A 72089-nucleotide genomic window follows, 5' to 3' on the forward strand; every position below is an offset into this window, starting at 1 on the left:
AGTGTCACGCAGGATGGCCCTTCCAAAAAACCCTCCCCAAACAGCACATGACGCAAAGAAAAAAAGAGGCGCAATGAGGTAGCTGACTGTGTGAGTAAGATAAGCGACCCTAGTGGCCGACACAAACACCGGGCCCATCTAGGAGTGGCACTGCAGTGTCACGCAGGATGGCCCTTCCAAAAAACCCTCCCCAAACAGCACATGACGCAAAGAAAAAAAGAGGCGCAATGAGGTAGCTGACTGTGTGAGTAAGATAAGCGACCCTAGTGGCCGACACAAACACCGGGCCCATCTAGGAGTGGCACTGCAGTGTCACGCAGGATGGCCCTTCCAAAAAACCCTCCCCAAACAGCACATGACGCAAAGAAAAAAAGAGGCGCAATGAGGTAGCTGACTGTGTGAGTAAGATAAGCGACCCTAGTGGCCGACACAAACACCGGGCCCATCTAGGAGTGGCACTGCAGTGTCACGCAGGATGGCCCTTCCAAAAAACCCTCCCCAAACAGCACATGACGCAAAGAAAAAAAGAGGCGCAATGAGGTAGCTGACTGTGTGAGTAAGATAAGCGACCCTAGTGGCCGACACAAACACCGGGCCCATCTAGGAGTGGCACTGCAGTGTCACGCAGGATGTCCCTTCCAAAAAACCCTCCCCAAACAGCACATGACGCAAAGAAAAAAAGAGGCGCAATGAGGTAGCTGTGTGAGTAAGATAAGCGACCCTAGTGGCCGACACAAACACCGGGCCCATCTAGGAGTGGCACTGCAGTGTCACGCAGGATGTCCCTTCCAAAAAACCCTCCCCAAACAGCACATGACGCAAAGAAAAATTAAAGAAAAAAGAGGTGCAAGATGGAATTGTCCTTTGGCCCTCCCACCCACCCTTATGTTGTATAAACAGGACATGCACACTTTAACCAACCCATCATTTCAGTGACAGGGTCTGCCACACGACTGTGACTGAAATGACGGGTTGGTTTGGACCCCCACCAAAAAAGAAGCAATTAATCTCTCCTTGCACAAACTGGCTCTACAGAGGCAAGATGTCCACCTCATCATCATCCTCCGATATATCACCGTGTACATCCCCCTCCTCACAGATTATCAATTCGTCCCCACTGGAATCCACCATCTCAGCTCCTTGTGTACTTTGTGGAGGCAATTGCTGCTGGTCAATGTCTCCACGGAGGAATTGATTATAATTCATTTTAATGAACATCATCTTCTCCACATTTTCTGGATGTAACCTCGTACGCCGATTGCTGACAAGGTGAGCGGCGGCACTAAACACTCTTTCGGAGTACACACTTGTGGGAGGGCAACTTAGGTAGAATAAAGCCAGTTTGTGCAAGGGCCTCCAAATTGCCTCTTTTTCCTGCCAGTATAAGTACGGACTGTGTGACGTGCCTACTTGGATGCGGTCACTCATATAATCCTCCACCATTCTTTCAATGGTGAGAGAATCATATGCAGTGACAGTAGACGACATGTCCGTAATCGTTGTCAGGTCCTTCAGTCCGGACCAGATGTCAGCATCAGCAGTCGCTCCAGACTGCCCTGCATCACCGCCAGCGGGTGGGCTCGGAATTCTGAGCCTTTTCCTCGCACCCCCAGTTGCGGGAGAATGTGAAGGAGGAGATGTTGACAGGTCGCGTTCCGCTTGACTTGACAATTTTCTCACCAGCAGGTCTTTCAACCCCAGCAGACTTGTGTCTGCCGGAAAGAGAGATCCAAGGTAGGCTTTAAATCTAGGATCGAGCACGGTGGGCAAAATGTAGTGCTCTGATTTCAACAGATTGACCACCCGTGAATCCTTGTTAAGCGAATTAAGGGCTCCATCCACAAGTCCCACATGCCTAGCGGAATCGCTCCGTGTTAGCTCCTCCTTCAATGTCTCCAGCTTCTTCTGCAAAAGCCTGATGAGGGGAATGACCTGACTCAGGCTGGCAGTGTCTGAACTGACTTCACGTGTGGCAAGTTCAAAGGGCATCAGAACCTTGCACAACGTTGAAATCATTCTCCACTGCGCTTGAGACAGGTGCATTCCACCTCCTATATCGTGCTCAATTGTATAGGCTTGAATGGCCTTTTGCTGCTCCTCCAACCTCTGAAGCATATAGAGGGTTGAATTCCACCTCGTTACCACTTCTTGCTTCAGATGATGGCAGGGCAGGTTCAGTAGTTTTTGGTGGTGCTCCAGTCTTCTGTACGTGGTGCCTGTACGCCGAAAGTGTCCCGCAATTCTTCTGGCCACCGACAGCATCTCTTGCACGCCCCTGTCGTTTTTTTTAAAATTCTACACCACCAAATTCAAGGTATGTGCAAAACATGGGACGTGCTGGAATTTGCCCATATTTAATGCACACACAATATTGCTGGCGTTGTCCGATGCCACAAATCCACAGGAGAGTCCAATTGGGGTAAGCCATTCCGCGATGATCTTCCTCAGTTGCCGTAAGAGGTTTTCAGCTGTGTGCGTATTCTGGAAAGCGGTGATACAAAGCGTAGCCTGCCTAGGAAAGAGTTGGCGTTTGCGAGATGCTGCTACTGGTGCCGCCGCTGCTGTTCTTGCGGCGGGAGTCCATACATCTACCCAGTGGGCTGTCACAGTCATATAGTCCTGACCCTGCCCTGCTCCACTTGTCCACATGTCCGTGGTTAAGTGGACATTGGGTACAACTGCATTTTTTAGGACACTGGTGAGTCTTTTTCTGACGTCCGTGTACATTCTCGGTATCGCCTGCCTAGAGAAGTGGAACCTAGATGGTATTTGGTAACGGGGGCACACTGCCTCAATAAATTGTCTAGTTCCCTGTGAACTAATGGCGGATACCGGACGCACGTCTAACACCAACATAGTTGTCAAGGCCTCAGTTATCCGCTTTGCAGCAGGATGACTGCTGTGATATTTCATCTTCCTCGCAAAGGACTGTTGGACAGTCAATTGCTTACTGGAAGTAGTACAAGTGGGCTTACGACTTCCCCTCTGGGATGACCATCGACTCCCAGCAGCAACAACAGCAGCGCCAGCAGCAGTAGGCGTTACACGCAAGGATGCATCGGAGGAATCCCAGGCAGGAGAGGACTCGTCAGAATTGCCAGTGACATGGCCTGCAGGACTATTGGCATTCATGGGGAAGGAGGAAATTGACACTGAGGGAGTTGGTGGGGTGGTTTGCGTGAGCTTGGTTACAAGAGGAAGGGATTTACTGGTCAGTGGACTGCTTCCGCTGTCGCCCAAAGTTTTTGAACTTGTCACTGACTTATTATGAATGCGCTGCAGGTGACGTATAAGGGAGGATGTTCCGAGGTGGTTAACGTCCTTACCCCTACTTATTACAGCTTGACAAAGGCAACACACGGCTTGACACCTGTTGTCCGCTTTTCTGTTGAAATACCTCCACACTGAAGAGCTGATTTTTTTGGTATTTTCACCAGGCATGTCAACGGCCATATTCCTCCCACGGACAACAGGTGTCTCCCCGGGTGCCTGATTTAAACAAACCACCTCACCATCAGAATCCTCCTGGTCAATTTCCTCCCCAGCGCCAGCAACACCCATATCCTCCTCATCCTGGTGTACTTCAACATCTTCATCTTCAATCTGACTATCAGGAACTGGACTGCGGGTGCTCCTTCCAGCACTTGCAGGGGGCGTGCAAATGGTGGAAGGCGCATGCTCTTCACGTCCAGTGTTGGGAAGGTCAGGCATCGCAACCGACACAATTGGACTCTCCTTGTGGATTTGGGATTTCGAAGAACGCACAGTTCTTTGCGGTGCTTTTGCCAGCTTGAGTCTTTTCAGTTTTCTAGCGAGAGGCTGAGTGCTTCCATCCTCATGTGAAGCTGAACCACTAGCCATGAACATAGGCCAGGGCCTCAGCCGTTCCTTGCCACTCCGTGTGGTAAATGGCATATTGGCAAGTTTACGCTTCTCCTCCGACAATTTTATTTTAGGTTTTGGAGTCCTTTTTTTACTGATATTTGGTGTTTTGGATTTGACATGCTCTGTACTATGACATTGGGCATCGGCCTTGGCAGACGACGTTGCTGGCATTTCATCGTCTCGGCCATGACTAGTGGCAGCAGCTTCAGCACGAGGTGGAAGTGGATCTTGATCTTTCCCTAATTTTGGAACCTCAACATTTTTGTTCTCCATATTTTAATAGGCACAACTAAAAGGCACCTCAGGTAAACAATGGAGATGGATGGATACTAGTATACAATTATGGATGGACTGCCGAGTGCCGACACAGAGGTAGCTACAGCCGTGGACTATTGTACTGTACTGTGTCTGCTGCTAATATAGACTGGATGATAATGAGATGTAGTATGTATGTATAAAGAAGAAAGAAAAAAAAACCACGGGTAGGTGGTATACAATTATGGATGGACTGCCGAGTGCCGACACAGAGGTAGCTACAGCCGTGGACTACCGTACTGTGTCTGCTGCTAATATAGACTGGTTGATAATGAGATGTAGTATGTATAAAGAAGAAAGAAAAAAAAACCACGGGTAGGTGGTATACAATTATGGACGGACTGCCGAGTGCCGACACAGAGGTAGCTACAGCCGTGGACTATTGTACTGTACTGTGTCTGCTGCTAATATAGACTGGATGATAATGAGATGTAGTATGTATGTATAAAGAAGAAAGAAAAAAAAACCACGGGTAGATGGTATACAATTATGGACGGACTGCCGAGTGCCGACACAGAGGTAGCTACAGCCGTGGACTACCGTACTGTACTGTGTCTGCTGCTAATATAGACTGGATGATAATGAGATGTAGTATGTATAAAGAAGAAAGAAAAAAAAACCACGGGTAGGTGGTATACAATTATGGACGGACTGCAGAGTGCCGACACAGAGGTAGCTACAGCCGTGGACTATTGTACTGTACTGTGTCTGCTGCTAATATAGACTGGATGATAATGAGATGTAGTATGTATAAAGAAGAAAGAAAAAAAAACCACGGGTAGGTGGTATACAATTATGGATGGACTGCCGAGTGCCGACACAGAGGTAGCCACAGCCGTGGACTATTGTACTGTACTGTGTCTGCTGCTAATATAGACTGGATGATAATGAGATGTAGTATGTATAAAGAAGAAAGAAAAAAAAACCACGGGTAGGTGGTATACAATTATGGATGGACTGCCGAGTGCCGACACAGAGGTAGCTACAGCCGTGGACTACCGTACTGTACTGTGTCTGCTGCTAATATAGACTGGATGATAATGAGATGTAGTATGTATAAAGAAGAAAGAAAAAAAAACCACGGGTAGGTGGTATACAATTATGGACGGACTGCCGAGTGCCGACACAGAGGTAGCTACAGCCGTGGACTACCGTACTGTGTCTGCTGCTAATATAGACTGGTTGATAATGAGATGTAGTATGTATAAAGAAGAAAGAAAAAAAAAACCACGGGTAGGTGGTATACAATTATGGACGGACTGCCGAGTGCCGACACAGAGGTAGCTACAGCCGTGGACTACCGTACTGTACTGTGTCTGCTGCTAATATAGACTGGATGATAATGAGATGTAGTATGTATAAAGAAGAAAGAAAAAAAAACCACGGGTAGGTGGTATACAATTATGGACGGACTGCAGAGTGCCGACACAGAGGTAGCTACAGCCGTGGACTATTGTACTGTACTGTGTCTGCTGCTAATATAGACTGGATGATAATGAGATGTAGTATGTATAAAGAAGAAAGAAAAAAAAACCACGGGTAGGTGGTATACAATTATGGATGGACTGCCGAGTGCCGACACAGAGGTAGCTACAGCCATGGACTATTGTACTGTACTGTGTCTGCTGCTAATATAGACTGGATGATAATGAGATGTAGTATGTATAAAGAAGAAAGAAAAAAAAACCACGGGTAGGTGGTATACAATTATGGATGGACTGCCGAGTGCCGACACAGAGGTAGCTACAGCCGTGGACTACCGTACTGTACTGTGTCTGCTGCTAATATAGACTGGATGATAATGAGATGTAGTATGTATAAAGAAGAAAGAAAAAAAAACCACGGGTAGGTGGTATACAATTATGGACGGACTGCCGAGTGCCGACACAGAGGTAGCTACAGCCGTGGACTACCGTACTGTGTCTGCTGCTAATATAGACTGGTTGATAATGAGATGTAGTATGTATAAAGAAGAAAGAAAAAAAAAACCACGGGTAGGTGGTATACAATTATGGACGGACTGCCGAGTGCCGACACAGAGGTAGCTACAGCCGTGGACTACCGTACTGTACTGTGTCTGCTGCTAATATAGACTGGATGATAATGAGATGTAGTATGTATAAAGAAGAAAGAAAAAAAAAACCACGGGTAGGTGGTATACAATTATGGATGGACTGCCGAGTGCCGACACAGAGGTAGCTACAGCCGTGAACTACTGTACTGTGTCTGCTGCGACTGGATGATAAATAATGATATAAAAAATATATATATATCACTACTGCAGCCGGACAGGTATATATTATATAATGACGGACCTGCTGGACACTGTCTGTCAGCAGAATGAGTTTTTTATTTTATAGAATAAAAAAACACCACACAAGTCACACGACGTGTGTTTAACTTTTACAGGCAGACATTCACAATACAATATAGTATACTATATACTGGTGGTCAGGTCACTGGTCAGTCACACTGGCAGTGGCACTCCTGCAGAAAAAAAGTGTGCACTGTTTAATTTTTTAATATGTACTCCTGGCTCCTGCTATAACCTAACTGCTCCCCAGTCTCCCCCACAATTAAGCTGTGTGAGCACAGTCAGATATTATACATAGATGATGCAGCAGCACACTGGGCTGAGCACAGATATGGTATGTGACTGAGTCACTGTGTATCGTTTTTTCAGGCAGAGAACGGATTATATTAAATAATATAAAACTGCACTGGTGGTCACTGGCCAGTCACTAGTATAACTAACTAATACTATCAGCAAAATTCTGCACTCTCTGTCTGAGTACTCCTCCTAAGCTCCAGTAAATGAAGTGTCACTGTCTCACTCTGTCACTAGTATAACTAACTAATACTATCAGCAAAATTCTGCACTCTCTGTCTGAGTACTCCTCCTAAGCTCCAGTAAATGAAGTGTCACTGTCTCACTCTCACTCTCCTATCTATTTCTTCTCTAAACGGAGAGGACGCCAGCCACGTCCTCTCACTATCAATCTCAATGCACGTGTAAAATGGCGGCGACGCGCGGCTCCTTATATAGAATCCGAGTCTCGCGATAGAATCCGAGCCTCGCGAGAATCCGACAGCGTCATGATGACGTTCGGGCGCGCTCGGGTTAACCGAGCAAGGCGGGAAGATCCGAGTCGCTCGGATCCGTGTAAAAAAAGCTGAAGTTCGGGCGGGTTCGGATTCCGAGGAACCGAACCCGCTCATCTCTACCAGGAATCACACAGTAACTTAGTGTTAACCCAGTAGCTGCTGTATATATTGTTTTTACGCCAAATTTATGTCCCCCCCCCTCTCTTTTTCACACTCTCTATCGTGCTTCTGCAGGGGAGAGCCTGGGGAGCTTCCTCTCAGCGGAGCTGTGGAGAGAAAATGGCGCTGGTGAGTGCTGAGGAAGAAGGCCCCGCCCCCTCAGCGGCGGGCTTCTCCCGCGATTTTGTGTAAAATTAATGGCGGGGGCTCATGCATATAACAGTGTCCAGCTGTATATATGCTGCTTTTGCCAGGAGGTACTTAATTGCTGCCCAGGGCGCCCCCCCCTGCGCCCTGCACCCTACAGTGACCGGAGTGTGCGGGTTAGTGTGGGCGCAATGGCGCACAGCTGCAGTGCTGTGCGCTACCTCATATGAAGACAGGAGTCTTCTGCCGCCGATTTTGACGTCTTCTTGCTTCAACCCGCCGGCTTCTGTCTTCTGGCTCTGCGAGGGGGATGGCGGCGCGGCTCCGGGAACGGACGACCAAGGTTAGGTTCCTGTGTTCGATCCCTCTGGAGCTAATGGTGTCCAGTAGCCTAAGAAGCGCAACCTAGCCGCAGTTAGTAGGTTTGCTTCTCTCCCCTCAGTCCCACGTAGCAGAGAGTCTATTGCCAGCAGAAGCTCTCTGAAAATAAAAAACCTAACTAAAATACTTTCTTATTAGCAAGCTCAGGAGAGCTCACTAAAATGCACCCAGCTCTGTCCGGGCACAGATTCTAACTGAGGTCTGGAGGAGGGGCATGGTGGGAGGAGCCAGTGCACACCAGTAGTACTAAATCTTTCTTAGAGTGCCCAGTCTCCTGCGGAGCCCGTCTATTCCCCATGGTCCTTACGGAGTCCTCAGCATCCTCTAGGACGTTAGAGAAAGAGTGCATTTAGTCAGGGGTTTATAGTACAATTACCCTGTGATATACATTCAGTTTCTTACTGTGTATCACTGACCTGGTTTGGGAGTGTTGTGGACTCGGGGTTTCTTCCGGTGACCGGGAAGAGGAACCGCAACTGGGCCGCAGCAGAGATGGTCGAATGTAAGTTTGAACTTGAAAAGGCGCTGATGAATCAGTGAAGAATACCAGGTGCTGGAGGCACAAACTGCGCTAAAGTGCACTGCGGCCTTGGAGACACTGAGGTGCTTGTAGGCGCTGAAGTGCTTGGAGGCACTGAGGTGCGGAGAGGCGCTGAAGTGCTTGGAGGCACTGAGGTGCTTAGAGGCGCTGAGGCGCTTGGAGGCACTTAGGCGCTTGGAGGCACTGAGGTGCTTGGAGGCGCTTGGAGGCACTGAGGTGCTTGGAGGCGTGGAGGCGCTTGGAGGCACTGAGGTGCTTAGAGGCACTGAGGTGCTTGAAGATACTGAGGTGCTTGGAGGCGCTGAGGTGCTTGGAGGCACTGAGGTGCTTGAAGACACTGAGGCGCTTGGAGTCCGTCTGGGAGGGCTGGAAACCACAGGAATGCGGGAGCACTGGAGATCACAACTTCTGTAGGCAGAATAGATGATACTCAGGCGCCGGAGCTCTGCCCGGCGTCTGAATTTGAACTTCCCACCAGCGTCTGATTGGGGAGCGCTTGATGACATCACCCGCACCCGCGACATCCACACTATGAGTGCTGGACGGAGCGCCGGGAGCCGGAGACCGCCAGCGAAGACAGCCGCCCAGAGATCCAGCACCCCCGGAGAGTCAAGTACGGGGGCCGCGGCGGCTGTATGACAGTACCCCCTCCTCTAGGAGTGGCCTCTGGACACTTTCCTGGTTTCGTAGGATGTCTAGAATGGAAAATCCGGATTAGTCGAGGAGCTGAGACCTCAGAAGCCTTTATCCAACTTCTCTCCTCAGGACCATAACCTTTCCATTCCACCAGATATTGCAGATTCTTGTGATGGTAACGAGAGTCCAGAATAGTTTTGATCTCGAAGTCTGTTCCGGTTTCAGTTTCTACTGAGGTGGGGCTAGAAGACTTTGAATGAAAACGATTAAGGACGAGAGGACGAAGAAGAGAAACATGGAAGGCATTTGGTATACGTAGGTGAGAAGGTAAACCCAACTTGCAGACCACAGGATTCAGGACTTGTAGCACAGGATAAGGACCGATGAATCTTGGAGCAAACTTCATAGTGGGCACTTTTAACCGGAGATTGCGTGTGGAAAGCCATACCCTATTACCAACCTTGTATTAAGGAGTGGCTCGCCGTTTCTTATCCACGAAGAACTTGTATCGGACAGAAACCTTCTTAAGACTAGCATGAATCTTACTCCAAATTTGCCTGAAGTGTAGTAGAGTGGAAGTCACAGCTGGTACGTCTTCTGTCGGAAAAATTGGTAATTCCGGAACTCGTGGGTGGAACCCATAGTTGATGAAGAATGGAGACTCGCCAGTGGAAGAATGAAATGAATGGTTATGGGCAAACTCCGCCCAAGGTAACAACTCCACCCAGTTGTCCTGTGAAGGTGAGAGATAAAGGCGGAGGAAAGTCTCTAGATCTTGGTTGACTCGTTCCGTTTGTCCATTCGTTTGGGGATGATAGGCAGACGAAAATTTAAGTGTAATTTGTAAGGCTGAGCAGAGGGCTCTCCAAAACCTTGCGGTGAACTATACCCCTCGATCAGAGACTATTTCTTGAGGTAAACCATGCAACCGAAAGTGTTCCCGGATGAACAATAAAGCCAACTTGGGAGCTGTCGGCAGACCTGTCAATGGAACGAAGTGCGCCATCTTTGAAAAACGGTCAACAATCACCCAGATGGTATTCTGCCATTATTTTAATTTGATTAAGTTCCTTTCAGGTCCATGTTTCCATAGGCACTATGGACTCCTTCGTACCCATGGAGGGTAGGAGATTTTCCCCAGATAAGAATAAGAAAGGAAATTATACGACGAACCCTCGGATCCTCTGCACTTCTTCCTGTGCTTTCACACGGTCCTGTACAGCCAGTGCTGGCTTGGAAAGGAATTCCGGCAAGTGGACAAAGTTATGTACCTCATCACTGGGAAGACATCGGAACACCTTGTCAAAAATGGTTGTATTCCGAGCAGTTGTTGCTACCCAAACCTCTTTGAAGAACTTGTCACTGACAGGGTCCTGTATGTTGACTGAGAGGTCATTGAGGCAACCAAGAATAAGCCTGAAACAGTGCATGCGAAGTGACAGGGCATATTTCCCAGCTTGATAAACCTCCCCATCGATGACGGAGGGAACCGTTTTTTGTGTCTTGTATAACAACAGCCATCTCACTGTCACGCTTCCCCATCATGCTTCGGTCATTAATGTTAGCAGAACCGATTATGACGGTGTTATCGTCAGCAATAAGCAGCTTGCTATGGACGTATATCAGCTCAGTGACCAGGTTTCCTTCCAGCTCTGCATGTGTTCGGAGACCACAGAATGATATGTAGTTTAGCCAATTATCCCCAATTTCTGCTTTCAGCTGTTCAATAATGGAATGTTCTCCTCTGCAAATGGTTCTGTAGTTGAAGTGCATGACGGCCTGCAACGCATTTCCCCCTCCAGTTGAAATATCGCCTTCAAACCCAGGAAGCAGCGGAGTTATTACATACACTCAATACCTTTTGTTTTCTCTGTGGGCTTTAATGATTCTCTGGGCAATGGTGTCTCCAATCTTGTTAAACACAACTTTATTGTCCGAACAGCTGATAAAGAACTGGTTCTCAATGTAGATGTAGTGCTTGCTGTTTTCTATCACGTGTACATAGGCATTGTGGATTGACTCTTCGTGGTACTTAATACCTGCCGACCAGTCTGCTGCAGAACGGAGCACCTGTGCACTGGCATGAACTGACCCAGGGACCTGGTAGGGTAACTCCTTGGCTGTCTTGTGAGACTTTGGCAGCAAGAACGGATAGGAAAGGGAACGGTACTTAGGCTTCATGATCTTTGTGAAGTTCCAGCGTTGAATAAAATGCCTTGCAACATCACATGCTGCTCTTCCATGTACTACAGAAGAAATGTCATGCCAGGGCATTGTAGGTGTTTGGTACCTGTCAATGAAGTAATCAAAGGGCTTATCCAGCTGTACCCAGTCTTTGAAGACAAAGTTGCAATAGTCTTTTCCGTGCCAGAATCGGGTTTCCCCAAGAAGTTCTCCCACACCTGTCTGTAAACTACGGACAGATCCCCTGTGGGACTGGCTGTCTATGCTGCTGACGCTGTCCGCATGCTGGAGGTTGTTTTTGTGGAGCTGCTTATACAGGCTGAACCCTGCAAACTTTCTGGATTTTCCCATTCCTCGAATCTTGGAGCTATCCACCACTTCTTCACCTTGCTTAGGTTGTAACTGGAAGCTGATCTTCCCGTGAGACTGGTCCTTACCATTCAGAGCCTGAATGGAGCCTGACAGGACCGTGTTTATGGCAGAAGTTGACTGTGCAGTTGTGATTCGCTTGACGCTTCCAACATCAGTCAGCCTGTGTTCGTCATCATCCCATCGCCCATATGCCAGGTCGATGCCTCCAACAAAAGCCACTGACTGATCTATCACAATAATTTTCTCATGATGTGCCCACAGGTAGACAGAGGATGACATATGATCTGGATGTCTCATCACCTTAATATTGGGATGTATCCGTAGGAGAGTCCTCTTGCTGTACTCGCTGTTTATTCCCAACGCCAATTCTACTTCCCTATACAGCATGACAAATATCTTTACTCCTTGTTGCGCCTTTCTCTTTAGGATGCAATCCAATCTCCAGCGGTTCCCTTCCACCACCGGTCGCTTGAGGAATATTTCTGGACTCAGCCACCAGTCTGTAATAAAAATTTCTTCTTTTGCTGCTTCCATAGCATCTGCCACATCATTAAAATATCCCTTATCATTGACATACCATTTGCAGAGAGTGTGATTTTGAACTGCTGCATAGGAGCCAAATCTGTGCTCCATAAGGAAGTTGTTTCCATGCTTTCTAACAAATTCTTCAATAGCCTGACCCCACCAGCGGGCATGTCGATAGCTGTTACATTTTAAGAATAAAGACCTGGACAGATTGTCTATGCGTAACCCATACTGGGTCTCTGTGTCCTTTTTTCCAATCTTTATATTAAATTCCTTATCAACCAAAAGAACAAAAGAAATGGCGGTTCCGGTATGAATGGTCGACCTTGTTATGGTCGACAGTCATTAGGTCGACCACTATTGGTTGACATGGACATGGTCGACATGGACACATGGTCGACACATGAAAATGGTCGACACATGAAAGGTTGACACATGAAAAGGTCGACATGAGTTTTTTAACTTTTTTTGGTATCGCTTTTTGCGTAAAGTGACTGGGAACCCCAATTAGTCGTGCCCCTCGCATGGCTCGCTTCGCTCGCCATGCTTCGGGCATGGTGCCTTCGCTCTGCTCGGCACAGATTTACCGTTCCATTCGTAGTCCACGTGGATCGTAAAGTATGGAAAAGTTCCCCAAAAGAAAAAAAGTTGAAAAACTCATGTCGACCTTTTCATGTGTCGACCATTTTCATGTGTCGACCAAGTGTCCATGTCAACCATGTCAATGTCAACCAATAGTGGTCGACCTAATGACTGTCGACCATAACATGGTCGACCATCTGAACGGATACCAGAAATGGCACCAGTGTCTATCTTCATGTACAACAGGAAAGAATCCTTTACAACCAACCCCCTCTTTGACCATCGGTAGCAAACACTGCCTTGTCCACAGCAATTTAAGACCGGTATTCTGTGACCACCAGATCTCTTCATGATCATTCCTTCTATGCCCTTTGGTCCAAGATCGTGGATAAAAGATAACTGGTTTACATCAATGAATTCTCTTGTTGCGTGATAATTCCGGTACATTGGCATTTTTAATAGTGCTGTTAAGTAATCTTCCAGTTGTTTCCTTCTGCTGGAAGACTGTTCTTCTCTGACAATCTCTGCATTCCGGGGAAGACTTGGCATGGACCTCACATCTCCTCTTTTTACTGTCTGCCTTCTCACTGTGTGGCGCCTGGTAGGAATAGGGATTCGGATGAAAGCTTTATACCGTAGCAGCTCTCTGTGGAGGTCCTGGAAGTGCTTATATTTCCTCTTGACTTGCCATATAAACTCCCCGTGGGTTAGTTCAATTGTGTAAATGTTCAGAACCGATGTCTTTGAGGAAGATGATGAAGCAAAACGTTCCACTTCGAGAACACTCACTTTAATAGGACATCCTGTCAAGAATGATTGGAGCAGTGGCGTAACTACTGCCCCCGCAGCCCTCGCGGTGGCTTGGGGGCGAGGGGCTGCGGGGGCGCCACTGATTTACAGCAGACTGACATGCGGACGAGCGTCCGCATGTCAGTCTGCGGTCTCCTTCCCTCCGCCGCTTGTTGGAGGGACACGGAGGGCACAGCGCGCCTCCCTGTGTCCCTCCTGCATCATCTCCGGCGGCCGCGGGTCTAATAGGGGGAAGTGCCGTCCGTGAGCTCTAATTGGCTCACGAACCGGCACTTCCCCCTATTAGACCCGCGGCCGCCGGAGATGATGCAGCAGGAGGGACACAGGAGAGGCGAGCTGTGCCCTCCGTGTCCCTCCAAAAAACAGCAGCAGCAGCGGCGCGGGGGGGGGGGGGGGAGAATATCTGGCACTGGGGCATATATGTTACTGGGGGGGGGGCATATCTGGCACTGGGGGGGAATATCTGGCACTGGGGGCATATATGGCACTGGGGGGGAATATCTGGCACTGGGGCATATATGGCACTGGGGGGGGGGGATATCTGGCACTGGGGGCATATATGGCACTGGGGGGGAATATCTGGCACTGGGGGCATATATGGCACTGGGGGGAATATCTGGCACTGGGGGGGGGGAATATCTGGCACTGGGGGGGGGGAATATCTGGCACTGGGGGCATATATGGCACTGGCGGGGAATATCTGGCACTGGGGCATATATGGCACTGGGGGGGGGGAATATCTGGCACTGGGGGCATATATGGCACTGGGGGGGAATATCTGGCACTGGGGCATATATGGCACTGGGGGGGGAATATCTGGCACTGGGGGCATATATGGCACTGGGGGGGAATATCTGGCACTGGGGGCATATATGGCACTGGGGGGGAATATCTGGCACTGGGGGGGAATATATGGCACTGGGGGCATATGTGGCACTGGGGGGGGGTATATGTGTACCTGGCACATGGGGGGGGGGCTATATTTGACACTGGGGCATGTGAGTACCTGGCACCGTGGGGGAATATCTGGCACTGGGGACATATGTGGCACTGTGAGCACAGCCCTAGCAACAAGGACTACCTCCTAGCAACGAGCATGACACCCAGTGCATGAAACACCTGGCAACGAGCATGACACCCAGTGCATGAAACACCTGGCAATGAGCATGACACCTAGTGCATGAAACCCCTGGCAACGAGCATGACACCCTGAGCATGAAAACCCCTGGCACCGTGCATGGAACCAAGAGCATGAAACCCCTGGCAACGAGCATGACACACAGTGCATGAAACCCCTGACAACGAGCAGGTAATTGAAAAGTAATTAGAAGCCTTACTGTAGGACTTAATGTGTAATGGGCATTACGGTGTGTGGCATAATGTATCACGGACATTGCGGTGTGTGTCATAATGTGTCACAGGCATTACGGTGTATGGTATACTATATCGCGGGCATTGTGATATGTGGTATAATGTCTCAGGGTCATTGCAGTGTGTGGCATAATGTATCACGGACATTGCGGTGTGTGTCATAATGTGTCAGGCATTACGGTGTGTGGTATACTATATCACGGGCATTGTGGTATGTGGTATAATGTCTCAGGGTCATTGCAGTGTGGCATAATACATAACTGGCATTGCGGTGTGTGGCATAGGGTATAACGGGCAGGGCATTGCGGTATGTGTCACAGGCATTACGGTGTATGGTATACTATATCACGGGCATTGTGGTATAATGTCTCAAGGTCATTGCAGTGTGTGGCATAATGTGTCACAGGCATTGTATGTGCTATAATGTATCGGGCATTGCAGTGTGTGGCATAATGTATCACGGACAGTGCGGTGTGTGTCATAATGTGTCACAGACATTGTATGTGCTATAATGTATCAGGGGCATTGCAGTGTGTAGCATAATGTATAACGGGCATTGCGATTCCTGTCATAATGTGTCACAGGCATTACGGTGTGTGGCATAATGTGTCACAGGCATTACGGTGTGTGGCATAATGTGTCGGGGGCATTACAGTGTGTGCATATTGTGTCATGTGCATTATTGTGTGCGGCATAATGTCTAAGAGCCATTGCAGTATGTGGCATAATGTATACTGGGCATTACTATAAGGAGGAAAAATGACAAATAATGTAAGGGGCATGAATCAGGATTATTTTTCTTTCCTGTGGTGGCCAACGTATGGGCGTGCAGGTTGCAAAACTGGGGTATAAGGTAGTCTTTTCCTGCAATGCCACGCCCCTTTATGCTAAACCACGCCCATTCCAAACAAAACCACACCCCTTTTTTGCTGCGCGCGCCTATTTATCCCTTTCTTGCTCCCAATTATGGAGCATGAGGGGGGGGGGGGGGGGGGCGAAGAATTTTTTGGCTTGGGGGAGAAAAATTTCTAGTTACGCCACTGGATTGGAGGTCGGGTTCTTTATACCCTTTTGTGTTGTAAATGGCAGAGAAGGGAATGCAGACACATCTGCATCCACTTCCTCTCCATCAAAGTGGAGCTCACTGGTGTCAAGATTTTCTATCAGACTGCTCATGTCTGCGGCAATTTTCTCTAGTGTAGAAGAATCTAGTTTTCTTGTTGGTCTCAGTGACATATTGCACGCTAACAACCTGTTAACACAGGGGCCTGGTTTGGGAGTGTTGTGGACTCGGGGTTTCTTCCGGTGACCGGAAGGAGGAACCGCAACTGGGCCGCAGCAGAGATGGCCGAATGTAAGTTTTCCTCATGCAGGATTAGGTCGGCAGACAGGAGGCATGCGTGGACGCTGAAGGTCTCCTGAAAGACAGAACTTGAAAGGCGCTGATGAATCAGTGAAGAATACCAGGTGCTGGAGGCACAAACTGCGCTAAAGTGCACTTGGAGACACTGAGGTGCTTGCAGGCGCTGAAGTGCTTGGAGGCACTGAATGCGGGGAGGCGCTGAAGTGCTTGGAGGCATTGAGGTGCTTAGAGGCGCTGAGGCGCTTGGAGGCACTGAGGCGCTTGGAGGCACTGAGGTGCTTGGAGGCGCTGAGGCGCTTGGAGGCACTGAGGTGCTTGGAGGCGCGGAGGCGCTTGGAGGCACTGAGGTGCTTGGAGGCACTGAGGTGCTTGAAGACACTGAGGTGCTTGGAGGCGCTGATGTGCTTGGAGGCACTGAGGTGCTTGGAGACACTGAGGTGCTTGAAGACACTGAGGCGCTTGGAGTCCGTCTGGGAGGGCTGGAAACCACAGGAATGCGGGAGCATTGGAGATCACAACTTCTGTAGGCAGAATAGATGATACTCAGGCGCCGGAGCTCTGCCCAGCGTCTGATTGGGGAGCGCTTGATGACGTCACCCGCACCCGCAACGTCCACACTATGAGCACTGGATGGAGCGCCGGGAGCCGGAGACCGCCAGCGAAGACAGCCGCCCGGAGATCCAGCACCCCCGGAGAGGCAAGTACGGGGGCTGCGGCGGCTGTATGACACTGTGTAGTGTTATCTATTGACTATATAGCTGTGTAAGCTAGTCCAGTGCAGTATTATTGTCTGTAATAACCTCTGCATTGTACAGACTGTGACTATTTGTGTGTGCATTGATAGTTGAGTGGTGTCCATCTCGTGTCTTTCACTCAACTTGCTATCCCTATATTCTATAACCTAAGGGGGCTTGGTGCGTCAGGTGTTATTTAATATAGGATTTTCACAAATATATACTGTATTACGTATTTTTCTCTGTGATTTAGTCACCATATCTCTCCTTTATCTCTGCTAGTGCTGACTACACTGCGCAGGGGTTTGGGCTAGAGGTATCGTGCTGCTGATAATTGTACTTTGTTACCTCATACTGCAAGTTATATCATGTCTGATTCTGAGGGTAACGGTTCTGGGGCGGAACACACTGCTGGTGTTGCTGAAGCCACAGACCCATATGAGGAGAATATAGCAGCTGTGGGCTCTGGTTCTGGGGGCTCCTTGCCCCCCGGTGGGACTGTGGCAATGGAGGCACATACTGATCCCCCGTGGGCCGCTTTTTCCACGCTTCTGCATACGCTAGTTCATAAACTAACTCCCCCTATGGGACCCCCAATGCCGGTACAACCGTATGTGGTCCCTGCAGCTAACCCGCCGTGGGCGGACGATTTATCTGCTCAATTAAAGAAGTTGAACCAGTCCCTGACTACTAAAAAGTCTGCTTGCCTAAGTCCAAGAGGTCCTCTAAGCGAGCGCTCGTCTCCTCAAATATCCACTGCTGTCACTGACACCTCGTCTGATGAAGACAGCACATACACTGACCCCACAGGTTCTGACTCAGATACGGCTGATGGGGAGGGTAGTTCACATGTGGATGTTCCTGATCTTTGGGAGGCTATTAAGTTAATTCTGCAGATTACGGATGATCCCGAGCCATCCGTTCCTCCTAAGAAACCAGATAGGTTCAAGCGTCAGAAGGTGACTAAACAAGTTTTACCTCACTCTGACCACCTAGTGGATATACGTCAGGAACCCTGGCAAAGCCCGGGTACAAAGTTTGTGCCTCAAAAGAAGATGCTGGCTCGCTATCCCCTCGTGCCAGAGCTGTCTAAGAATTGGGAAACGCCTCCTCCAGTAGACTCACATGTGGCTAGGATGGTGGTTTCCTCAGCTCTACCTGTCACTACCGTCACGTCTCTAAAAGAGCCTACGGATAAACGTGTGGAGGGTTGTCTAAAAGCGATTTACACCCTCACGGGTGCTGCACAAAGACCCACTATTGCAGCTACATGGGCGGCAGAGGCTATTGAAGCATGGGCCTTGGAGTTAGAAGCTGAACTCTCCTCTGACCATGCTAGACAATGCTTGTCATATATTGTCACAGCTTCTCGATATATTAAAGAGGCGGCTTCTGATGCCGGTATCCTAGCAGCCAAGTCCTCTACTACGTCAGTCCTGGCTCGCCGGATATTGTGGCTGAGATCCTGGTCCGTGGATCTGGACTCTAGAAAAACCCTGGAGGTACTCCCTTTCAAGTGGGATATTCTGTTTGGGGAGGACTTAAATAAGATAGTGGCTGACTTGGCTACTGCCAAAACTGCCTGTCTGCCTAATACAGCTCCTTCTGTGTCAAAGGCCAAAGGCACGTCCTTTCACCCCTTTCATCCTTCAGGTTTAGCAATCGGTCAGGCGTAAGCAGGCCCACACTTCCAAACCTGGTAAGCCGAAGCCCAAAAGAGCCTGGGCTGCCTGTCAGCCAGCAGCCAAGACCGATAAGCCTGCCGCATGACATGACGGGGCGGGCCTCCCCCTGGGGGATCCCAGGGTGGTGGGCCGGCTTCTAGGGTATACCCAGGAATGGTTGAATACCACTTCAGATGCCTGGGTACGGGAAGTCGTCACTCGAGGTTACGCCATAGCCTTCAAAAACCGACGCCTTCATCGATTTTGCCAGACAGACGTCCCGTCGGACCAGACAAAGTGAAAACACTCTGCATTCGGTGGTACAGACCCTCCTGGATACAGGAGTCGTAGTACAGGTGCCTCTTGCTCAGAGGGGCCAGGGGTACTATTCTACGCTGTTTCTAGTCCCGAAACCGAATGGGTCCTCCCGGCCCATTATCAACCTCAAGGCACTGAACAAGTTTGTGAAGGTTTCCAAGTTCCGTATGGAAACCCTTCGCTCTATAGTTCTGGCCTTTGAACCTGGGGACTACATGGTCTCCCTGGACATACAGGATGCTTACCTGCATATTCCTATAGCAGTGTCACATCAACAATACCTGAGGTTCGCTATTGGCAACCTCCATTGCCAGTTTCGGGCGTTACCTTTTGGTTTAACAAAGGCTCTGCGAGTTTTCACCAAAGTTATGGCGGTGATGACGGTGGTACTCCGCTGTCAAGGGGTCAGGATACTGCCGTATCTGGACGACTTGTTAATCCTCGCAAATTCCCCAGATCTTCTCCTGCGTCATCTGGATATGACGGTCCAGTTTCTACAAGCCCACGGATGGCTCATCAACTGGTAGAAATCCTCCCTGGTATCTGCTCAGAGCATGGTGTATCTGGGAGCACTGTTCGACACTCACAACCACAGGTTGTTCTTGTCTCAGGAGAAAGTCCTGAAACTTCAGGACAGGAATTGTTGCTTCCTTTCTCGTCCGCAAGTGTCGATACATTCGGCAATGCAGGTGCTGGGCCTCATGGTATCAGCATTCGACATGGTGGAGTATGCTCAATTCCATTCTCGCCCCCTCCAGAAGCTGATTCTAGCCAAGTGGGATGGCCTGCCCCACTGGATCAGGTCTCAAATGATCTCTTTGACTCCAGAGGTCCGTCTGTCGCTGCTCTGGTGGCTCCAGGACCGACAATTGTGCAGAGGCCGTCTCTTCTGGATATCCAACTGGGTCCTGTTAACGACAGATGCCAGTCTAAGAGGTTGGGGCGCGGTGCTGGAGCAGCACTCCTTTCAGGGTCGGTGGACCAAGGAGGAATCTCTCCTCTCGATCAACATTCTGGAATTGCGGACAGTCTTCAATGCGTTGAACCAAGCCCAGCATTTGATTCAGAACCGTCCTGTTCAAGTACAGTCAGACAACGCCACTACAGTGGCTTACATAAATCATCAAGGCAGCACTCGAAGCCGTTTGGCAATGAAGGAAGCCTCACGGAGTCTACGTTGGGCAGAACGCCATCTACCGGCACTATCGGCAATATTCATTCCGGGAGTCCTGAATTGGGAAGCAGACTTTCTCAGTCATCAGGACGTGCCTGCCGGCGAGTGGGGCCTCCATCCAGAAGTGTTTCAACTTTCAACTCCTCGTGGAAAGGTGGGGTCTTCCAGATGTGGATCTGATGGCGTCTCGACACAATCACAAGGTTCCGGTCTTCGGAGCAAGGACAAGGGATCCTCAAGCAGCATTCGTGGATGCGCTGGCAGTGCCGTGGAGGTTTCGGCTGCCGTACGTGTTCCCTCCGGTGTCACTCCTGCCCAGGGTAATTCGGAAGCTCAAGCAAGAAAAAGGAAATCTGCTTCTCATAGCTCCGGCGTGGCCCAGACAGCACTGGTTCTCAGACCTGCAAGGCCTATAGTCAGAGCGTCCACTTCTACTTCCACAACGCCCAGACCTCCTCGTTCAGGGCCCCTGTGTTTACCAGGACCTAGCACGGCTGTCTTTGACGGCGTGGCTCTTGAAGCTTCCGTCTTAAGAGCTAAGGGTTTTTCTGAAGAGGTCATTAAAACTATGTTGCGGGCCCGGAAACCGGCCTCTGCTCGGATTTACCATCGGGTGTGGCATTCCTACTTTGTTTGGTGCGCATCTAACCATTATGACGCTTCCAAGTTTAGTACAGCCAAACTTTTGGCTTTTCTACAGCAGGGCCTAGATTTAGGCCTGCGTCTGGCCTCCCTCAAGGTTCATATTTCATCCTTGTCGGTGTGGTTTCAGAGAAAAATTGCGACTTTACCTGATGATCATACTTTCACTCAGGGTGTGTTGCGTATCCAACTTCCCTATGTCCCGCCTGTGGCTCCTTGGGAATTGTCGGTGGTTTTGGAGGTGTTACAAGAGTCTCCATTTGAACCTCTTGGTTCAGCTGACCTTAAGTGGCTTTCCCTTAAGATGGTGTTTCTGTTGGTTATTGCCTCTGCTAGAAGAGTGTCGGATTTGGGTGCCTTGTCTTGTAGTTCCCCATATCTGATTTTTCACCGTGACCAGGCGGTTCTTAGGACTCGTCCCGGATATTTGCCTAAGGTGGTTTCTTCGTTCCACCTTAATCAGGAGATTGTGGTTCCAGCTTTTGTCTCTCCTGATTTGTCTCCCAAAGAGCGGTCTTTGGATGTGATACGAGCTCTCTGTATCTTTGTGAAGAGAACTGCTTCTATCCGAAAGTCTGATTCTCTCTTTGTTTTGTTTGGATTTCACAAACGTGGCTGGCCTGCTCACAAGCAGACCCTGGCCAGGTGGATCAGAATGGTGATTGCGCATGCTTATGTGAAGGCTGGTCTGTCAGCTCCTGTTCACATTACGGCCCATTCTACTCGGTCTGTTGGACCTTCTTGGGCGGCCCAACGTGGTGCGACCCTTGATCAATTGTGCAAGGCGGCTACGTGGTCCTCCGGGAACACATTCATAAGATTCTATGCCTTCGATACTGCCGCTTCCAAGGATGCTTCCTTTGGACGCCGGGTTCTTGTGCCCGCTACAGTGCGTCCCCTCCCATAAGGAACAGCTTTAGGACATCCCCATTGTCCAGACTTGTGGAGCCCAGTGTACCCCGCAGCAGAAAACGAGTTTTATGGTAAGAACTTACCCTTGTTAAAACTCTTTCTGCGAGGTACACTGGGCTCCACAAGGCGCCCACCCTGACGCACTTAGCTTCTTTGGGTTGATATGGTATTAGCCGCTGACACTTCTCTTGTCGTGAGAGTGTGATGTATGTGGCTACTAACCGTTGTCGTCTCTTTTCCTGCTACTGCATTGGGCTGATTAACTAAACTGAGCTCCTGTGCTGGGAGGCGGGGTGATATAGGAGGCGGCGCTATGCATCTTGGGAAGAAGGTCAAAGCTTTAAGCCTGTTGGTGCCTCGGATCAAGATCCTACTCTACACCCCATTGTCCAGACTTGTGGAGCCCAGTGTACCTCGCAGAAAGAGTTTTAACAAGGGTAAGTTCTTACCATGAAACTCGTTTTCAAAGTGGTATATGTGACGTAATTATCAGTATTTCAGAGTTACAGACATTGGGGGTCATTCCAAGTTGATCGCTAGCTGCCGTTGTTCGCTGCGTTGCGATCAGTGAAAAAAACGGCTAATCTGCACATGCGTATGCACCGCAATGCGCACGCGCATCGTACGGGTACAAAGTCCTTTGTAGTTTTGCACTGGTTCTACCGACGATTCCAGACGCACAGCCGATCGCAAGGAGATTGACATGAAGTGGGCGTTTCTGGGTGGCAACTGACCATTTTCAGGGAGTGTTTGGTAAAACGCAGGCGTGGCAGAAAAAACGCAGGCGTGGCTGGGCGTTAGCTGGGCGGGTGTGTGATGTCAAAAGCCGTCCCTCCGTCGTTAGAATCAACGCACACGAAGAGTAACTACAGGGCTGGTCTTGTTTTGCACAAAAAGAATTTGCAGGCGCTCTGCTGCACAGGCGTTCGCACTTCTGCAAAGCTAAAAGACACTCCCCCATGGGCGGCGACTATGCGTTTGCACGGCTGCTAAATACTGCTAGCGAGCGATCAACTCGGAATGACCCCCATTATTGGCAGAATTGTTAGGAAGGATTATTCCTGCACTCAGATCTTCTGCATAAACTTGTTACATTTGATTGTTGTGGACCCGTCATACGGGTAGTGTTCCCTCACCTAACTTACCTCTTTCCTATTCAAATAAACTGACTTCAGTGAGGCCAGAAGTGTCATTGCAGAGTTTCTGTCCATGTCTTAATACCCCCATTATTATCTAGCGAACCTGAAGCAGGAGCCATCTTCCAGGTTACTCAGCAGAAGTCAGTGGCAAACGCAGGATTTGCATGGGGGGTTTCCAGAACTGCGTGGAGCCAATCACGGGGGTGACTGAGGTGACCCAGCATATGCTGGGTCCGTAAAACTAGTGTGTGTGTGTGTGTGTGTGTGTGTGTGTGTGTGTGTGTGTGTGTGTGTGTGTGTGTGTGTGTGTGTGTGTGTGTGTGTGTGTGTGTGTGTGTGTGTGTGTGTATACAGGTTGAGTATCCCTTATCCAAAATGCTTGGGACCAGAGGTATTTTGGATATCAGATTTTTCCGTATTTTGGAATAATTGCATACCATAATGAGATATCATGGTGATGGGACCTAAATCTAAGCACAGAATGCATTTATGTTACATATACACCTTATACATATAGCCTGAAAGTAATTTTAGCCAATATTTTGTATAACTTTGTGCATTAAACAAAGTGTGTCTACATTCACACAATTCATTTATGTTTCATATACACCTTATACACACAGCCTGGAGGTCATTTAATACAATATTTTTAATAACTTTGTGTATTAAACATAATTGTGTACATTGAGCCATCAAAAAACAAAGGTTTCACTAGCTCACTGTCACTCAAAAAAGTCCGTATTTCGGAATATTCCGTATTTTGGAATATTTGGATATGGGAAACTCAACCTGTATATACGTATATATATATATATATATATATATATACATACAATATAGCTGGGTCCGGCACTCCACCTGTATATCTTGGATACTTTGCCTGGGTGCCTTCTATGGGGTAAATTTACTAAGATTCGTAATTTCCGAAAAAAGGTCAAAGTTCAATCACGAATGACATCGACAGTGTAAAACTGCAACTTTTTGAATTGATTACGATGGATTTACTAAGCTGTCGTATTCGGGTTTTTCTTTTCTTCCGATGTCGATGTCATTCGTGTTTTTTTACCTAATTTTACGGCAGTGATTAGCAAAACACTGCCGTTTTTTTTTACAATCAATCTCGGCCGGATCTGTGTGATCCGTGCTGGGGTTCTTATTTTTTTTTTATTTAATTAAACAATGTAAAATTAAAAAAAAAAATGCGTGGGGTCCCCCCTCCTAAGCATAACCAGCCTCGGGCTCTTTGAGCCGATCCTGGTTGCAAAAATATGGGGAAAAAAATGACAGGGGTTCCCCCATATTTAAGCAACCAGCATCGGGCTCTGCGCCTGGTCCTGGTCCCAAAAATACGGGGGACAAAAAGAGTAGGGGTCCCCCGTATTTTTAAAACCAGCACCGGGCTCCACTAGCTGGACAGATAATGCCACAGCCGGGGGTCACTTTTATACAGCGCCCTGCGGCCGTGGCATCAAAAATCCAACTAGTCACCCCTGGCCGGGGTACCCTGGGGGAGTGGGGACCCCTTCAATCAAGGGGTCCCCCCCCCCAGCCACCCAAGGGCCAGGGGTGAAGCCCGAGGCTGTCCCCCCCCATCCAATGGGCTGCGGATGGGAGGGCTGATAGCCTTTGTTGTAAAATAAAAGATATTGTTTTTAGTAGCAGTACTACAAGTCCCAGCAAGCCTCCCCCGCATGCTGGTACTTGGAGAACCACAAGTACCAGCATGCGGCGGAAAAACGGGCCCGCTGGTACCTGTAGTACTACCACTAAAAAAATACCCAAAAAAAGACAAGACACACACACCGTGAAAGTATAATTTTATTACATACATACACACATACATACATACTTACCTATGGCCCCACGCAGGTCGGTCCTCTTGTCCAGTAGAATCCAAGGGTACCTGTTGAATAAATTATACTCACGAGATCCAGGGGTCCAGGCTCCTCGGCAAATCCAGGGTTAATCCACGTACTTGTTAAAAATAAAAAAACGGTATCCCGACCACGAACTGAAAGGGGACCCATGTTTGCACATGGGTCACCTTCCCACGAATGCCAGAAACCCACTTTGACTTCTGTCTAAGTGGGTTTCTTCAGCCAATCAGGGAGTGCCACGTTGTAGCACTCTCCTGATCAGCTGTGTGCTCTTGTCCTCACTGACAGGCAGCACACGGCAGTGTTACAATGTAGCGCCTATGCGCTACATTGTAACCAATGCTGGGAACTTTCTGCCCTGCGGTTGACCTAAAGTGACGTCACCGCTGAGCAGAAAGTTCCCAGCATTGGTTACAATGTAGCGCATAGGCGCTACATTGTAACACTGCCGTGTGCTGCCTGTCAGTGAGGACAGGACCACACAGCTGATCAGGAGAGTGCTACAACGTGGCACTCCCTGATTGGCTGAAGAAACCCACTTAGACAGAAGTCAAAGTGGGTTTCTGGCATTCGTGGGAAGGTGACCCATGTGCAAACATGGGTCCCCTTTCAGTTCGTGGTCGGGATACCGTTTTTTTATTTTTAACAAGTACGTGGATTAACCCTGGATTTGCCGAGGAGCCTGGACCCCTGGATCTCGTGAGTATAATTTATTCAACAGGTACCCCTTGGATTCTACTGGACAAGAGGACCGACCTGCGTGGGGCCATAGGTAAGTATGTATGTATGTGTGTATGTATGTAATAAAATTATACTTTCACGTTGTGTGTGTCTTGTCTTTTTTTGGGTATTTTTTTAGTGGTAGTACTACAGGTACCAGCGGGCCCGTTTTTCCGCCGCATGCTGGTACTTGTGGTTCTCCAAGTACCAGCATGCGGGGGAGGCTTGCTGGGACTTGTAGTACTGCTACTAAAAACAATATCTTTTATTTTACAACAAAGGCTATCAGCCCTCCCATCCGCAGCCCATTGGATGGGGGGGGACAGCCTCGGGCTTCACCCCTGGCCCTTGGGTGGCTGGGGGGGGGGGGACCCCTTGATTGAAGGGGTCCCCACTCCCCCAGGGTACCCCGGCCAGGGGTGACTAGTTGGATTTTTGATGCCACGGCCGCAGGGCGCTGTATAAAAGTGACCCCCGGCTGTGGCATTATCTGTCCAGCTAGTGGAGCCCGGTGCTGGTTTTAAAAATACGGGGGACCCCTACTCTTTTTGTCCCCCGTATTTTTGGGACCAGGACCAGGCGCAGAGCCCGATGCTGGTTGCTTAAATATGGGGGAACCCCTGTCATTTTTTTTCCCATATTTCTGCAACCAGGATCGGCTCAAAGAGCCCGAGGCTGGTTATGCTTAGGAGGGGGGACCCCACGCAATTTTTTTAGCAAAAATAAGCACTTTCACACCCCTTCCCACTGATATACATGCACGGATCTCATGGATCCCTGCATGCATCTCAAATCACGGATAAAAAAAGCAGGTCTGTTTTTTTTTAGGACTTTTTTACGAGTTGTAATTTTTCACGGCAGTGTTTTGTGTTTTTTTGCTTTGCACTTCTTAGTAAATGACCGAGATTCATACTTAAACAGCCGCGTTTTGACCGATGGTGTATTCATTCGTAATTTTTTACCTAAACTAGCAAAAAATTACGAATGCCCTCATCACTGCCGTGATTAGTGTTTAGTAAATGACCGAGATTTACCGAGATGACACTTTGATGAAAAAACGGCATCTCGGTCAAAATCGGGAGCTTAGTAAATATACCCATATGAGAGGACAGCACCTCTCCAGCATACACACCAAAAGCAGCGGCACTCCAGGACAGCCAATATATTCAAAATATCTGTGTCGTTTTATTGCATATCATCAACGTAGTCTGACGCACTTCTGGTCTTTGCTGCTTTTGGTATATATATATACACATATATATATATATATATATGCATACATATACATAGCATATTAAACATATATATATATATATATATACAGTACACGTATATATACACATGTGTATATATATATATATATATATATATATCATATGTGTGTGTTTATATGTATGTATATACATGTGTATATATGTATGCACATAGATATATATGTACTATAATTAAAATAAAGTAAACTTTTATTAAGCACTTACAAGTGCCACCAGGAAGACAGCAGGCTGCAGAGGATGCTAGACAGCCATTAATAACTCTCATGCAGCAAAAATAAAATAAAAATATATATATATATATATATATATATATATTAGGTGTAGGGGGGTTTCTGGGTGCTCGGAAACCCCCCCTGGGTGCGCCACTGGAAGTGCCAGGAAGATAAAGAAAGGTCAGTGAGTAACCCATATACCATGAACCGTACTTACCAGTGTACCACATATATATGCTAGTATAGACAGATAGATATAAAGTTATATGTAGAATTAGAGACAGCAAAACATACTTTATTTTTGTTTTATTTGTCTGTACTTTAAGTATTTGCTGAACGTTTCCTCTGTTTGGCACCTAGTTGTTATTATTATTATCAGTTATTTATATAGTGCAAACATATTCCATAGCATGTTACAGAGAATATTTTGCCTATTCACATAAGTCCCTTCCCCAGTGGAGTTTACAATCTAGATTCCCTATCACATGTACACACAGACACATTCACTAGGGTTAATTTCTGTTGGGAGCCAATTAGCCTACCAGTATATTTCTGGATTGTGGGAGGAAACCAGAGTACCCGGAGGAAACCCACGTTAGTCATACTTGCCTACCTGACCCTCTCCATGAGGGAGAAAATGCTCTGTTCCTGGACATGTATGATTGCCATCACCTGTGGTGAAACACCTCTCTTATCAATTAACTAGCTCACCACAGGTGATGGCAATCATACATTACCAGGAAAGTCCAGGAACAGAGCATTTTCTCCCTCATGGGGAGGGTCAGGTAGGCAAGTATGACGTAAGTACGTGGAGAATATACAAACGCCACACAGTTAGGGCCATGGTAGGAATCGAACCTACGACCTCAATGCTGCGAGGCAGTAATGCTAACCATTACACCATCCATGCTGCCTATAGATAGTGTTTATTGTGAGCATTACTCACTGGTATCTGAAGCCATTCTCCCTGCCAGAAGCAGATTACAATTGATTGTTCCCTCACAGCTGATGGTCCCGTTATATATGTCTGTGCACTCACTGATATTCCTGCTCTGTTTATAAGACTGCCAGGACTTGTGGCTATGAACCCGTGTGAGGTCACCAGAGATGAAATTAGTGTAAAGCTCGCAGCGGTCTGGCAGGTGATGGAGGCGTAGTGGTCAGTATCCCGGCCTTTTTATTCCATGCCGGAGAGTGAGGAGACTGTGGATTTTTTTTCAACTGATGCAACAATGGGCCTAATTCAGACCTGATCGTAGATGTGCACAGGGCTAGGTCGCCCCGCATGTCTGGCCCTACCCCGTCGCACAAGTACAAAAGCATTGCACAGTGGCGATGCTTTTGTACTTTAGGATTAGCTCCCTGCCAGCGCAGCTCCTGCGCGCTGGCAAGAGCTACTTGTCACTGTGAGGGTCGCAGGGGCGGTGTGTGACATCACGCAGCCACCACGGCCCACCCCCCCAACGGTCCACTTCTGGGCCGGCAACAGGGGGGTCAAAGGGGACACCTGTACCAGGCCCCTAGGATTAGAGGATATGCCACTTAATGCCCGGCAGGGATGGCAGCCGTCTTGTCCAAATAGGGCAGCGAGCAGTAGGGTGTGTGGACACGGCCTCAGAGTGACAGGAGCCTCTCACACACCGTGACGCTCTTCTGGGTCCAGCTTTGTTTCAGGCAGTTCATGGCAGCAGCTCCGTTGACCAGGATTCCTATGCCATGCGCCATTCTGTTCTGGTGGGGTGTGAGGGCCACACGGTATCTGCTGTGCAGTGCAGGTAAGAATGGCTTGGTTAGAGGATACAGGGCTGTTTCGTTGGGGTGGGGGAGCTATATAAATAATCTGAGGGGGCCCCAGAGATATCACTGTACCGGGCCCCGAGATTTCTGCTGCCGGCCCTGCTCCACTTATAACAGCGCGCACTTCACACATTCCAGGTGCACCTGGGAAGCGCTGTTGGAGGGTCTCAACAAGACTCTGAGATCAGTTTGGAGAGAAGTGCTGAGATGGAGAGATGGGAACACCAAGCTCCCTGAGTCCAGGATAGAGATGCTGAGAGATGAGCTGAATATTTCTGGAGCTGGATGAATTGTATAATGACTTTGTCCCCGTAATAATGTATGACAGTCAGGGGCACATCAGGTCTGCACAGATATCCATATCTTCTGTGATGCTACATTAATGGCTCCATGATCAGTAGCGGATCTTGCCACGGGCAAGCAGGACTTTTGCCCAGGGTGCCGCCTTCCGGAGGGCGCCGCACCAGTGCAAGATCCGCTGCTGCTGTGTGCCCCCCGCTGCCCGCCTGCTGCCGATGGCCGCTGCCGCTGTGAAGGGAAACTAGACGTGTACGCGTCTAGTTTCCCTTCGTGGAGAGGTCCTTTACTGAGAGGTCCTTTACTGGGCGTAAATGACCACGCCCCCTGTACGAAGCCATGCCCCCTATTGCCGCCCGGGGGCGCTCAGAGCACCAGAACCGGCCCTGTCCATGATGTAAGTACTTGTAAAACATGGACAAATGATAATTTCTGCATTTTTCAAGAAGCTGAAAATCAGTACGGAGGACCAGTGGCGGAACTTGTGAGTGGTGGGCACAGGTGCAAAAGGTCAGCCTTGCCTACCTAAGGTAAGGGGTCGGTCCCTTGGATAGTGAGGCCCACCCTGCTTTCTGCACTGGGCCTTTCATCCGACATTGCTCAAAATGGTCTGTGGGGAGGGGGCGGGGGGACCAGTGGCACAGAGAGGGGGGGGGGGTGTTTACAAATTGCCCGGGCTGCTAACCCCCAGTATATCTGTTCTGTGGCCGGTGGCAGCGTCATCTTCACATTGATCTCTTCGGGAAGATGGAAGTGCACATAGAATGATTGTATTGTATTATACCATGCCCCTTTTTTAAGACACACACCCTCCCTATACCGGGGCCCGCGTGGCTTTCCACACCCCTGGGGGGAAGGGGGATATAAATCATTGCTGGCCTGGGCAGCAGTGGGCCCCTTTGCCCTCAGTGGCCCCAGTACAATGCACCTGCGGCACCAATGGTAGTTTTTCATTTGTGGAGGACTAAGGTACCAGAAAAATGGGATCATCCATAACAATGAATGACATCACAGAGAAGAGTGCTGCAAGCAGAGGTATAGAGGATATGAGATTCGTCACATCATGAGTGAGTGTTAGCTCTTGTACCAAGTACACTGGTTAACATCCTTCAAGCCTAATGAAGACAGGGAACATAATAATGCAACATATATATTTCACAAAGTGATTATTCTGCAATGTGTTATTTAATGTGAAGGAAAGGGCAGTGCACAGAGACAGTAAATAAAACACATGCATACTGTATATTATATTAATACAAGGGACTGCCCTTTTATCCATCACTCTCCTGTACTCTGTTACCCTGTCACCTCCCACACTGATAAACAGAAGCCGCCTTTGGACTGTGAAATTATGCTTTAGCCTTTCCACAATGCAGATCTGCAAACTTGCAAAGTAAGATACATATTGATATGTGCGGTGTGCGCGTTGTGTAAATCTGGCTCTGATACTAGCCTGTGCCTCCCTAGCCAATTTATTATTATTATTATTATTATTATTATCCTTTATTTATATGGCGCCACAAGGGATCCGCAGAGCCCATTACACAGTACATAATCAAATGAGCAAACAAGAAAACAGCACTCACAGTACAAGACAATATAGGACAGGTACAGAAAACCCAGGGTCAGGTGCCATCAGAGGGAGTATGGAGTATACGATAGTGTACGTGAGAAAAGGAAAGGCACATGAGGAAAGAATTCCCTGCTATTCCGAGCTTACAATCTAAAAGGTGAGGGGCTAACAGACCGGAGTGACACAGAAAGGGTAGACAGTGAGCATAGACAAGAGGGTTAGGAGGACAGTTGGCTGGGTTTGGAGAAGAAGTGGGTCTTGAGAGAACGTTTGAAGTTTTGTAGAGAGGTGGAGAGTCGGATGGGGAGAGGTGGAGCATTCCAGGGATAGGGAGCAGCACATGCAAAATCTTGTAGGTAGGAGTGGGGGAAGGTAATCAGTTGCCAGGAGAGACGGCGTGCATTAGCAGAGCGAAGAGGACGGGTGGGAATGTAAAGAGAGATAAGGTCAAATATGTAAGAGGGAGAAGAGTGGGTGAGGGCTTTGTAGGTGAGTGTGAGAAGCTTGAATTGGATTCTGAATGGGAAGGGTAGCCAGTGAAGGTCCTGCAAGAGAGGGGATGTGCATGTAGTACTCTCAACATGGGCAGAGATACGTATTTATTTCCAAGCCGCATTTGTAGCTGACTGAGGAGTCTATTCATGAAGCAGTGTAGAAGTGAGCCTGTGGATAAGTTGCCCATGGCAACCAATCAGCTACTCCATACAATTGTATAGTATGCAAATTATAAATGTTACTTCAATGCTAATTGGTTGCCATGGACAATTTCTCCACTGGCTCACTTCTCCACACTTTTCATTGCTTCATGAATAGACCCCTGATTCAGGCCATAAGCTCTATATAATGGACGCTACCTTTCAGTGTATTGCCGCACTTAGCTCCTCGCGCTCAGCACTGGCAAGTCAGGGGACGTTTAATCGATACGGTAACACATCCTCTCATTAGAGGCACAGAGCATCTTGTAGACATCAGAATGGAAGCTCCGATGGCCTCTCCAGTCACCAGTGTCACAGAGTCTTGGCTATCACTGTGTGGGTGTTAGTAGGTAATTATCAGGTGTGCTGAGATGCCCTCACAGACCATTAGCACAGGTGGCTGAGACTGCTCGGGTCCTGTGATGGACGCCTCTCCTTCAATAACCTTTCTGGCGAGATGGATACTGTGCGCTGGGGTAGCGGGCAGACAGCAATCCTGTCTGACAGCTGGATATTAGTATAACACATCTCTTATGACCTGTCACTGCAATCCCTATCATTAATATTATATCTGTGCCATTAATCACTATATATATTATATAACTAGGTGATTCATCGCCGTTAAATCCAAAAAAAAAAAATGTGAAAAACTCATGTCGACCTTTAGACCTGTCGACCTTCCATCCATGTCGACCTAGTGACTGTCGACCTATAGTGGTCGACCTAAACATTGTCGACCTAGAAACTGTCGATAAAACGAACCACACCCCTACAGCGCAGAGACTTGCTGCAGATGCAGTGGCATACCCTCCAGCTGCACCTTTTGGTAGGTGCAGGACCTTTTTTTATGGTCTGTAACGATTTTTGGCTCTCCAAACTTCCACTGAAAGTATACAAAAAGGGGCGTGGTCACGTGGCTGTACCCGTGGCTACGCCCCTTTTTTGAATTTGTAGCGATTTTTATGTGTAAATTGTTGGAGGGTATGTTGCTGCAGATGCAGTGGGCCTTTTTTGGGCTGTGGACCTGGAGCTACAGCTCCATCAGCCCCATTGTTAATCCTGGTCTGGGAACACACAGCAGCCAAAGGGCAGAGCCTCCCATTGGATCTAGCCTGTGTGGGAGGGCGTTTCTCGCCCAATCAGCTGTGGCCTGGGTGTGATAGACCTGCTGCTAACCCAATGAGAGCTCCTAGCCACGCCCAGCATTATACACACAGGCACAGAGTCACAGATCTGGGCTATTATATAGGAGATGCTATGCTATGATTATATCAGGAGCTACAATCATGGCATTGCTGATTAGATATTCAGGTCAGGTTATCTCTCGTACTCTCAGCTTTGCCACATTTAGCTTGAAGTGGATTTCAGTCCATAAACAAATGGGAGATTATAACAAGAGGGAGAACTGATTGGTGTCGATTTTCCAATGATTATTAATTAAATTCTAGTTAATATGAGAATTATTCAGAGGTTCCTTACCGCATGCTTCCATGTTTCCTTGAAAACCAATCCCCTTATGCCTAGGCTCTGAATTTATTTGAAGAGACACTGTGGCCCAGATTTATCAAGCCTTGGAGAGTGATCAATTGCATAGTGATAAATGATCAGCCAATCAGCTACTAACTGTAATTTTTCAAACATAGCCTGTAACATGTCAGTTAGGAGCTGGTTGGTTGGTACTTTATCACCGTGCTATTTATTACTCTCCAAGGCTTGATAAATTTGGGTTTTCGTGTTATGGGGGTAATTCCAAGTTGATCGCAGCAGGAATTTTTTTAGTAGTTGGGCAAAACCATGTGCACTGCAGGGGAGGCAGATATAACATGTGCAGGGAGAGATTTGGGTGTGGTGTGTTCAATCTGCAATCTAAATTGCAGTTTAAAAATAAAGCAGCCAGTATTTACCCTGCACAGAAACAAAATTACCCACCCAAATGTAACTTTCTCTGCACATGTTATATCTGCCACCCCTGCAGTGCACATGGTTTTGCCCAACTGCTAAAAAAATTTGCTGCTGCGATCAACTTGGAATTACCCCCTATATGCAGGAAATTAATGTGAAAGTATTATTAATTTGTTCTATCTTTGTCCAGCCTTCAATTACAATGAAAACATGAAATGTAATGAAATCAAATGAAAAAATCCAATGTGAAAAACAACACAAATTATCAGTCAATAATAAGTCAAGAACCAAAAATTTCAACCCTGAAAATGATGAATTGTCAGTTACTTTTCATATTGCAGACATATAGGTGGTCATTCCGAGTTGATCGCAGCCAGCAACTTTTTGCTGCTGCGATCAACTAGTCCATGCCTATGGGGGGAGTGTATTTTAGCTTAGCAGGTCTGCGATCGCTTGTGAGAGACGCAGTATCTTAGGATGCTGTGGCTTAAGGCAGGTGCACACTACGCAACGGGGAATTGCGGGCGGTGAACGACTATATCGTTGAACGATATAGTGCATACACACTGAATGTTAACGTTCAACGATAACGTTCAGTGACGTCACAGCCGGCATTCCCGGACATGCAGCTCAGCCCGACTTTGACGAGTTGAGCTGTATGTCAGCTCAATATTGGTGATCGTTGAACTGCGTCCGGGAGCGCGCATCGTTCATTGGTCACCAATAATACCCCCATAAATACTGGACAATATAAGCCTAAAAATAAACAATAAGGACATTTATGTTGTTATTGTTTATTTTTAAGGCTAAAATCACCTAGTGTGTACCCCCCTTTAGGATGCAGCACTCGGATCTGCCATGCCAGCAGGAGGCATCTCTTTCCTGCGGTGGCAGGGATTGACACACAGATAAAGTTAAAATGATACTTTAATGCTTTTTACAATTAGCTAGGCTCTCATTGCATTGTGTGCAACCAGTGTGCATAGATCATTAGTAACATGTATCGTTACAAGAGACACACTTCCCAGCTCTATGAGAACAGTGTGGCTATACCCCAGAGCGCTAGATATTTGTTTGCATTTATTTAAACACAGCCGGGGTGCTTTCTGCTCTCATACCTTCTCTTCTTGCCTCCTGGAGCTCGTTCCCGAGCCTTATAAACCTGCAATGTCTCAAACGTGTCCTGAAAATGCATCTGTACATTAAAGCTCAGCATCTCCTCTCACACTCCTCACTTACACCCTATGTCCTCTCTTCTAATCTTTTCCCATTTCATCTGCCAGTTATACAGTAACTCCCTCTCTGATAATCTGTAAGCTCTCCCGAGCACGGCCCTCCATCCAGAGGCATAGCGTGAAGCCCTGGAACCCTGTGCAGGCTCATTTCACTGCACCCCCCACCCCCCTTCTCCCACCCATACACACACCAAGTTGTAGCACAATACTATAGGCAACAGTGGGTAAGAGGAAGTGACAATTTTTTATTTCGAATGTTGCCCCCTAGGCAAGAGAAAAGTAGACAGAAGTAAAATGAAAACACCTACTTTTCTTTCAGGATGTCTTCTGCCAACTGGAATGATAACACTGCGTCTATCACAAAGTGCTATGAGAATATGACTTCTCAAGAAAAAGTGGTAGTGGTAAGATAAAGCTGCGGCAAGGGGTGCATTTATCCATCTGGGGGTAAACTGACCGATTGACTTTTTCAAGTTTAAACATGAGCCTAATTAACAAAAATATTTACTAATGCCTTTTCCTTTGCTGGATAGTCTTATGTATTGTCTTAAAGTTAACAGTAAACAATATAAATCCAAACAAAGTTTATCTTTGAACAAACTATTTTCATATTTCATCTATTCAGCATTTCAGTGACTATCCAACATTCCACCCATCAACGCTGCAGGGAAATATAAAGTGTTTGCGCCCGCCTAGTATTCCTTCAGTCTTTTGAGGTTATGGTAGAGTCTTAAGCACTTTAGGGGAGAGTTATCAAAACTTGTAAAGGGATAATATGGTGAGAATTAAAGTACTAACCAATCAGCTTCTAACTGCCATGTTATAGACTGTGGCCCAGATTTATCAAGCCTTGGAGAGTGATAAATTGTACGGTGGTAAAGTACCAGCCAATCAGCTCCTAACTGTAATTTTTCAAACACAGTGGACCAGATGTACTAAGCTTGAAAAGTGATAAATATCACTGTGATAAAGTACCAGCCAATCGGCTCCTAACTGTCATTTTTCAAACACAGCCTGTGACATGGCAGTTAGGAGCCGATTGGCTGGTGCTTTATCACAGTGATATTTATCACTTTTCAGGCTTAGTACATCTGGCCCACTGCTGTAACATGGCAGTTAGAAGCTGATTGGCTGGTACTTTATCTCTGTGTAATTTATCAATCTCCAAGGCTTCAGAAATCTGGGTGTGTGTTTGAAAAATGACAGGCGTTGATTTGTTTGTACCTTATCTCTCTCCACGTTCTCTCTCTCCAAGCTTTGATAAATCTCCCCCTTTGTGGGAAAAATGCCACATCATTTTCCTTAAATGAAAAAGTGGCCCTCTCCAGCACTTTAATCTTTCACCCCACTACAGCTGACATTTGAGTAGCAGGGCTTATGCCATAATTTACACTTTCAGTACTCACACGGACACGAATACCCAGTTGAAATAAAGCCTGCTGACCTCTTTTCTCACAGAACAATCGTTCTTCCTTTCCTTTTCTCTATTAAATTAACAGTGGTGCGCTATTAGCCCTTTGTCTTTCCCCACCCCCATTGTCTCAAAACAAAACTCAGCTGAGTCCAAGTGTGCCTTGGTCTGAGTCCTAGGGAGCAGGAAACAGTACCTCAGAAAAAAAAATAGACAGGCCCCTACTTCTTGCAGGGCCCCTTGGCTTATGGCTAATACAGCCTTGCTGTCCACTTTACCATGAGCTTCTCCCATCACAGCCAGATAGAGATGAAGGGTGCTTCCTGAATTTATGGTCGCTTGACAGCAAGAGTGGACTGTTGCTTAGATAAAGGGCAGGGGGGGGTTTAAGAGAGGAGAGGGCCTGTGTCCAGGCTTCGTGTGGGCCCCCTCCTCCCTGGCAGTGCTGCAGACTCTGGCTCTGTGCCAGTCTACTGCGCATGAGCAGGTCTCCGGGAACATGGCACCTCGACTTGTTCCCCGGGGACATCTCTATTGCGCATGAGCAAATCACCACAAAAATGGCTGCTGAGCTATTTTCCAGATGATTTGTCTGCAGCGCTGGCTGCTGCCAGACTCAGGAAGGGTGAGTATAATTTTATGGGTGTAGGGCATGCCCCACACTTCTTACACCCACTATAGATACAGGGGTCATCTTACCCCATGCTCCTCTACAGTATAACGTCGGTAACCAGCGGTTATACAACGGTGACACACAATAATAACAACAGTAGCCATGTAGCAGTAGTTCATGTATTGCCAGAAATCCACACCCCCGTTTTCGTCATGTTGGGGGCTTGTCCAGCCCTCCCCAGCCGGCAGAGTCTGTGGATGATGGTCGCAATGGTTGAGGATCTCTCCCAGGTCCTATGTTGTCTCCTGTAAAGCATATACTTCAAAATAAACGTTTTCCATAATCCATGTTCTGGGAGATCTCTGTGGCAATCTGTTATTAGTGAATTGGGCTACATGCTATGTTTTAACCATAAACAGGAGTCTGATTTGGAACAAAGAGAAACAACATAAATTCCTAAGGAATCTTTATTTTTGATATATTATATTCTCTTTCATGGAATTATTATTAAAAAGCTGCTGTTATATACCAGTTATTGTGAAAAAAGACAAATGGGGAGATGTATCAACACCTCTAAAGAGGTAAAAGTGGAGAAGTTGCCCATAGCAACCAACTAGCTTCTAAACAAGGGTGTAGCTACCATTGGTGCAGGGAATGCGGCTGCTATGGGTCCCAGAGTTGAGAGGGGCCACCATCCCTGTCACAGTTACATGTGTTATATACAAGGGTGTAGCTACCATAGGTGCAGGTAGTGCAGCTGCTATGGGTCCCAGAGTTGAGAGAGGCCACCTTCCCTGTCACAGTTACATGTGTTATAGACAAGGGTGTAGCTACCATAGGTACAGGGACTGCAGCTGCTATGGGGCCCAGAGCTGAGAGAGGCCACCTTCCCTGTCACAGTTACATGTGTTATATACAAGGGCATAGCTACCATAGGTGCAGGGAGGGCAGCTGCTATAGGGCCCAGAGCTGAGAGAGGCCACCTTCCCTGTCACAGTTACATGTGTTATATACAAGGGCATAGCTACCATAGGTGCAGGGAGGGCAGCTGCTATAGGGCCCAGAGCTGAGAGAGGCCACCTTCCCTGTCACAGTTACATGTGTTATATACAAGGGCGTAGCTACCATAGGTGCAGGGAGTGCAGTTGCTATGAGGCCCAGAGCTGAGAGGGGCCACCTTCCCTGTCACAGTTACATGTGTTATATACAAGGGCGTAGCTACCATAGGTGCAGGGAGGGCAGCTGCTATAGGGCCCAGAGCTGAGAGAGGACACCTTCCCTGTCACAGTTACATGTGCTATATACAGGGTGTAGCTACCATAGGTGCAGGCAGTGCAGCTGCTATAGGGCCCAGAGCTGAGAGAGGACACCTTCCCTGTCACAGTTACATGTGTTATATACAAGGGCGTAGCTACCATAGGTGCAGGAAGTGCAGCTGCTATAGGGCCAGGAGCTGAGAGGGGCCACCTTCCCTGTCACAGGTACATGTGTTATATACAAGGGCGTAGCTACCATAGGTGCAGGGAGTGCAGCTGCTATGGGTCCCAGAGTTGAGAGGGGCCACCTTCCCTGTCACAGTTACATGTGTTATATACAGGGTGTAGCTACCATAGGTGCAGGGAGTGCAGCTGCTATGGGGCCCAGAGCTGAGAGGGGACACCTTCTCTATCACAGTTACATGTGTTATATACAAGGGCATAGTTACCATAGGTGCAGGGAGTGCAGCTGTTATGGAGCCAGAGCTGAGAGGGGCCACCTTCCCTATCTCAGTTACATTATTTATTTATTTTTCTGCTGCGGGGTACACTGGGCTCCACAAGGATTGGACAATGGGGTGTAGAGAAGGATCTTGATCCGAGGCACCAACAGGCTCAAAGCTTTGACTGTTCCCAGAATGCACAGCGCCGCCTCCTATATCACCCCGCCTCCCAGCACAGGAGCTCAGTTTTGTAAGTTGGTGCTGCAGTAAGCAGGCACTTAACAGAGGGGCTGCTCCAAGCAGCCCTAAGAAAAGCTTTTTATGAGGTAAAAAGTGAAGACTTCAAGGGCAGCAGCGGTGGTAAATGTCTTGTGACATTCACTGCTGCAGCTCCAGCTCTCCCCAGCGGCGCTGTACACTCCCGAGCCCTGGTTGCCGGGTACCTACAGCGGAGACTCCGGTTTTCTTCACGTTAGACACACATGGCTGGGGCTCTCCAGGATCGCGTGGCCGCGCTTCGGGAGGTGGTAAGTGGGTCCCGCTTGCGGGACCCGGTCTTTATTGCGATCCGGCGCGGTCAGTAGGAGGCGGGCCGCGCGTGCTGTCGGTGGACACTGTGGCAGTACAGGCGATCCCACTAGATCACCAGGGCATGGGCGCAGGTCAGGTTTTCTCTCTAAACCAATTCTTATATCGCCCACAGTACCCGGTGGTTTTGCCAGCAGAGGGGATAAGGCTTAGACCTGAAGCCCCTCCCCCAGCCCCAGGGCGCCATTTCTAGCAAGTGTTCCCGCCCTGGAGCTGCATATCTGTCTTTTCCTCACTCCCTGTCAGTGTCTGCGGCGCCATTATCCCTCAGCTCACTGTTCCTGGGACTGCTTGGGCAAATCCTCCTATGTAAAGCCGCCTGGTTGTCAGCGCTGTACCTTTACATGACACTTAAGTATTCTACCTGCCTTTTTAGGCAGTGATAGTTAAGAAAGAGTGCACTTAGTCAGGGTTTTATATAGAGATGAGCGGGTTCGGTTCCTCGGAATCCGAACCCGCCCGAACTTCAGCTTTTTTTACACGGATCCGAGCGACTCGGATCTTCCCGCCTTGCTCGGTTAACCCGAGCGCGCCCGAACGTCATCATGACGCTGTCGGATTCTCGCGAGGCTCGGATTCTATCGCGAGACTCGGATTCTATATAAGGAGCCGCGCGTCGCCGCCATTTTCACACGTGCATTGAGATTGATAGGGAGAGGACGTGGCTGGCGTCCTCTCCATTTAGATTAGAAGAGAGAGAGTGAGATTGAGACAGAGACACTTGATTTACTGGAGCTTAGGAGTACTAGAGAGTGCAGAGTTTACTAGTGACTGACCACTGACCAGTGACCACCAGTGCAGTTTTATTTAATATAATCCGTTCTCTGCCTGAAAAAAACGATACACAGTGACTCAGTCACATACCATATCTGTGTGCTCAGCCCAGTGTGCTGCATCATCTATGTATAATATCTGACTGTGCTCACACAGCTTAATTGTGGGGGAGACTGGGGAGCAGTTATAGGTTATAGCAGGAGCCAGGAGTACATATTATTAAAATTAAACAGTGCACACTTTTGCTGCAGGAGTGCCACTGCCAGTGTGACTGACCAGTGACCTGACCACACTGACCACCAGTATAGTATACTATATTGTGATTGCCTGAAAAAGTTAAACACTCGTCGTGTGACCTGTGTGGTGTTTTTTTTTTTATTCTATAAAAAACTCATTCTGCTGACAGACAGTGTCCAGCAGGTCCGTCATTATATAATATATACCTGTCCGGCTGCAGTAGTGATATATATATATTTTTTATATCATTATTTATCATCCAGTCGCAGCAGACACAGTACGGTAGTTCACGGCTGTAGCTACCTCTGTGTCGGCACTCGGCAGTCCATCCATAATTGTATACCACCTACCCGTGGTTTTTTTTTCTTTCTTCTTTATACATACTACATCTCATTATCAACCAGTCTATATTATCAGCAGACACAGTACAGTACGGTAGTCCACGGCTGTAGCTACCTCTGTGTCGGCACTCGGCAGTCCGTCCATAATTGTATACCACCTACCCGTGGTTTTTTTTTCTTTCTTCTTTATACATACATACTACATCTCATTATCAACCAGTCTATATTAGCAGCAGACACAGTACAGTACGGTAGTCCACGGCTGTAGCTACCTCTGTGTCGGCACTCGGCAGTCCGTCCATAATTGTATACCACCTACCCGTGGTTTTTTTTTCTTTCTTCTTTATACATACATACTACATCTCATTATCAACCAGTCTATATTAGCAGCAGACACAGTACAGTACGGTAGTCCACGGCTGTAGCTACCTCTGTGTCGGCACTCGGCAGTCCATCCATAATTGTATACCACCTACCCGTGGTTTTTTTTTCTTTCTTCTTTATACATACTACATCTCATTATCATCCAGTCTATATTAGCAGCAGACACAGTACAGTACGGTAGTCAATGGCTGTAGCTACCTCTGTGTCGGCACTCGGCAGTCCATCCATAATTGTATACCACCTACCCGTGGTTTTTTTTTCTTTCTTCTTTATACATACTACATCTCATTATCATCCAGTCTATATTAGCAGCAGACACAGTACAGTACGGTAGTCCACGGCTGTAGCTACCTCTGTGTCGGCACTCGGCAGTCCGTCCATAATTGTATACCACCTACCCGTGGTTTTTTTTTCTTTCTTCTTTATACATACATACTACATCTCATTATCATCCAGTCTATATTAGCAGCAGACACAGTACAGTACGGTAGTCCACGGCTGTAGCTACCTCTGTGTCGGCACTCGGCAGTCCGTCCATAATTGTATACCACCTACCCGTGGTTTTTTTTTCTTTCTTCTTTATACATACATACTACATCTCATTATCAACCAGTCTATATTAGCAGCAGACACAGTACAGTACGGTAGTCCACGGCTGTAGCTACCTCTGTGTCGGCACTCGGCAGTTCATCCATAATTGTATACCACCTACCCGTGGTTTTTTTTCTTTCTTCTTTATACATACTACATCTCATTATCATCCAGTCTATATTAGCAGCAGACACAGTACAGTACGGTAGTCCACGGCTGTAGCTACCTCTGTGTCGGCACTCGGCAGTCCATCCATAATTGTATACCACCTACCCGTGGTTTTTTTTTCTTTCTTCTTTATACATACTACATCTCATTATCATCCAGTCTATATTAGCAGCAGACACAGTACAGTACGGTAGTCCACGGCTGTAGCTACCTCTGTGTCGGCACTCGGCAGTCCGTCCATAATTGTATACCACCTACCCGTGGTTTTTTTTTCTTTCTTCTTTATACATACTACATCTCATTATCATCCAGTCTATATTAGCAGCAGACACAGTACAGTACGGTAGTCCACGGCTGTAGCTACCTCTGTGTCGGCACTCGGCAGTCCATCCATAATTGTATACTAGTATCCATCCATCTCCATTGTTTACCTGAGGTGCCTTTTAGTTGTGCCTATTAAAATATGGAGAACAAAAATGTTGAGGTTCCAAAATTAGGGAAAGATCAAGATCCACTTCCACCTCGTGCTGAAGCTGCTGCCACTAGTCATGGCAGAGACGATGAAATGCCAGCAACGTCGTCTGCCAAGGCCGATGCCCAATGTCATAGTACAGAGCATGTCAAATCCAAAACACCAAATATCAGTAAAAAAAGGACTCCAAAACCTAAAATAAAATTGTCGTCGGAGAAGCGTAAACTTGCCAATATGCTATTTACCACACGGAGTGGCAAGGAACGGCTGAGGCCCTGGCCTATGTTCATGGCTAGTGGTTCAGCTTCACATGAGGATGGAAGCACTCAGCCTCTCGCTAGAAAAATGAAAAGACTCAAGCTGGAAAAAGCACAGCAAAGAACTGTGCATTCTTCGAAATCCCAAATCCACAAGGAGAGTCCAATTGTGTCGGTTGCGATGCCTGACCTTCCCAACACTGGACGTGAAGAGCATGCGCCTTCCACCATTTGCACGCCCCCTGCAAGTGCTGGAAGGAGCACCCGCAGTCCAGTTCCTGATAGTCAGATTGAAGATGTCAGTGTTGAAGTACACCAGGATGAGGAGGATATGGGTGTTGCTGGCGCTGGGGAGGAAATTGACCAGGAGGATTCTGATGGTGAGGTGGTTTGTTTAAGTCAGGCACCCGGGGAGACACCTGTTGTCCGTGGGAGGAATATGGCCGTTGACATGCCAGGTGAAAATACCAAAAAAATCAGCTCTTCGGTGTGGAAGTATTTCACCAGAAATGCGGACAACATTTGTCAAGCCGTGTGTTCCCTTTGTCAAGCTGTAATAAGTAGGGGTAAGGACGTTAACCACCTCGGAACATCCTCCCTTATACGTCACCTGCAGCGCATTCATAATAAGTCAGTGACAAGTTCAAAAACTTTGGCCGACAGCGGAAGCAGTCCACTGACCAGTAAATCCCTTCCTCTTGTAACCAAGCTCACGCAAACCACCCCACCAACTCCCTCAGTGTCAATTTCCTCCTTCCCCAGGAATGCCAATAGTCCTGCAGGCCATGTCACTGGCAATTCTGATGATTCCTCTCCTGCCTGGGATTCCTCCGATGCATCCTTGCGTGTAACGCCTACTGCTGCTGGCGCTGCTGTTGTTGCTGCTGGGAGTCGATGGTCATCCCAGAGGGGAAGTCGTAAGCCCACTTGTACTACTTCCAGTAAGCAATTGACTGTTCAACAGTCCTTTGCGAGGAAGATGAAATATCACAGCAGTCATCCTGCTGCAAAGCGGATAACTGAGGCCTTGACAACTATGTTGGTGTTAGACGTGCGTCCGGTATCCGCCGTTAGTTCACAGGGAACTAGACAATTTATTGAGGCAGTGTGCCCCCGTTACCAAATACCATCTAGGTTCCACTTCTCTAGGCAGGCGATACCGAGAATGTACACGGACGTCAGAAAAAGACTCACCAGTGTCCTAAAAAATGCAGTTGTACCCAATGTCCACTTAACCACGGACATGTGGACAAGTGGAGCAGGGCAGGGTCAGGACTATATGACTGTGACAGCCCACTGGGTAGATGTATGGACTCCCGCCGCAAGAACAGCAGCGGCGGCACCAGTAGCAGCATCTCGCAAACGCCAACTCTTTCCTAGGCAGGCTACGCTTTGTATCACCGGTTTCCAGAATACGCACACAGCTGAAAACCTCTTACGGCAACTGAGGAAGATCATCGCGGAATGGCTTACCCCAATTGGACTCTCCTGTGGATTTGTGGCATCGGACAACACCAGCAATATTGTGTGTGCATTAAATATGGGCAAATTCCAGCACGTCCCATGTTTTGCACATACCTTGAATTTGGTGGTGCAGAATTTTTAAAAAAACGACAGGGGCGTGCAAGAGATGCTGTCGGTGGCCAGAAGAATTGCGGGACACTTTCGGCGTACAGGCACCACGTACAGAAGACTGGAGCACCACCAAAAACTACTGAACCTGCCCTGCCATCATCTGAAGCAAGAAGTGGTAACGAGGTGGAATTCAACCCTCTATATGCTTCAGAGGTTGGAGGAGCAGCAAAAGGCCATTCAAGCCTATACAATTGAGCACGATATAGGAGGTGGAATGCACCTGTCTCAAGCGCAGTGGAGAATGATTTCAACGTTGTGCAAGGTTCTGATGCCCTTTGAACTTGCCACACGTGAAGTCAGTTCAGACACTGCCAGCCTGAGTCAGGTCATTCCCCTCATCAGGCTTTTGCAGAAGAAGCTGGAGACATTGAAGGAGGAGCTAACACGGAGCGATTCCGCTAGGCATGTGGGACTTGTGGATGGAGCCCTTAATTCGCTTAACAAGGATTCACGGGTGGTCAATCTGTTGAAATCAGAGCACTACATTTTGGCCACCATGCTCGATCCTAGATTTAAAGCCTACCTTGGATCTCTCTTTCCGGCAGACACAAGTCTGCTGGGGTTGAAAGACCTGCTGGTGAGAAAATTGTCAAGTCAAGCGGAACGCGACCTGTCAACATCTCCTCCTTCACATTCTCCCGCAACTGGGGGTGCGAGGAAAAGGCTCAGAATTCCGAGCCCACCCGCTGGCGGTGATGCAGGGCAGTCTGGAGCGACTGCTGATGCTGACATCTGGTCCGGACTGAAGGACCTGACAACGATTACGGACATGTCGTCTACTGTCACTGCATATGATTCTCTCCCCATTGAAAGAATGGTGGAGGATTATATGAGTGACCGCATCCAAGTAGGCACGTCACACAGTCCGTACTTATACTGGCAGGAAAAAGAGGCAATTTGGAGGCCCTTGCACAAACTGGCTTTATTCTACCTAAATTGCCCTCCCACAAGTGTGTACTCCGAAAGAGTGTTTAGTTCCGCCGCTCACCTTGTCAGCAATCGGCGTACGAGGTTACATCCAGAAAATGTGGAGAAGATGATGTTCATTAAAATGAATTATAATCAATTCCTCCGCGGAGACATTGACCAGCAGCAATTGCCTCCACAAAGTACACAGGGAGCTGAGATGGTGGATTCCAGTGGGGACGAATTGATAATCTGTGAGGAGGGGGATGTACACGGTGATATATCGGAGGATGATGATGAGGTGGACATCTTGCTTCTGTAGAGCCAGTTTGTGCAAGGAGAGATTAATTGCTTCTTTTTTGGGGGGGGTCCAAACCAACCCGTCATATCAGTCACAGTCGTGTGGCAGACCCTGTCACTGAAATGATGGGTTGGTTAAAGTGTGCATGTCCTGTTTTGTTTATACAACATAAGGGTGGGTGGGAGGGCCCAAGGACAATTCCATCTTGCACCTCTTTTTTCTTTTATTTTTCTTTGCGTCATGTGCTGTTTGGGGAGGGTTTTTTGGAAGGGCCATCCTGCGTGACACTGCAGTGCCACTCCTAGATGGGCCCGGTGTTTGTGTCGGCCACTAGGGTCGCTTATCTTACTCACACAGTCAGCTACCTCATTGCGCCTCTTTTTTTCTTTGCGTCATGTGCTGTTTGGGGAGGGTTTTTTGGAAGGGCCATCCTGCGTGACACTGCAGTGCCACTCCTAGATGGGCCCGGTGTTTGTGTCGGCCACTAGGGTCGCTTATCTTACTCACACAGTCAGCTACCTCATTGCGCCTCTTTTTTTCTTTGCGTCATGTGCTGTTTGGGGAGGGTTTTTTGGAAGGGCCATCCTGCGTGACACTGCAGTGCCACTCCTAGATGGGCCCGGTGTTTGTGTCGGCCACTAGGGTCGCTTATCTTACTCACACAGTCAGCTACCTCATTGCGCCTCTTTTTTTCTTTGCGTCATGTGCTGTTTGGGGAGGGTTTTTTGGAAGGGACATCCTGCGTGACACTGCAGTGCCACTCCTAGATGGGCCCGGTGTTTGTGTCGGCCACTAGGGTCGCTTATCTTACTCACACAGCTACCTCATTGCGCCTCTTTTTTTCTTTGCGTCATGTGCTGTTTGGGGAGGGTTTTTTGGAAGGGCCATCCTGCGTGACACTGCAGTGCCACTCCTAGATGGGCCCGGTGTTTGTGTCGGCCACTAGGGTCGCTTATCTTACTCACACAGTCAGCTACCTCATTGCGCCTCTTTTTTTCTTTGCGTCATGTGCTGTTTGGGGAGGGTTTTTTGGAAGGGACATCCTGCGTGACACTGCAGTGCCACTCCTAGATGGGCCCGGTGTTTGTGTCGGCCACTAGGGTCGCTAATCTTACTCACACAGCTACCTCATTGCGCCTCTTTTTTTCTTTGCGTCGTGCTGTTTGGGGAGGGTTTTTTGGAAGGGACATCCTGCGTGACACTGCAGTGCCACTCCTAGATGGGCCCGGTGTTTGTGTCGGCCACTAGGGTCGCTTATCTTACTCACACAGCGACCTCGGTGCAAATTTTAGGACTAAAAATAATATTGTGAGGTATTCAGAATAGACTGAAAATTAGTGGAAATTATGGTTTTTGAGGTTAATAATACTTTGGGATCAAAATGACCCCCAAATTCTATGATTTAAGCTGTTTTTTAGGGTTTTTTGAAAAAAACACCCGAATCCAAAACACACCCGAATCCGACAAAAAAAATTCGGTGAGGTTTTGCCAAAACGCGGTCGAACCCAAAACACGGCCGCGGAACCGAACCCAAAACCAAAACACAAAACCCGAAAAATTTCAGGCGCTCATCTCTAGTTTTATAGTACAATTACCCTGTGATATACATCCAGTTCTTACTGTGTACTGTTATATCTATTGTTATATAGCTGTGTAAGCTAGTCCAGTGCAGTATTATTGTCAGTAATAACCTCTGCATTGTACAAACTGTGACTTTCTGTGTGTGCATTTGATAGCTGAGTGGTGTCCATTTCGTGCCTTTCACTCAACCTGCTATCCCTATATTCCATAACCTGAGGGGGCTTGGTGCATCAGGTGTTATCTAATATAGGATTTTCACAAAGATATACTGTATTACGTATTTTTCTCTGTCATTTAGTCACCATATCTCTCCTTTATCTCTGCTAGTGCTGACTACACTGCGCAGGGGTTTGGGTTCAGAGGTATAGTGCTGCTGATAAATGTACTGTGTCAACCTCATACTGCAAGTTATATCATGTCTGCTTCTGAGGGTAACGGTTCTGGGGCTGAACACACTGCGGGTGTTGCTGACGCCACGGGGCCATATGAGGAGAATATAGCAGCTGTGGGCTCTGGTTCTGGGGGCTCCTTGCCCCCCCCCCCAGTGGGACTGTGGCAACGGAGGCAAATACTGACCGAACGTGGGCCGCTTTTTCCACGCTTCTGCATACGCTAGTTCATAAACTAACTCCCCCTATGGGACCCCCAATGCAGGTACAACTGTATGTGGTCCCTGCAGCTATCCCGCCGTGGGCGGACATTTTATCTGCTCAATTAAAGAAGTTGAACCAGTCCTTGACTACTAAACAGTCTGACCAACACTCGCCTAAGTCCAAGAGGTCCTCTAAGCGAGCGCTTATCTCCTCACAATCCACTGCTGTCACTAACACCTCGTCTGATGAAGACGGCACATATACTGACCCCACAGGTTCTGACTCAGATACGGCTGATGGGGAGGGTAGTTCACATGTGGATGTTCCTGATCTTTTGGAGGCTATTAAGTTAATTCTGCAGATTACGGATGATCCCGAGCCATCCATCCCTCCTAAGAAACCAGATAGGTTCAAGCGTCAGAAGGTGGTTAAGCAAGTTTTTACCTCACTCTGACCACCTAGTGGATATACGTCAGGAACCCTGGGAAAACCCGGGTACGAAGATTGTGCCTCAAAAGAAGATGCTGGCTCGCTATACCCTCACGCCAGAGCTGTCTAAAAATTGGGAAACGCCTCCTCCATTAGACTCACATGTGGCTAGGATGGTGGTTTCCTCAGCTCTACCTGTCACTACCGTCACGTCTCTAAAAGAGCCTACGGATAAACGTGTGGAGGGTTGTCTAAAAGCGATTTACACCCTCACGGGTGCTGCACAAGGGCCCACTATTGCAGCTACATGGGCTGCAGAGGCTATTGAAGCATAGGCCTTGGAGTTAGAAGCTGAAATCTCTTCTGACCATGCTAGACAATGCTTGGCATATATTGTCACAGCTTCTCGATATATTAAAGAGGCGGCTTCTGATGCCGGTATCCTAGCAGCCAAGGCCTCTACTACGTCAGTCTTGGCTCGCCGGATATTGTGGCTGAGATCCTGGTCTGTGGATCTGGACTCTAGAAAAACCCTGGAGGTACTCCCTTTCAAGGGAGATATTCTGTTTGGGGAGGACTTAAATAAGATTGTGGCTGACCTGGCTATTGCCAAAACTGCCTGTCTGCCTAATACCGCTCCTTCTGTGTCGAAGGCTAAAGGTACGTCCTTTCGCCCCTTTCATCCTTCAGGTAAAGCAAAAGGTCAGGTATACCATAAGCAGGCCCGCACTTCCAAACCTGGTAAGCCGGAGCCCAAAAAAGCCTGGGCTGCCCATCAGCCAGCTGCCAAGGCCGATAAGCCTGCCGCATGATGGGGCGGGCCTCCCCCTGGGGGATCCCAGGGTGGGGGGCCGCTTCTAGGGTATACCCAGGAATGGTTGAAGACCACTTCAGATGCCTGGGTACGGGAAGTCGTCACTCGAGGTTACGCCATAGCTTTCAAATACTGACCCCCTCATCGATTTTGCCAGACAGACATCCCTTTGGAACAGAAAAAGGCAAAAACTCTACACTCGTGGTGCAGACCCTCCTGGATACAGGAGTTGTAGTACAGGTGCCTCTTGCTCAGAGGGGCCGGGGGTACTATTCTCCGCTGTTTCTAGTCCCAAAACCGAATGGGTCCTCCTGGCCCATTCTCAACCTCAAGGCATTGAACAGGTTTGTGAAGGTTTCCAAGTTCCGTATGGAAACCCTTTGCTCTATAGTTCTGGCCTTGGAACCTGGGGACTACATGGTCTCCTTGGACATACAGGATGCTTACCTGCATATTCCTATAGCAGTGTCACATCAACAATACCTGAGGTTCGCTATTGGCAACCTACATTACCAGTTTCGGGCGTTACTTTTTGGTTTAACAACGGCTCCGAGAGTCTTCACCAAAGTTATGGCGGTGATGACGGTGGTACTCCGCCGTCAAGGGGTCAGGATACTGCCGTATCTGGACGACTTGTTAATCCTGGCAAATTCCCCAGATCTTCTCCTGCATCATCTGGATAATATGGTCCGGTTTCTACAAGCCCACGGGTGGCTCATCAACTGGAAGAAATCCTCCCTGGTCCCTGCTCAGAGCATGGTGCACCTGGGAGCGTTGTTGGAGACTCACAACCAGAGGTTGTTCTTGTCTCAGGAGAAAGTCCTGAAGATTCAGGACAGGATTCGTTGCTTCCTTTCTCGTCCGCAAGTGTTGATACATTCGGCAATGCAGGTGCTGGGCCTAATGGTATCAGCATTGGACATGGTGGAGTATGCTCAATTCCATTCTTCTTGCCCCCTCCAGAGGCTGATTCTAGCCAAGTGGGACGGCCTGCCTCACCGGATCAGGTCTCAAATGATCTTCTTGACTCCGGAGGTCCGTCTGTCGCTACACTGGTGGCTCCGGGACCAACAATTGTGCAGGGGTCGTCCCTTCTGGATATCCAACTGAGTCCTGTTGACGACAGATGCCAGTCTAAGAGGTTGGGGTGCGGTGCTGGAGCAACACTCCCTTCAGGGTCGGTGGACCAAGGAGGAATCTCTCCTCTCGATCAACATTCTGGAATTGCGGGCGGTCTTCAATGCGTTGAACCTGGCCCAGCATTTAATTCAGAACCGTCCTGTTCAAGTACAGTCGGACAACGCCACCACAGTGGCTTACATAAATCATCAAGGCGGCACTCGAAGCCGTTTGGCAATGAAGGAAGTCTCACGGATTCTACGTTGGGCGGAACGCCATCTACCGCCCATATCGGCAATATTCATTCCGGGAGTCCTGAATTGGGAAGCGGACTTTCTCAGTCGTCAGGACGTGCATGCTGGCAAGTGGGGCCTCCATCCAGAAGTGTTTCAACGCCTCGTGGAAAAGTGGGGTCTTCCAGACGTGGATCTGATGGCGTCTCGACACAATCACAAGGTTCCGGTCTTCGGAGCAAGGACAAGGGATCCTCAAGCAGCATGCGTGGATGCGCTGGCGGTGCCGTGGAGGTTTCGGCTGCAATATGTGTTCCCTCCGGTGTCACTCCTGCCCAGGGTAATTCGGAAGTTCAAGCAAGAAAAAGGAAATCTGCTTCTCATAGCTCCAGCGTGGCCCAGGCGGCACTGGTTCTCAGACCTGCAGGGCCAATCGTCAGAGCGTCCAATTCTACTTCCACAACGCCCAGACCTCCTCGTTCAGGGCCCCTGTGTCTACCAGGACCTAGCCCGGTTATCTTTGATGGCGGGGCTCTTGAAGCTTCCGTCTTGAGGGCTAAAGGGTTTTCTGAAGGGGTCATTAAAACTATGTTGCGGGCCCGGAAACCGGCTTCTGCTCGGATTTATCATAGAGTCTGGCATTCCTACTTTGTTTGGTGCGCATCTAACAATTATGACGCTTCCAAGTTTAGTACAGCCAAACTTTTGGCTTTTCTGCAGCAAGGCCTAGATTTAGGCCTGCGTCTGGCCTCCCTCAAGGTTCATATTTCTGCCTTGTCAGTGTGGTTTCAGAGAAAAATTGCGACTTTACCTGATGTTCATACTTTCACTCAGGGTGTGTTGCGTATCCAACCTCCCTATGTCCCGCCTGTGGCTCCTTAGGACTTGTCGGTGGTTTTGGAGGTGTTGCAGGAGCCTCCGTTTGAACCTCTTGGTTCAGCTGACCTTAAGTGGCTTTCCCTTAAGGTGGTGTTTCTACTGGCTATTGCCTCTGCTAGAAGAGTGTCGGATCTGGGTGCCTTGTCTTGTAGTTCCCCATATCTGATTTTTCACCGTGACAGGGCGGTTCTTAGGACTCGTCCCGGATATTTACCTAAGGTGGTTTCTTCGTTCCACCTTAATCAGGAGATTGTGGTTCCGGCCTTTGTCTCTCCTGATTTGTCTCCCAAAGAGCGGTCTTTGGATGTGGTACGGGCTCTCCGTATCTATGTGAAGAGAACTGCTTCTGTTTGAAAATCTGATTCTCTCTTTGTTTTGTTTGGATTTTACAAACGTGGCTGGCCTGCTCACAAGCAAACTCTGGCCAGATGGATTAGAATGGTGATTGCACATGCTTATGTGAGGGCCGGTCTGTCGGCTCCTGCTCACACTACGGCCCATTCTACTCGGTCTGTTGGACCTTCTTGGGCGGCCCAACGTGGTGCGACCCTTGATCAATTGTGCAAGGCGGCTACGTGGTCCTCAGGGAACAAGTTCATAAGGTTCTATGCCTTCGATACTGCCGCTTCCCAGGATGCTTCCTTTGGACGCCGGGTTCTTGTGCCCGCTACAGTGCGTCCACTCCCATAAGGAACTGCCTTAGGACATCCCTATTGTCCAATCCTTGTGGAGCCCAGTGTACCCCGCAGCAGAAAACGAGTTTTATGGTAAGAACTTCTGCGAGGTACACTGGGCTCCACAAGGCGCCCACCCTGATGCACTTGGCTTCTTTGGGTTGGTATGGCATTAGCCGCTGACACTTCTCTTGTCGTGAGAGTGTGGTATATGTGGCTACTAACTGTTGTCGTCTCTTTTCCTGCTACTGCATTGGGCTGGTTAACTAAAAACTGAGCTCCTGTGCTGGGAGGCGGGGTGATATAGGAGGCGGCGCTGTGCATTCTGGGAACAGTCAAAGCTTTGAGCCTGTTGGTGCCTCGGATCAAGATCCTACTCTACACCCCATTGTCCAATCCTTGTGGAGCCCAGTGTACCTCGCAGAAAGAGTTTTAACAAAGGTAAGTTCTTACCATAAAACTCGTTATTTATTATCAGTTATTTATATAGCGCACAGATATTCCGCAGCGCTTTACAGATATGTGTTATGTACATTATTCACCATAGGGTGGTATATAGGGGCCCTTACAAACTATTGCCTTGGGGCCTACAATATATCTAGTTATGATCCTGGACCTGTTCATGGTAAAAAATTAACTGGAGGGCACTGTAATGTGGCATAATATGAAGAGGAGGCACTATAGTGTACCATAATAAGAACTGGGGCACTGTAATGTGGCATAATATAAACACGAAGTGGAGGCATAGTGTGGCATAATATGAACTGAGGCCACTATAGTATGGCATAATATGAATATGAAGTGGAGGCATAGTGTGGCACAATATTAACTGGGGCACTGTAATGTGGCATAATAGGAATATGAAGTGGAGACATAGCGTGGCATAATGTGAACTGTGGGGCACTGAAATGTGGCACAATATGAAGTGAAGGAACTATAGTATGGCACAATATAAACTGGTGGGGATCAGTAGGATTTACGATGATTGGGATGCCAGCCGTCAGTATACTGACAACGGCATCCCGATCGTCAGTATGCCGGCAGCGGGGCGAGCACAAAGAGTCCCCCTGCACTCGCCACAGGTTCTGTTTGCACTCTATGGGTGTCATGGAAACCCACGAGTGGGAATAGCCCCTGTTAGCTGGGCTTCCGATTGTCAGCTTTGTAAGCGGTCGGAATACCGGCGTGGCTATCCTTACCTGCTGGGATCCCGACTGCTGCCTACTTAACTGCATACTAACTGGGGATACTGTATGTCAGAATGTGAATTGGGGTTACTGTGTGGCATAATGTGTACTGGCAGCCCCATAATGTGACATAATGTGAACTAGGGCACTACTACGGTTCATAAAATAAACTAGGGCACTACAATGGGGCATAACATTAACTAAAGCTCTACTATGGTTAAGACAATGAACTAGAGCACTATTATGGGGTGTAACTTAACAACTGCTGTGGAGAGGTTTCTCTAGAAGAATTGTGACAGGGGCCCCTTCAATATGTTGCTGTGGGGCCCACAAAGTTCTGGCTACGCCCCTGCTGCTAAATGTCATTTTGTAGATTGTGATTCAGTGAAGTTACAAGGAAGAGAAAGAGATTCAGGTGAAAAAAAGTAATTTTAAAATAATTAAGAAAATTATGAAAGGCGTTATGGGGCTCAGGTACTGATTCTAAGTCACACAGAAGTGCACACAGGAGCATCTATTGGTGATTGCCCATCTGTGAGTCTATTCAAATGCCGCTATAAACTCCTTTCCTTGTGTACATCCATTCAGCCTACTGTGCAAGGACTGAGATTCCTACTTTAAGTGCCCATGCACACTGTAATACCAATTGGTGCATCCTTATATGCCACCATCAGTCTCACAACAGAAACTTTCACCAGCCCTGTGGCAAGCGCATTTTCTCCATCTGGCCATGGACACCATTACATGCGGCTGTGCATCTGTGAATGTATACGTATTCTCTGACATGTCCCTGACACTCCCATAATACGCCTACTGAGAAAATAATTTGCGCATGCCTAGTACCCTTCACCAGTTATCATCTGGGAATGCCCTTCTTTTTTCCCCAACGTTTTTGATAAAATATATTTCTTTATGTCATTTTTTCATTTTATACAGTAAACATTGTGACTTTGTTTATCATGTTCAATTTAATTTAAATAATGTTAATAATGTTCTGTATTTCTGTTCTTAAAGAATCCACATTGTTTACTAAATGCTACAAGGTAGGGAATAACTGAAGACTTCCTCAGAGTCAGCTGTGTAATTAATCTTAGCGGTGGTAAATCTACAAATGAATGTGAAATATCATTTTGAAGAGGGTTTAGCCATTTTTAGACAGACCGGGTGGATTTACTTCGTTCAACTCGTTCACACCAACACAAGTGAGGTTTGCTATGACAAGTATTATAATAATAATAATAATAATAACAATTATTATTATTATTATTATTATTATCTACTTTAATTCAACATGTTACTGTAATACTCTGTCTTAAATTATTACACAAGTAACATAAAAGGATAGACTGGCACAGTATGCTTTGCATTTGTTAATAAACACCACAATTCATAAACTATCCTCAATATTACAAAAGCTTTTTATACCTGTACATAGATATACTGCAAAGCCACATTATTTTATTATTACAATAACCTTTATGCATTTCTCCCTGACAAAATATTTGAAATAAACTAAATGGTAGAATTGCTGACCAAAAATCTGCACCACTGGTCCAATTCCAGAACATTGCTGCAAAACAGAGACATAAAATGAGCTGATTATTGAAGAGACATTTCTAGTAATTAAATGGAGCCTACAGTGCCAATCTCGTTATTCTATATGTGTCTGACACACTGCTCAGACCGATTCCATGCCATGTGGTGTATCAGGAGACCCAGGACACAGAAGATCCTCCGGCTTCCAGCTGAGACAGTGTTTAACATGAAAGCTCCAGAGTCACAACATAACTAAGCTCAGTGTCGTATAATCCTACATTTCTCTATGTTTTCTACCATAGGACTGACACTGGCTGTGAGAAAAGTTATCATCTTCTTATACCAATATATGCTGTCAGAGCCGGATTAAGACCATGGGGGGCCCGGGGCACTTAAGACAGTGGGGCCCCTAATAAAGAGATGGCAGATGAAATATATATATATATATATATATATATATGCACTTGTGTATATGTATATATATATATATATATATATGTGCACGTGTGTATATGTATATATATATATATATATATATATATATACACATATATATATATATACAGGCAGCAGCTTAGTAAAACTTGCCTGCCCTGCACTCCCGTCCGCACTGCAGCGGCGGCCGCACAGACAGGACAGCTGAGCGGAGCGACGGCTCACCTGTCCAATAATGTATGAATGAAGCAGCCTGCCCCTCAGTCATTGGCTGGGCACGCAGGCTGCTTCATTCATACATTATTGGACAGCTGAGCCGTCGCTCCGCTCAGCTGTCCTGTCTGTGCGGCCGCCGCTGCAGTGAGGACGGGAGCCGGGGAACACAGCACCGCAGATCGGATCGGCCCCCCACTTATTCCGGGTTTGTATACTGTATAGTGTTACTTCCTTTCCATGTATTAGTTACAATGTATAAAAAAACAGATCTGTTACTTACGTGACAAAGAGGAGCCAAAAGAAAATAATTTTTAAAGCTTTTAGAAAATTACATATACAGTAGTTGACACTGTAGCTGTCATTTTTGATGATATTTACAATTTTGAGGCTTCTCTCTATCTCTATGTGCCTAGTTACACTACTGCTACTACTTAAGTTCAGCAATGAATATTTACTGCACGAAAAATACTTTTGTTGTAGATACCATTTGTTTGTACGGGTTCGGTATGATTTACCGGCGGCTGGGATGCTGGCCGTCAGTATACCGACAACGGCATCCCGGCCACCAGTATGCCGTCAGCGGGGCAAACAGTCCCCTTGTGGACTCGGTGGCTCACTGCGCTCGCCACAGGTTGTATTCTTACTCTGTGGGTGGCCACCCACGATTGGGAATAGTCCTGTTTGCCCAGTATTCCGGCTGCCGGCACTGCCAGCTGTCGGGATTCCGGCGTCGGTATCCTGAACGCCGGGTTCCCGACAGCTGGCAACTTAAACGTATACTGTTTCTACATTCTGTGCATGCTTCCCTATTCCTATCAATTAATTCTATTTCATTTATTTATTCAATTGTCTCCTCTCCCTTCTCTTCAACTGTAGCTTGGGCAACAAACTGTGGGTCAGATTCAGAGATGTATACAAATCCGATGGTTTGCGTTTGCATGCACCTATCCTCCTCCCACCTACTGTATACTACTCACACTGATACAGCACACACCTGCCCTACTCCCACCGGTACACCCTCATACCTACCCTACCCCCACCTATACTACTGACACTGGTACACACTCACACCTATTCTACTCCCACCGGTACACCCCCACACCTACACTACCCCACCTACACTACTGACACTGGTACACCCTCACACCTACCCTACCCCCACCTATACTACTCCCACCGGTACACCCTCACACCTACTGTACCCCCACATACACTAATGACACTGGTACACCCTCACACCTACCCTACTCCCACCTATACTACTTCCACCGGTACACCGCCACACCTACCATACCCCCACATACACTTCTGACACTGGTACACCCTCACACCTACCCTACTCCCACCGGTAAACCCCCACACCTACACTACCCCCCCCCCCTACACTACTGACACTGGTACACCCTCACACCTACCCTACTCCCACCGGTACACCCCCCACACCTACACTACCTCCACCTACACTACTGACACTGGTACACCCTCACACCTACCCTACAACCACCTATATTACTCCCACAGGTATACCCTCACACCTACTCTACCCCCACCTACATTACTGACACTGGTACACCCTTACACCTACCCTACTCCCATCTATACTACTGACACTGGTACAACCTCCCACCTATACTACTTACACTGCTACACCCTCACACCTACACTACCTCCACCTATACTACTGACACTGGTACACCTTCACACCTACCCTACCCCCACCTATACTACTCACACTGGTACATCCTCACACCTACTCTACCCCCACCTACACTACTGACACTGGTACTACTCACACTGGTACACCCTCACACCTACCCTACTCCCATCTATACTACTGACACTGGTACAACCTCCCACCTATACTACTCACACTGCTACACCCTCACACCTACCCTACCCCCATCTATACTACTCACACTGGTACATCCTCACACCTACTCTACCCCCACCTACATTACTGACACTGGTACACCCTCGCACCTACCCTACTCCTATCTATACTACTGACACTGGTACACCCTCACACCTACCCTACTCCCACCTATACTACTCACACTGCTACACCCTCACACCTACACTACTCCCACCTATACTACTCACACTGCTACACCCTCACACCTACACTTCTCCCATCTATACTACTCACACCTACACTGCTCCCATCTATACTACTCACACTGCTACACCGTCACACCTACACTACTCCCACCTATACTACTCACACTGCTACACCCTCACACCTACCCTATCCCAACCTATACTACTCACACTGGTACACCCTCACACCTACCCTACTCCCACCTACTGACACTGGTACACCCTCACACCTACCCTACTCCCACCTATTGTTATGATTCCAGCACTCTGGTCTGAGGAGATCTTATTGCGAGGACCGGAGCACTGGAACGTAATGCTGGGGAAGGGAGCGGGAATGGAAAATAGCCCCTGGCGTCCTAACTCCGTTGTCTCACCCGTGCTGTCAGAAATCCCCTGCGAGACTATGGTTGCTTGAGCCCATGGCAGCCGCGTTTGAAGGGCGGATTATGTCTGCCCAACTCCGATGCCCCCTCAGGTCTTAATGGGAGACAAAGGGAAATCTGAGACAGGGTGATAACAAGGGGCCCTCTGACTAAACAACCAGGCCAGGGGCTACAAGAAACTAAAAACTAGAATATGTGCGGAAAAACCGCCAGGGAAAAGGACAACCAAAATATCCACTTGTCCACTCTCCTACCCGGCACCGCCGAGTTCCGGAGAGGACTTGTGGAAGCGGAACCCTCCGCAAATGCTCCGAAACAGAATATAAAGATAAAGCAGCTGAGCCGCAACACACGGCAGAGCCGCAACTCACGAACACCACTCGATATTCTCTGGTGATCGTTGAGGACAACAGGGGACCAAACGACTTCTTGGGATGAGATGACAACTCCAAGATACAGAACTTCTGAGGACAGGAATGACCGGATACAGCAGGACAGGAACAGACGTTCAGCAAACCAAAGCAGCATGCAGGAAGCTATTACCGGCGTCTGTGTGCAGCACTGAGCAGGTATTTAGCAGGGAGTCCTCCAATCAGATGCTTGGAGCCTGATCAACAAGATGCCGTGCAGCTGGCTTGCTGCACGAGCAGAAGACAAATGTGTGAATGTTTTAACTGATTAGATTGACCCTGCAACGGGGAGCGCGGTCCGCCCATGGCGTCCCCGTTGCTAGGGTCCAGGCGGCTCAGTGTTACTAGGGAGCCGGTGGTTAAGCGCGCACGGCGTCCCAGCGTTGCTAGGGACCCGGCGGCTCGCACGCCTGGCGTCACTAGTTGCTAGGCGCCGGACCGCAAGGACGTCGCGGACCACGGCGCCTAACAGTACCCCCCCCCCCTTGAGGAGGGGTCAACGAACCCCTAGAGCCAGGTTTCTGAGGAAATTCTCGAAAAAATGGTTTCTTGAGTCTAGGGGCATGAAGATCCTTGTCCAGGACCCAAGACCTTTCCTCCGGACCATAGCCTCTCCAATGAACCAAAAAATAAAGCTGGCCCCGGGATATTCTTGAATCAAGAACTTTCTCTACCAGGAACTCCTGTTGTCCCTGCACATCCACTGGAGATCCACCCTGAGAGATTTTCCGAGGAAATCTACTGGAAGAAACAAATCATTTCAACAGGGAACAGTGAAAAGTATTTCCAATCTTAAGGGATCTCGGTAAACGTAGCCGAAAGGCAACTGGGTTGACCTTCTTAATAATAAGAAACGGTCCAATAAATTTGGGTCCCAGTCTAGCCGAGGATTGTCGAAGCCTGATGTTGCGAGTTGACAACCACACCCAATCTCCCACCTTAAAAGTGCAAGGACATCGGAGCCTGTCAGAAAATTTCTTCTCTCGGAAGGCCGCTTTTCTGAGAGCAAGGTGCACTTTTTTCCAAATTGCTCTGAGATGGGAGGTTAAGGTTAGCGAGGAGACTGGAGAATGATGAAAAAAAGAATTGGCTCTGGGGTGAAAACCAAAAACTGAAAAGAATGGAGACTCTTTAGTGGAGGAATGACAAGAATTATTGTAAGCAAATTCAGCCAAAGGGAGAAACTCGGACCAATCATTCTGGAGTTTGGCTGAATACAAGTGCAAATATTGTTTTAATGACTGGTTGACTTGTTCGGTTTGCCCGTTGGATTGTGGGTGGTAACCGGATGTTAACGACAGTTTCATCTTTAATGAGGCACAAAAACATTTCCAGAATTGTGCGATGAATTGTGGACCCCGATCAGAAACAATATCAGTGGGCAACCCATGAAGCCTGAACACATGGCGGAGGAACAAAACTGCCAACCCTTGAGCAGAAGGCAATCGAGGAAGAGCAATAAAATGAGCCATTTTACTAAAACGGTCCACTACCACCCATATGACTCGGAATCCGGCTGAAAGGGGAAGGTCAACCACAAAATCCATGGAAATATGAGACCATGGCCTGAGAGGAACAGTTAACGGCATAAGTTGCCCGATAGGCAAGGAACGGGGAACCTTATGCTGTGCACAAACCTGACATGAATAAACAAATTCCTTAACGTCTTTAGAAAGACTAGGCCACCATACTGAGCGAGAGACTAACTCCAATGTCTTAGTGATTCCCGGATGCCCTGAAACTTTGTTGTCATGAAATTCAGTTAAAACAGTGGCTCTCAAAAATTCAGGGACGTAAAGACGACCAGCAGGAGTAAATCTAGGAGCTTGGTGTTGAAGCTGGTTTAACTGGGTAAATAAATCCTCTGTGAGGCCTGCCCGGATGACCGAAGATGGAAGTATGGGGGTAACAACAGGATTGCTATTGTGAACCGGAAGAAAGCTACGTGACAGGGCATCAGCTTTAGTATTCTTGGAACCAGGCCTGAAAGTGATTATAAATTTGAAACGAGTAAAAAATAATGCCCAACGTGCCTGCCGGGCATTAAGCCGTTTAGCTGATTCAATGTATTGCAGGTTCTTATGGTCAGTCAAAACCGAAATAGTATGTTTTGCTCCCTCCAGCCAATGCCTCCACTCCTCGAAAGCCCACTTTACCGCCAGTAACTCCCGATTACCAACGTCATAGTTGGATTCAGCGGAGGAGAATTTCCTGGACATAAAGGCACAAGGGTGTAACTCCAGAGACTCCGGAACCTTTTGAGAAAGGACAGCCCCCTCTCCAACCTCTGAGGCATCAACCTCCACAACAAAGGGCAACTCCGGATTAGGATGTCTGAGGACTGGAGCCGAGACAAAGGCTTGTTTCAAGGCCCGGAAGGACAACTCAGCTTCATGCGACCAGTTGGTAGGATCCGCTCCTTTCTTTGTCAGAGCTACTATAGGAGCAACCAGGTCAGAAAAAGAATGAATGAACCTCCTATAATAATTCGCAAACCCTAAAAAGCGCTGAATTGCTTTTAAATTGGTGGGTTGCGCCCAATTAAGGATGACCTGGAGCTTCTTTGGTTCCATGGAAAATCCCTGAGGGGAAATTATGTACCCTAAAAAAGATACTTCCGTGACGTGAAAATCACACTTCTCCAGCTTGGCATATAAATGATTCTCACGTAACTTTTGAAGAACCAGACGAACCTGGGTAACATGTTGTTCCATCGATTCAGAATAAATCAAGATGTCGTCTAAATAAACGACCACGAATTTCCCTAGGAAGTCACGGAGCACATCGTTAATGAGGTCTTGAAAAACTGCTGGAGCATTAGACAGGCCGAACGGCATCACCAGGTATTCGTAGTGACCCGACTGAGTGCTGAAAGCCATCTTCCACTCATCTCCAGATTTAATTCGGATGAGGTTGTAAGCTCCTCTCAGGTCAATTTTAGAAAAAATCACAGCAGAACGTAACTGATCAAAAAGTACAGAAATTAACGGCAAAAGGATAGGTGTTTTTTACTGAGATCTTATTCAGGGCTCTAAAATCAATGCATGGTCTAAGCGAGCCATCCTTTTTCTCCACAAAGAAAAAACCTGCACTTAAAGGAGATTTTGATGGTCTAATAAATCCTTTCTCTAAGCTCTCCTGAACATAATCATTCATGGCCGATGTTTCTGGCCCGGACAATGCATATAATCTCCCCTTTGGCAATGCGGCACCTGGAACTAGCTCTATAGCACAATCATAAGGCCGATGGGGAGGCAGAATGTCCGCATTGCCTTTGGAGAATACATCGGCAAACTCCTGGTATTCCACAGGAATGAGCTCTTGGAATGATAGCTGCTACTCTGACTGGATACGAAAAACATTCCTTAGCACAAAATGTACCCCATTGGGAAATCTCCCCGGACCGCCAATCAATGGTGGGATTATGAAAGGCCAGCCAAGGGTGACCCAGAACAACTGGAACTGCTGGGCAATGTGTTAGGTAGAATTCAATATTTTCGGAATGTAAGGCTCCTACTGTAAGTACTACGGGAGGTGTACGGTGAGTAATAACCCCATTGGAAAGCGGACTCCCATCTAAGCCGTGCATGGTGATACACCTATCCAATGGTAACTGTGGAATGCCTAAGGCCTTAGCCCAAGTTAAATCCATAAAGTTTCCTGCAGCTCCACTGTCAACAAAAGCCGACACCAAAGAACTGAGGCTGCCAAAGGAAACCTTAACTGGAACTAAAAGACAGTTATTCGAGGAGATAAGCTGCAGACCTAGGTGAACCCCCTCACAATTCACCTGGTCAAGGCGTTTCCCGACTTGTTCGGACAATTACGAGCAAAATGTCCCTTACCACCACAGTACAAACAAAGACCGGAATTTTGCCTTCTGGTTTTTTCCTCAGGAGACAGCCGGGAGAGACCCATCTGCATGGGCTCTTCAACGTCCTCAGGAATGGAATAAACACAAGGACTAGACCTTGCAGTTGTTCCTCTTTCAGCCCTCCGCTCTCTGAGACGACGATCCATCTTAATAGAAAGCTCCATGAGTTTATCGAGAGTCTCAGGAGCGGGGTACTGGAGGAGACTGTCTTTAATAAACTCTGATAAACCGAGGCGAAACTGACTGCGCAGGGCTGGGTCATTCCAGCCACAGTCGTTCGACCAACGGCGAAACTCGGTACAATAAACCTCTGCAGGATTTCTACCTTGTTTGAGAGCGCGCAGCTGACTTTCAGCGGACGCCTCTCTATCTGGGTCATCATACAAGAGCCCTAAAGACTTAAAGAAAGCGTCTACTGACAACAACGCAGGATCCTCTGCTCTTAAACCAAATGCCCAGGTCTGAGGATCCCCCTGGAGTAAAGAAATAATAATCCCAACCCGCTGAGATTCAGTACCAGAGGAAGTAGGTCTTAAACGAAAATAAAGTTTACAGGACTCTTTAAAATTTAAAAATTCTTTTCTATCACCAGAAAAACGGTCGGGCAAATGCATCTTTGGTTCAGGGACTACCTTTGGGGAGGCTCGCAAAAGATCTTCCTGCGACCTCACCCGAAGAGAAAGATCCTGAACCATCTGAGTAAGTTCTTGAATCTGATTGACTAAGAGCTGGCCAGGATTTGGCCCTAAACCTGTCGGATTCATGAGGCCAAAGAACTTTAACAAAAACTGAATGAGAAAAAATTAAACCCTGTTTAATTTTAGTTTTTGGTATGGCCGGTAATAATGTTATGATTCTAGCACTCTGGTCTGAGGAGATCTTATTGCGAGGACCGGAGCACTGGAACGTAATGCTGGGGAAGGGAGCGGGAATGGAAAATAGCCCCTGGCGCCCTAACTCCGTTGTCTCACCCGTGCTGTCAGAAATCCCCTGCGAGACTATGGTTGCTTGAGCCCATGGCAGCCGCGTTTGAAGGGCGGATTATGTCTGCCCAACTCCGATGCCCCCTCAGGTCTTAATGGGAGACAAAGGGAAATCTGAGACAGGGTGATAACAAGGGGCCCTCTGACTAAACAACCAGGCCAGGGGCTACAAGAAACTAAAAACTAGAATATGTGCGGAAAAACCGCCAGGGAAAAGGACAACCAAAATATCCACTTGTCCACTCTCCTACCCGGCACCGCCGAGTTCCGGAGAGGACTTGTGGAAGCGGAACCCTCCGCAAATGCTCCGAAACAGAATATAAAGATAAAGCAGCTGAGCCGCAACACACGGCAGAGCCGCAACTCACGAACACCACTCGATATTCTCTGGTGATCGTTGAGGACAACAGGGGACCAAACGACTTCTTGGGATGAGATGACAACTCCAAGATACAGAACTTCTGAGGACAGGAATGACTGGATACAGCAGGACAGGAACAGACGTTCAGCAAACCAAAGCAGCATGCAGGAAGCTATTACCGGCGTCTGTGTGCAGCACTGAGCAGGTATTTAGCAGGGAGTCCTCCAATCAGATGCTTGGAGCCCGATCAACAAGATGCCGTGCAGCTGGCTTGCTGCACGAGCAGAAGACAAATGTGTGAATGTTTTAACTGATTAGATTGACCCTGCAACGGGGAGCGCGGTCCGCCCGTGGCGTCCCCGTTGCTAGGGTCCAGGCGGCTCAGTGTTACTAGGGAGCCGGCGGCTAAGCGCGCACGGCGTCCCAGCGTTGCTAGGGACCCGGCGGCTCGCACGCCTGGCGTCACTAGTTGCTAGGCGCCGGGCACTACTGACACTGGCACACCCTCACACCTACCCTACTCCCACTTATACTACTCACACTGGTACACCCTCACACCTACCCTAGTCCCACCTATACTACTGACACTGGAACACCCTCACACCTACCTTACTCCCATCTATAGTACTCACACTGCTACACCCTCACATCTACACTACTCCCACCTATACTATTCACACTGCGACACCCTCACACCTACGCTACTCCTACCTATACTACTCACACTGCTACACCCTCACACCTACCCTACCCCCACCTATACTACTCACATTGGTACACCCTCACACCTACCCTACTCCCACCTCTACTGCTCACACTGGTACTACTCACACTGCTACACCCTCACACCTACCCTACCCTACCCTTCCTATACTACTGACACTGGCACACCCTCACACCTACCCTACTCCCACTTATACTACTCACACTGGTACACCCTCACACCTACCCTAGTCCCACCTATACTACTCACACTGGTACACCCTCACACCTTACACATATGCCGCACATTATTAGTGCCCTTATACACATAATGACACACATAGTGCCCCTTACACATATGTTACACATTATTAATGCCCTTATACACGTAATGACACATATAGTTCCTGGCGTGAGTCAACTGGCAGCTCTGCTAACGTCGGGTGCCTATTTTTTATGAAAATGCATCTTATTTGCATCGCTATGTGGCTAGGATGCACAAGCAGCTTCTGCTGATTAAAGTGATATGCGACATGCCTATATACTGTGTGAGACTGTGGCTGTATCTGCATACAAAATGCTACACACAGAATATAGGCATGCTGCATATCATTTTAATCAGCAGAAGCTGCTTGTGCCCCTAGGCATACCAGATGCCCTAGGCAATTGCCTAGTTTGCCTATGCCTAGGGCCGGCTGCGCCATATGTGAGCACAGAGTGCCGCTGTCACCTGTCAGACCCTGTGATGTCATCCTGCCGGCACCAGGTACCCATCCATCACCTGTCCTGTTGTGCCAATGTGATTTGTGGAATCAGAGGTGGAAGTGTGCTCGGTTACCAGTGTCATCTATGAAGCACACGTTTGATAATAACAGATAATAATATCCTCTCCGATGCAGCAAAAGTTCAGATTTCTCTGAGAAATCTGTCTCCTGGTACAAAACAAATAATGTTGATACGAATCTGAAAAAACTCAAACCAAAGGGATGGAGAGTGAGAATGGCTCGGAGAATCCGCTTAATGTCACAGCTCCGGCTACATCTCATTTTTGTGATAATAAAACCTGACCGATAGGAAACGCTGCGCCTGCCCAGCAAATCTCTGACATGTCTGCTCAGATAATGACCACAGGGCCCTGGGCCTGCTGAGCCTGGTGTACGGAAAATAACCATACGGAGAGTGGAGACATGAGCCCAGGGAAGTCACTCAAAGCATATACTGCTGTAGAAAGGTTTTTTTTTTTAAATTGAAGCATTTTATATATTAATCATTATTAATGCTAAATAGCTGAGAGACAGATCATGTGATGACAAGTGACCAATCATATTATGTCACAAGTATTTCTGCATGAAAAGTGCTTATGGTGGTACTCACACATGGGGGTAAATTTACTAAGATGGGAGTTCTATTTAAGATGGGATGTTGGCCATAGCAACCAATCAGATTCTTCTTCTCATTTATCTAGCACCTTCTAGAAGATAATACCTGGAATCTCATTGGTTGCTATGGGCAACATCCCATCTTAAATAGAACTCCCAACTTAGTAAATTTACCCCATGGGCTCTTTAGCGCTATTGACAGGGTTGGACTGGCCCACAGGGTTCTAGGATAACTAGGTGTGTGTGGAGTGTGCCACTGCACATGGCGCTTCAAGGTAGGGGGTGCTGGCTGTTGGCAGCACTTGTGAATTATCTGTTTTAATAACTTTCACTTGCAGCTTCCCCCTTTTCTGAAGCCCAGCTTCTCCTAACCGCCCCTGTCTCCTACCCTGACCCCTTCTGTCACTAATACCTATACAACATTCATGGACTTGACTTGATAGCTGTTTGTTGTTCAGTCGCACTGTCTTTTATTACATTTCAGGATGATGAGTGACCGGGATTCAAACCCGTTGCCTATGGCATTGCAGTCGGACACTCTAGTCATTGAGCTATCTGCCCTTGCCAGGGGTGTAGCTCCGGTGGAGCACAAGCTCCAGGCACCGGAAAAGTTAGAGGGCGCGCTTCCTCGGACCACTGTACAGGAAGCAGCAGAGAAGGAGGAGGAGCAGAGGGCGCATGCTGACTCGGATTCTGAGACTAGGTAGGGAAAAGGGCAGGCCAGAGGCGACAGCAGGAAACACTGAAAGCCGGCACATGCTGGAGCTCTGCCCGTCCTCTCTATATGGCTCACTGTGTGCTTGTGACTGTGCAGCAGGGTCACTTCTGTCCTGCAGCACCACTCTCTCCCTCCACTGCTGCTGCAGCACCTCTCTCTGTCGGAGAGAGAATTGACTACATAGGAAAGGAATGAGTTAAACATCTTGTGAGGGGTGGACCTAGTTGTGAGGAAAGTACAGCCTTTGGAAAAGGGGAGGGTTAATATATATAGGGAAGGCTGGGCCATTTTGCCCTCTCTTGTTGGTGAATTGCCTTTGTGAGTGGGTGAGTGCTGCATTAGCAGGCTTCCCATTGTTTGATTGTGCGTTCCCAGTGATTTTATCTGCGAGCTCTCCCCTGCATTCCTTCCTACATTGCACCATGACTGCCCGCCCTTGACGTTCCGCCGGGATCCCAGCTGGGTCCAGCGCATCTGGCGGTGGTGCACGGCGGACGAGGCGTTGGTGTCGGGCGTCCGCGGGCGCGCGCATGCGCGCCGCGGTGGGCGCCCGTCGGTGGAGCCGCACTCGGCTCCTATTCTACCCCCCTCGCCTAGGCAGTGTGGAGGGGCCAGGCGGGAGACGGCTGCTAGCCGCGCGAGGTCTGTCGCTGGGCCTCGCGCGGCAGTTCACCAGAAAGATGCGGCCGGGAGCTCGCGGGCGGGAAGCGGTGGGATGCGCGCACGAGGTGCGCGCGCACCCGCGCTCGCTTCCGGCGGCACCGTTCACGCACGTGTGCGCACAGCGGCGCCGCCAGCCTCCCTGTCTCCCCAGCTCGCTCCCCTGCAGCCGGAGTCCGGCGGGGGGCGGGGGGGGAGGAGAGGCAGCGCTCAGTGTGGTGGCAGCAGGGCTGCACATACAGGGAGGTTTAACAGGAGGGACCAAGGGGGTTTAGCGGCGCGTGGAGTCGGCGCCGTTTGCGCACGTGCGCACGCAGCGGCTCCGCACGTCTCTCTGTCTCCCCAGCTCGCTCCCCTGGAGCCGGAATCCAGCGGCTTGCGGGGGAGGAGGGGGGACAGGGAATTGGTTAGTGGCCGCAGGGCTGCTGCGGGCGCTAACCGATCTCGCCGCAGCTCCCTCCCAGCGGGCGGAGATGGCTCCGGTCTGCAGGGGGAGGGGGCGAGTGTAGGTTCAGAGAGCGAGGGCAGCGCTGGCACCGGCGGCCAGTCCCGCGGTAGAGGTGGAGTATGGTGGGGGACTGGGTCGCAGTGGGTCGGGGGCGCCCCCTCTTCCCCGCTAGGGCAGACGGGACGGCAGACGTCGGGGTGCCAGTTGACGCCTGTCGGGCGTCATGCGGGTAGGCGCGCGCGCGCGGGCCCCGGCTGGGGGTCCCTCGGGATCCGGCGTCGCGTTTTGGGGCGGTCAGGACCCCTCCGGAACGCTGGCGTCGGCACTGGCCACGGTGGTGGCGGCATTAGGGCCGCTGGCCGCGGCCGCATCCCCGGGGGTAGCGGCAAGCTCCAGTACGCCTGCGGTGGCAGGCGGGTCCGGTGTGCGGACGGTTTAGGCGGCGCAGCGAGTTGCCCGCGCCTGCTGGGAGCTCGGGGCGGCCGCCGCGGACCTGGATCATTGTCCGGGACAGGACGGGCAGGGACGCGCGGCGGAGACGCCCCCCTCACGAGTTGCTCGGCATGCGCCGTGATTGCTTCCTGGGTCCTTCGCTCCTTTCTCTTCTGCAGGGGATCGCGGTGAAGTGGAGATGGCGGAGTCCGAGGAAGAAGACGTCGGTTTTGCCACGCCGGAGGATTCCGTGTCGGGGCAGTCGACGGCATCAGGTGAGGTGTTACAGTCGGTATCGGGCTCCTCCACGAGCTCCAGTTCTCGCAGCTTTTCCTCTTCCTCCTCTTCCTCTTCTCTGTCGTCGCCGGCGTCCGAAGTCAGTAGTACGACTAGGGCGAAGAAGCGTGCAACGAAATTCGCCAAGAGGGCGGCAGGTCAGCAGAAGAGGCGGAAGAGGCGCAAGCGGCTTAGCGAGGAAGCTCGCAGGGCCAAGAAACGCCGCGATTTGCCTGGGGTTGTTCGCTGCGACTACACTGCCGTAATGCGGGGGCTGAGGGATAGCTGCCGTAGGAAGATTCGCAGGGGGGACTTCATTGATGTGTTCGTCTTGACAAAGGACGCGAAGAAGGAGTATAAGTCGGCGGCAGCAAAGAAGGGCATCGGGGCCGAGGCCTTCCGTACCTTCGACAACTGGCTGGCCGGTTTTTGGGTCTTCGCGGCTTGTTACCTGGAAGATAGGCCGGACGAGCACATGAACATAATTCGGTACCTACATCTCATACACGACATGCAGCGCACATCTTCGGGCTCTGAGTGGCGTAGGTATGACCAGGATTTCAGGGAGAAGCAGGACGGGTTACAGGTCATGGACTTTGGGTGCAAGGACGTGGAGGTCTGGCTCAAAGTCACTCGGGCTTCGCAACAGGCTAAGGAGCCCTGGAACGCGGGGCGGACGGGCACCGCGCAGGGTCGTCCGCCCAAGGGTCCGGCGCGGACGGCGGATCGGCCATGCCAGGTAGGTCGGCCGTCCGTGCAGGGGGGCAAGCCGCCACAAAAGGAAAATGTTTCGCGTTTAACAACGCGGCCTGTTCCTTCGGCAAGCAGTGTCGTTTTCGACACTTGTGCTTGCAATGTGGCGGATCCCACCCAGCCTCCTCCTGCTTCAAAGGCAGTCGTCAGGGTGCCCGGGGTAAGCAAACTTACTCCAGACAGGCCGCGGGCGGGAGCGCTCCGCAGAGCTCCAACGCCAATTAATTTGGAGACGATGGGCAAGTGGTTGGATTGGTATCCAAATAGGGCGGATGCGAAATTTCTGTTTTCCGGTTTTCGTTTTGGTTTTCGCTTGCCTGTTGCGAGCGAGGTGTCGGTTCGGGCCCAGCGGAACCTCCAGTCTGCCCGAGCCTTGCCGTTGGTGCTGCGGGAGAAAGTGGATAAGGAGGTCAGGTTGGGCAGGATGGAGGGACCGTTTATCTCACCCCCTGTGGATGGTTTGGTCATCTCTCCAGTGGGGGTGGTTCCCAAGAAGACTCCAGGCGCTTTTCGGCTCATTCAACATCTTTCTTACCCGTCGGGGGCGTCGGTCAATGACGCGATACCGCCGGCTCATTGCTCGGTGGTGTATCAGTCGTTTGACGAGGCGTTGAAGCTGGTCCGCAGTTACGGGACTGGGGCCCTCATGGCTAAGATTGATGTTGAGTCCGCTTTTCGGTTGCTGCCGTTACATCCGGACTCATTCCGTTTTATGGGTTTTCGGATTGGAGCGGAGTATTTCATCGACAAATGTTTGCCGATGGGATGTTCCGTTTCATGCTCGTTTTTCGAACGGTTTAGCACGTTTCTACATTGGTGCGTGGAGTCTTCGTCAGGGGGTCACGGGGTCGCCCATTACCTCGATGACTTCCTGTGTGTGGGTCCGGCAAATTCACCGCGGTGCGGCGACTTGCTTTTCAGCATCCGAGCTCTGTTTTTCCACTTCGGCGTTCCCGTGGCCGAGGAAAAAACAGAGGGACCGGCCTCCTGTTTGTCATTTTTTGGGGATTGAGATTGACACGGTGGCGGGATCGTGTTGACTGCCTCGGGACAAGGTGGTGAAGCTCCGCGACGCTATTTGCCGGTTCGAGGGGTCGCATAAAGTCACACTGCGGCAGGCGCAGTCCTTGCTGGGCATGTTGAACTTTGCTTGTCGGGTAATCCCGATGGGCAGGGTTTTCTGCCGGAAGCTGGAAAGGGCGACTGCGGGGTGTGCCAGACCACACCATTTCGTGCGCTTGTCCTCCGAGATTAAAAGGGATTTGGCCGTATGGGCCTCGTTCCTGGAGGATTTCAACGGGGTGTGTATATGGCAGGCCCCAACTGTCGACAGCGCTAGGTTGCAGCTGTTCACCGACGCAGCGGGTGCCTCTGGATTCGGTTGCTATCTGGAGGGATCTTGGTGCGCGGCCTCGTGGCCGGCGGAATAGCATCGCGAGGGTTTAACTAAGGACCTTTTGCTTCTTGAGCTTTTCCCCATTATGGTGGCGCTGGAGGTTTGGGGCGAACGGTTGGCTCATCGCAGCATCTTGTTCAGGTGTGACAATCTGGGCGTGTTGCATGCGATAAATAACCAGAGGGCGAAGTCGCTGGTGGTTCTGAGGGTGCTGGGACAGTTGCTATTGACATGCCTACGTAGGAACCTGTGGTTCCGCGCGCAGCATGTGCCTGGTCTGGAGAACGGAATTGCCGACGCATTGTCACGAGGGCAGTGGGAAAGGTTTTGGTTGTTGGCACCCGAGGCCGACGAGCAGGGTGTTCATTGTCCCGGTTATGTCTGGCAGGTGATCGGGCCGGACTGGAGGTTCTAGCGTTGCGGTCAGTCGCGCCAACCACGCTGAAGGCTTACGGACAAGCTTGGAGCGAGTGGGAGGAGTTTGTTCGAGGACGAAATCAGCAAGGTAAGAGCGGGCATCGGATGATGCTTTCTTTTATTTGGCAGCTGTATGTTTCGGGTAGGTCCAGGGCGGTGGTATCCCGGTACTTGGCTGGTATTTTGTTTTTCAGCAAAATCAAGGGTGTCCCTGACGTGACGAAAAGTGGGATTTTGCTGAAGGCAATGAAAGGATGGGCGCGCGTCGCGCCGACGCCGCCTGACAAGAGGCGGCCCATTGATGCGGCTTTGCTGCCGGCTGTCATCAGGGCAGTTGGAGGTATCGCGTCGTCCATGTTTGAGTCGCTGTTGTTTAGTTTGGCGTTCTCCATGGCTTACCACGGGGCCTTTAGGGTTTCGGAATTGGTAGCGCCTTCTAAGCGAGCAGATTCGCGCATGCTTGTCGGAGACGTGGTGGTGGGTGAGAGGTCCTTGCTATGCAGATTGCGTCGCTCTAAGATGGACCAAGTGGGGAGAGGTCGATGGGTCACCTTGGTTCCGGCACTTGAGGAGAGCATTTGCCCAGTAAGGTTGGCAGTGCAATATGAGGCAGTACGACCCGACAGGAGGGGGTCATGGCTGCTGCATTATGACGGGCTGCCGGTGACGAAATATCAATTTCGTTGGATGCTGGGTCGTTGTCTGGCGAGCTTGGGCCTTCCACCCGCTGCTTTCGGGACGCATTCCTTCCGCATAGGGGCTGCGACGTCGGCTGCGTCGGCGGGATTTTCCATGGCTGAAATCCAGGCGGTGGGGCGGTGGAAGTCGTCCAGTTACAGACGATATATTCGCCCCGTCGCATGAGAGGTTGGCTTGCGCGTGGGTTTTTGCTTAATTATAGTTGTTATAATCATGTTGTTACAGTTCAGTTCGTTCTTGTGTTGTGCGTTTGTTTGTCTTCCCGTTTTATCCTACTCAGGGATTAGCCACTCGCCGTTGCTGGCATGAGCCGGCAGCGGGGGTTTGGAGTTCTTTTGCGATTTTTTGCCTGACTTAACGGACTGAATTCTAATCCACAATTCGGCTGATCAGTTCTAATCAAAGTCCCTCAGCAGGTTTTTTACGCTTTCACCTCCAGCTGAGTTCTTACATGTTTTTCCCCTTTTTTATACCCCCCCCCCACCCGTTTAATTTCTTATTTTAATTTGATTTTCCCATTGTGTGTTTATGTCCGCTTCAAATTGGCTAGAAGCTGGTGCAGATCGGCTAGGCCGTGACTTCTGCAATAAACGAGAACTAAATTTTTTCTTTTTTGGCAGATCCTTCAGGTTAATGCATTTAATAATGATGGTATAGATAATTAGTAACCAATTTTACCCCCCTTTTCCTCCTCTTCAGGTTGGTTTGAAGATGACTTGGCTATTTGGGTGGTTGGCCACTCTTATGTGTATTGGGCCGCCAAGTTTTTGGCCTCGGAGGGGGCTCAGATGTTTCCTAGGGAGTTCTTTGGCTTGGTTGGCGAGGGATGATGTGGAAAGATCTGAGGAGTAGACTTGTCAGTCAGGCCAGCAAGTATGGAGTCCCTAGGGTGCTGGTTGTCCATCTAGGTGGCAACGACCTGGGGAAGAGGACATCTTTGGAGTTGCGGTGGGCCATGATACAGGATCTGGCAAGTGTGGCCGCGGCATGGACCAATTGCGTATTGGTGTTCTCCTTGATGGTGCCAAGGTTGAGTTGGCGAGGTGTGGCGGACGGTCGCCTGATTGATGAGGCCAGAAAGAAGGTGAATGGGGCGGTGGCGAAGTGGGTGCTGTCCCACGGAGGCAAGGTAGTTTGCCACCCTAGGATTCGGTTCCGAGACAGTCACCTTTTTCGGCCTGATGGTGTGCATCTATCCAATGAGGGGATGATGCTTTTCCTGGAGGATCTGTGTTTAGTGTTGCAGGAGTTAGGGTGAGGTTATGGTGGCGGTGCGAAGGCTCTGGGGAAGAGTCTTTCGCTGTTGGCGGAAAAGAACGGCAGTTTGTAGTTGTATGGTTAGCTGTAGTGATTTACAGTTTGGTGTGGTTTAGGTGCACTCACCTCCATCGACTTATTGGCCGCTCGACCACCCGTCCGGGAGGCAGCGGCAGGGCACCCATCAGGGTGGGTAGTCACTGTGGGGGTTGAGTTGTCACCTATTACCG

The 72089-nt window shown here is 48.9% G+C and overlaps 1 pseudogene; it reads right to left on the reverse strand.

Moving 5' to 3' along the window:
- Nucleotides 1–10211: 10211 nt before the first annotated feature.
- LOC134911019 (phospholipase D1-like) lies at nt 10212–16249 on the reverse strand (annotated as a pseudogene).
- Nucleotides 16250–72089: the final 55840 nt, after the last annotated feature.

Source organism: Pseudophryne corroboree, chromosome 4, assembly GCF_028390025.1.
Source record: "Pseudophryne corroboree isolate aPseCor3 chromosome 4, aPseCor3.hap2, whole genome shotgun sequence".
NCBI lineage: Eukaryota > Metazoa > Chordata > Amphibia > Anura > Myobatrachidae > Pseudophryne > Pseudophryne corroboree.